The 65,076-nt window shown below is 44.8% G+C and overlaps 1 protein-coding gene across 1 annotated transcript; it reads left to right on the top strand.

Moving 5' to 3' along the window:
• The first annotated feature begins 8,896 nt into the window (after window positions 1-8,896).
• METRN (meteorin, glial cell differentiation regulator) lies at window positions 8,897-37,378 on the top strand. Its single transcript, XM_029577558.1, has 4 exons — window positions 8,897-9,155; window positions 17,274-17,704; window positions 26,929-26,988; window positions 37,043-37,378. The coding sequence occupies exons 1-4, from the start codon at window positions 9,061-9,063 to the stop codon at window positions 37,357-37,359; spliced, it is 903 nt and encodes a 300-aa protein (XP_029433418.1). The 5' UTR covers window positions 8,897-9,060; the 3' UTR covers window positions 37,360-37,378.
• The last annotated feature ends 27,698 nt before the right edge of the window (window positions 37,379-65,076 follow it).

Below are 65,076 nucleotides of genomic sequence, written 5' to 3' on the forward strand. Positions count from 1 at the left end.
AAAAGAAGAGAGGTGCCTGGGTTCTTATGCACAACTCATGAACACAACTCATTCTATAAGCATCTTTTGTGTGCATAGCTCGTGTTATGCTAAGCGCACATTTAGTTGGGCTCACATTCTTGAGTTTATATGCTTTTTTAATACTCCCAGTGCATTTGCATACCATTAGCATACTGCATCAGGAGTTAAATCATTTTTCAGCGCATGAGTAAAGAAAGTGTGAACTAAAATGTGGTTCACCTTTTTCTACTCACTTTTTATTACATCGCCCCTAGAAAGTTAGAAATTCTGGAGCTGCTACCATGGATGTCTTTTTCTTCTTTAGCATCTTTGAGTTCCAATTTGGACTTGCAGAAGAGCCAGGCATTTATTTGCTTCCTGAAGTGGGAATTTGTTTCCTCTGCATGCACAAGCGAGTGTTTGCACGTAAAACAGACCCTTGGAGCTAAGGGTTCTGGATCGGGCTGGACTCCCGGGAGTTTTGCCTGCCAGCCTCCGTAATGCCCAGCAGGTTGCTATTTTAAGCCGGGGATTTTTGTGTGTCTGTTATTTCTTTGTAAAGAAGCTGGCACATAAGGGAGTGAGTGTGACAGGAAATAAACCTTCCCTCTGTTTCTCTCTGTCCACACTCCCCGAAGGGCACCGCTGGGTCAGCGCACGGCTGCGGGGTCAGAGATGCCATAAAATGTCCCCATAGTTACCAGGCTGCAAAGACACAATGGGCGCATCGGTAACCATGCTAGGGGGGGGGAGAGACCGCGCTAGGAAGCAGGCCTGATCTCAGATTTTGGCGCCCTAGGCAGGGCTGCAGAGTGGGAGGGAGGAGGGAGACTGGAGGAGGGGGGGGAGGGTTCCCTAGGCACCAGCACACAGCCACATTTTATTTTTTTTGGGGGGGGGGGCGGCAGTGGGATGACCGGGCTGGCATTGATTGGGGCTCAAACCTTGCCATAATGGAAGGAGCTTGCTAATGTGCTCCCTGCTGCTTCCTTGATCTGGCACCCTCATTATGAAATTCCCTCCAAATCGATTTGAGGCATGAAAGCAATTACCCAAACTCTAAGAAGGGCATTAGTTTTGCTTTATAGTCAAGTTTTTGGGAAATAGAACATTTTGCTGCTTTCTAAGCTTCCTCTCTTCTTTGGCACCTCTGCTTTAAATGTTAATCATTAAACTGATATTTAAAACTGACAGTTCATTTACACTATTGCCTTTCCTGTAGCCTTATTATTTAATTTGTTTTGTAATAGTATTTTATGTTGTTTTACTTATTGCATTTTAATATATAATTATGGATTTTCTTTGATGGGTTAAGGGGGTAGGTGGGCTGTCATATCAATAAACTAAACTGAACTCTATCTCTCTCGCTCTGCTGACTCTCTCCTGTGGCGGCGACTCTCAGTGCTGCTGCGATCTGGCTTCACAGATGGGGTTTACGGCAGCGCTGAAGCTGTTGGCCATGCTCCCAGGATTTCGTCTGTGGCAGCAGCAGCCCACCCTGGATCCTGGGACGGGGTTGGGAGAAAAGAAGAATGCTCTTGGGGTCTGGGGAGGACATGGCTGATGTTTCACTTAGGGTGTCTAGCACCGTCCTTAGGAAGGAGGGTCAGTAACCATGAACGGATGGGAGAAGGAGCATCTGGAACCATGTATAGGGTGGAGGAAGGAGCCACTCATTTCTGGTTCTTCTTTTTCAATCTCAAGAACTCCATTAAGCAACCACCAGCTATCGTCACTGTGCAATGAATGGGATGATATCCCTTTCTCCCCTCCCGGGATGCTGTGAATGCTACCTCTGTAAGATCCAAGGAGCAGAAGTCAGGCTCGGAAACCAAACCCAGATCTTCAATGGGCAGCACTGCCACCTGTCCTTTCCTCCTCTGTCCTATACTTTTAGAAGTGAATAAATGAGGATCTTACCTTCTTTTTAACGAAATGCTATGATTTGTAGTTTAGGGGTCAGAGATTCCTAAAGACTCTGGCTTGTCTCTGATCCACTCTCACTGGGTGACCTTGAGTGACTCACTTAAGCTCCCTGTGTGTGAGGCAGGTGCACAGGTGGAGCACCTGTCTTGGTGCTGTGTACACTATGGCCTTGGACAGATGTTATTGACAGGGCTGCTGACATTAAATCATCGTCATGTTTATCTCAGTCTCAATATTCAGCAATCTATTCTACAATTTTAGGCGTTAGTGTATTTGTTTAAAACATTTCTTACATGCCCTTTTCCAAACAGTATTCAGTTCAAGGAACAACAGAAATCATTCACTCGAAAGATGTGGACAAATATACAAATATCTTAGGACTAACTTAAATAGGTCCACAAAGACCAACTAAGCTCTACTGACAACACAGCAGAAATCTAGTGACTGAGTCATAAAATAAATAGCATTGTAGCAAAACTGTAGCAGTATTTGAGATGATGAAGATGCCAAACATTCCTGTAGTTAGCATCTTTAAGTTTAGCATCTTTAAGTTCCTGGTCGGGTATTAAAAGTTTATCAGAAGTGTGAGTAGTCATGTATTTGTCAATGCTCTTTTGGCAGGGAGGAAGGATCTGTTGGCAGTGTTTGTCTGTTCTTTTGACGACGGACTTCAGATTGAGGATCTGAGTGAGAATCTTAGTGATCTGGAAGGCACGCATAAGGATAGCCTTTTGCTCAAGTAGATAAGCCCATCTTCTCTTAGAGCCTTTAACATCAGTGTTTAAAGTTTTGAATATTGTTCGAATCGGTATTGGTAACCAATGTTGTTTCTTTAGGACATAAAAACACATACAAACATAGAAACGTGATGGCAGAAAAGACTATAAGGCCTTTCTAGTCTGCCCATCCACTCAACTAATTCAGCTTTGCAATGCTTACCACTCCCTCAGCGATCCTCTGTGTTTATCCCATGCTTTCTTGAATTCCATGGGGATGCTATTCCATGCACATACTATGCTCTCTGGCCGGATCGCAGAATGTAGTGGTGGATTGGCTGAGTTGAGCGTTCCATCCCCACGATTCCATCCCCCCTGGATCAGACAGTGGCAGATCACATTTTCTGCCTATGGGGGATTCCGGAAGTGGACCTCTTCACCTCCCCTTGCAACAAGGTGAGCACCTTTTGCTCCCTGTACAGGGAGTCTGGAAGGCCAGCTTCAGATGCCTTTGCCTACCATTGGGGCAGGGGCCTTCTGTATGCTTATCCTCTGCTGCCGCTGGCGTGGAAGATTCTCCTGAAGCTCCGCCAGGATGGGGGGGCCGAGACAGGTTTGGTTCCCGATCCTTCAGGATCTCTCGGGCAGGGAACTGATCGGTCTTGCACTCAAGGACACATTCTCCAGTTCTATACTCACGTTACTGTGCAGTGCTGAACTGGAGATCACATGCCGACCCATGGGACCACTTACGAAAGGAGAGCTGCAGGCTTGAATCAGATAGAGAGGTTTCCCTTTCCTTTTTCTCCCCATTCTCAACCAGAATCAGTTCTTGGAAAATTCAGCATAAGGGGCATGCCGGCGGCGACTTGCCACAGGGCGCCTCCTTTAGTAGGTCTCCAACTCTGTGATGACATTGGCGTTGGGCGGCCCCAATGGTTCCTGCTCTCTTTCCTGGTCCTTCTCCTCCTCACTGGGTCTGGGCGGCAGGTCAGGGAGCTCCAGGGCCCATTTTTCAGGTCAGGCTGTCACTCTCTGTTTTTCACAGCACCGCAATTGTACCCGTTGGCACCAGGTTCAATATCTGTGAATTTACTAGAGTTTGGGAACAGCCTGTAGCTTGGTATTCACCCATTCACCATCCTGCTTGTCCTAGGAGAAAACAGAGTTGCTTACCTATAACAGGTGTTCTCCTAGGACAGCAGGAGGTTAGTCCTTCGTGTGTTCTTTTATTTTTTTGTAATGCTATGTTATGAGACTGAAGGGGGACCCCGCGTGCACGCATGGATAGTGGCATGCTGGGCATGCTCCGTGTGCCAATCAAAGTTCTAGAAACTTTGACAAACGTTTTCCATGCCAGGCTCCATCTGATGATGTCACCCATGTGTGAGGACTAACATCCTGCTGTCCTAGGAGAGGACCTGTTACAGATAAGCAACCCCTCATTCGAGAGCTTCCTTTCCATTGAAAGTGGCTCGCCTCCTACGCATGGAAACCTTTGAGATATTTAAATGTTTCTATAATATTTCCTCTATCTCGCCTTTCCTCTAGGTGGTACATGTAGATCTTTGTCTATCCCCATATGCTTTTTAGAATGAAGACCACTGACCATTTTAGTAGCCAACCTCTGAACCGACTCCATTGCTTTATTCACCTGTTTGGCCTCCTTAGGATCATCAGACACGATGACTCCCAGATCCAACTTCATTCATGCTTAGAAGAATTTCAGCCCCATACTGTTCCTCTCCCTTGGGTTTTTGCCACCTAAATACATAACTGCATTTTTTTAGCTTTACATCTTAGCTGGATGTGATGTGGCCATGGAGTTTGCATTCTAAACCTACATACCTAGAGGCCGATGCAATAAGGTGCGTTTGGCAGACTGCACAGTTTAACTCTCTGGTGTGCACACATTTTTCTGCGCCAACTTTGTCGATGCAGCAAGGAGTTTTGTACACAAAAAATGTGTGCACAACATTGCGCATTTAAGTTAGCACCCATGCATGGAAATTCCTTGCTAATGATGACATTGGCTATTACCTTCACGGTACTATAAAATCAAAGGTATCAAATACTGGCATCAATAAAGTTAACAAAACTCACACAAAAAGATGCCAGAAACATATACATGTAAATATAAAAACATACATTTTTATTGTTTCAACAAATTTTTTTTTTTAAAGACATGATAGAAGTCTACAAAATCATGAAAGGACTTGAACAAGTTAATGTAAATTGGTTATTTACTCTTTAAGATAATAAAAGGACCAGGAGGCGCTCCATGAAGTTAGCAAGTAGCTCATTTAAAACAAATCCAAGAACATTCTTTTTCACTCAGTGCATAGTTAAGCTCTGGAAATCATTGACAGAGGATGTGGTTACAGCAGTGAGTGTAACTGGGTTTAAAAAAGATTCTGATAAGTTCCTAGAGTATAAATCCATAAACTGCTATGAAGGTAATTAATAAGCAATAGCAGCTTTTGATCTATTTAATGTTTGGGTACTTGCCAGGTACTTGTGAGTTGGATTGGCCACTGTTGGAAACAGGATGCTGGGCTTGATGGACCCTTGGTCTGACCCAGTATGGCATTGTCTTACGTTCTTATAGTCTCGAATACAATACATAGTCAAAAGCAAACAATCAATTCTAAAAACAAACAACCCCAAAATTTACCCAATTCCAATTAGGAATCTAGTTTCAATGGCTATATGCCTTAATATCCTTTATCTGACAAAAACTAACTTGTAATAGATGGGCAACTAAAACCCATTACATATTCATAACCAAATGTTCCTTAATTGCCAATTTTATATATTTAAATCCGAATATTTCTTAGTTGCCAATTTTTTTGCATACATATGCTCATTATGCCAACCTTAACGTGTTTACTAATATTGCATATTAACTGATATTCTTCACAGCCACCCCTGTCACTTTTTCCAAAACTCTACTATACAGAAACACACAACTATACAGTGTGTCTTACAAAATCCTAGGAACCATTTCTCCTAGGATTCTGAACATAAGTATTCACTCATTAGGTTTAATACTTTGCAATAAGGGCAAAAGCTTTTATTCCATTTTGACTTGCCTGAAAAATGTAAATATTTGGCTTCCCGGTGTTCGGCGTGCCTTCAATCAGCAAATTGATGTTTTTATATTTACATGTATATGTTTTGGCATCTTTTTGTGTGAGTTTTATTGGCTATTACCTTCCAGTGCAGAGAAGTGCTCTAGCTTACCTTGTGTTTCCTTTGTGCTGAAAACTTAACACATGGTCCAAAGTGGAGTGAAGTTTCCAGGGCTAGAGTTAGTCTATGGATGGAAGCTGGAGTTCTAGTGCCAGGACCTGTCCTCATTATGTGCAGAAAACATGCTTTGGGCACAGAAAGCATGTTTTCCATGCATAAAATACAATTTATGCACACGAGACATGCTTTCTGAGATGAAAACATTTTTGTACGCATAAATCATACTTTATATTTGGAAAACATGATTTGTGCCCATAAACCTTGTTTTCTCTGCATAAAATATGGGAAAGCACATAAATCATGTTTAGCTGTGTTCATATTTTCTGGTTTGTGGGCATTTTTTAAACTCTTGAGGTATTGGCATGCTATTAGCTTACTACATTGGAAGTTTAAAAAAAAATGATCTTGTGTGTTAAGAAGCTATGCTCTGGATTTCAGTGCACAGTTGTAATGCTCAGCTTTTTACGTTGGCCCCTTAGTCTGGTCGTTGCAGTGATGGTCCTGGGCCCTGAATCCAGCCACAAGGTTTAAGGATCACTGGCCCTCACCCATGGGCTGTGAATGCTGCTCCATAATATTCCTGGTCAACCCAAGGAGTAAAAGACCACCCCTGGATTAAACCAGGGGAGGGTGGAATCGGACATTCACCCGTCTACATTGCGAAAACAGGGCTTAGCTTTGCACCCCCCACCCAAATATTAGATAAGGTACAAGAAAGGACCACTAGGATACTAAAGGGGATACATGGGTTTGCAGATTCTGAAAGACTGCCCATCTGGGGCTAGAAAAATTACAGAGGGAGAGATGTAATATCCTACCTTTCTGTTTCATCTTGAGGTGAATGTAAAATCATCACACACAAATGTAAAACAGTGCAATAAAAAACCATATAATTAACAAGAAAATAAATCCTGATCTGTGCAGCATTATATGACATCATTTACAAGGACACATGATTGAGGCCCCCAAACAGCGCTTAATGTAAATGTAAGTGCATAATAAAGACAATCAAGGTGTAGAGGAAGGAGAACTGGATCTCTAGGTTTATTGTTTGCTGTGAGTTAAACTTGAATATGTAATTTGTAAAGAGAATGTAATGTCCTAATTTCTTGTTTATGTTTTTTTAATATATTTTGTTTTTACTATGCTTGTAATCTGCTTAGCATATGTCATTATAGGTGAACTTAAAATAATGAATAATAATAAATAAATGCAGTTTTCTGCTCTCTCCACCAAACACACTGCCGAGGCTTGGCGAGACGGAAACTATCTGCATTTGTTTCTCACACACCCCCCCACCCCCCCACCCCCAAATCCCGTTTTAAGGAACAAACCACTCGAGCTTGCTGTACTTAAATTTAAAATGTAAGCCGTTCTAGGAATAAGCAACATTATAACCTGGTGAATTATCTTGCAGAACTGTATACAGTAAAGATGTTAAATAAATGATGCCTGTTATCCTAGTATTAGCTTCTGCAGGTCCAATTCCAGCTTAAACTGCAACCGGTTGCCGGATAAGCGTTTGTGTAGTGTGTGTGTGTGTGTGTAGTGTGTATGTGTGTGTGTGTGTGTGTGGGGGGGGGGGGGGGGTATCTCACTCGGTGCCATTGCAGGGCAGTCAGGCCTTTCCGATGGATGCCGAGAGACTGACTTACAAGTGTCACGTCCAGGCCTGGTGGTGGGGGGAGGGGTTCGAACCCAGACAGTGATCTCCCTCCCCCTCTCCTTACAATCCCTCATTTCCATTCTGCTCCTCCTCCCTCTGGCACCCATCGCCATGCAATTGTTCCCCCAGCCTTATTTCAAATATTTTGGCGGGCTGTCACGACAACAGAAGCTTAATTAATGGGAGAGCTTTCGCCGTGCATGCACAATGGCATCTGAAAAAAAAAAAAAGAAAAAGAAATAAGCAGGAACTGCTGCTTTTACAGGGGGGGGGGGGGGGGGGGGGGAAGCCTCTTCGACGTGATTTGCTGAATAGGCCGAGTAGAATAAGCGCACTCCAGGGGCCTGTGCACATTCCCCTCCAGCTGCTGCAGCCTTTGCCCCCGCTCACACGTTTCAAACCTGGGCTCGTTCAACCTCCTTTTTTGGATTAAATAGTTGTAAAGCGATAAACGGATAAGGGGGCGATTTGCACGGCTACCTCTCACGCCTTAAGAGGGTTTTGGGTTTTTTTTTAATTAAAAAGCGCGGTGCATCTAAATTTGAGGCACAGCTTTATAATTCACACTTCCAGATTTCTCCGCTGGATTTTAGGGTTTGCACGGTGAACCCAAGCCAGACCTAGCGGCTCCAAACTGATTTTCCACAGCCAGGCTGCGGAGTGGCCAGCGTTCGTGACTTCACCTTTCACAAGGCTTTTATATCAGCGGCGGCTCTTGCTTTGTCTTCCTTTAGAAAATGGGCTCTTTTTTTGTTTGTTTTTCTCTCGGGGATAAACGATTCGTTTCCTACAAAACTATGCAAAACTCCTGGGACTAAAACTTGCGATCATTTGCTCATATTTCTGTCCGAGTCCATATGTTAACGCATTAAAGCTAACTATATATGCGCCAAACGATGTCACCAAAAACCAAAGGCGGCACATACAATACAAGCAACAACAGCAGGTTCTAAAATGTTTGTTGTAATCCTTAGAAATCCCCTCAGAGTTCAATTATTTTCAACCAGAAGGGTTTACAGAGGGAAAAAAAAAATGAGAAATGCCAACAATACAAAACGTGCACAGGCTATTCAGTGCCTCTCGGGTCTGTGGCAGCTGCGCGTCCAACATCTGGCCAAGGATCGCATCGCATCAGCTTTTTAATTTTGTTTTTTTTTTTTTGCTCTTTAATTATATTCTTTTTGGAAGGGTGGCGGCCCTTCTTCGCCTCATTGGCTAGAAGTTTGCATGCTCTGCTCTGATAGGACACGGACGTATTTCCCCTCCCCCTCCCCCCCATCTCTCTTTGAAACTGACCAGCGGCAGGCAGAGGCCACTAGCCAGTTCCGCCGTGAGAGGGGGGCCAGGGCAGTACCCTGCGCTGTTTCGGCTTCTGCCATCCACAGTGGGGGCACCCCAGAAGGAATGAGGGACGAGGACGTATCGGCTCGGGCCGCACCATGCCGGGAGTTACTGCGCCTCTGATCCTTAGCGTCGGGCTGCGGGCAGAAGCGCGTTAAGATGCTGGCGGCCTGGCTGCGATGGGCCGCCTGCTTCGGGATCGTGAGCGCGGTGATCTGTAGTTACTCTGAAGACCAGTGCAGCTGGAGAGGCAGGTAGGGGGGGGATCAACCCACTAAAGTCAAAACAATGAGTTGTTCCGTTATCTGCCTTGTCTCCAAGGGGCCCTTTTTTTTATATGTAGATGCGTGTTTCTGGGGACCTGCAGTTTTCTTGCGCGCGATGTATTATTTTGTGTTCTTCTGCGCTGTTGGTGCTGCTGCATTGAATGGGTGACCTGCTAAGGTTTGTAAATGTGGCGCAGTGTTGTGCTGGTTACTGGGAGTAGTGGCTTTCGGTTTGAGCCAGTGTCCCTGGCGTTTTGTTATCTTCCAGAGAACGGCAGGCTCTAACCATATTCATGGCACTATAACTCGATCCCAAAGGGAAGGCTTCGGCGTCAAAGGAGCCGAAATCAATCCTGCAATTCGTAAGGTTCTAGCCAAAGAAGAAAAAAGTAAACAAACGACTTTTTAAGATATTTTAGGCTATTTTGATTTTTTTTTATTGAAAAACAAACCTGGTAATCCCAGGCTTAGCTTTTTCCAAACAGAAACAAGCGTTGGTCCTTTTTATCTTCTTTGTTTTGCGGCAGGAGGATCTTGGTCAGATTTAAAATCTGCTGCTTGGATTTTTTGTGTTGCCTGGCCCTCGTTTCTGTCTAAAGTCCTTGATCAAGAACCATCTGTCACCAGAGCGGCTTCTCTTCTCTGGCCCCAGCATCGTCGGGGGCCCGGGCTCCGCTTTCCCGTTTTTTTTTTTTGTTGAGGAGGAAAGGAGAAATAATTACTTTATAAGGACACTTTTAAAAAATATTTTTTTTTTAGTTGAGATATTTTGCATTCTGACACAATTCTCCTTTCCGGATGTTTAACCTTCTTCCCTCCCCCCTATCTCCCCAACTTTAAGGCAAAATCCTGTTTTTTATAACATTTATCAGCCTAGGCTGACATAGATACTTTCATTTAAAACTGCCTGAAAGCTTGCAGATTTCTCCTTAAGTTTGGCATTCATTGCTTCTTAAGATGCTGTAAGAGAAAATCAAACCTATCCATTCCTTAAATCATTATGGATATAATTTTGCATGACTCTTATGGACAAACACACAATTCTGCGCCGTTAATAGTGTCCAGATGGAGGAAATGTTCCTGTAGCATCATCAGCCAATAAAACCCAGCAAGGCTCTCTAGGATACTGAGACTTCCCTTTTAACGTGAATCCTGTATTGGGAGCTGGATTTGATACACGAAACGCGGGGACTCGCCACAATAGAAATTTTGTCCTGGCTGGCTTCCCATACTGCTGAGCTTCCTGCAGGTCCCCTTCTGTAAGGTGACCACAAGCCGGCCACGGTCCAGAGTGGCCGAAGCTAGTCGTGAAGTGTCAGGGAAAGCGTGCGTTCCCCGCAGATCCACTTCCGGGGCTGGTGCAAGGGCATTAGGTGCTCAGGGTGAACCTTCAGTCTTGTGCCCTCCCCCTTACCTGGCTGCCTATCAGTGGCAGTTCTGCCTCTCCCTCACCCCCTCTGCCAAGTCCAGCATCCGTTCTCTCCTCCTTTCCCATTCACTCCTTGCTCAGCTCACCAGCGTCCCCTCTCTGCATCCCAATCTCCCTTGCCAAGCGCTCTCTCTCTCTCTCTCACCTACCCAGCTTCCTCTGTCTCCACTCCCCATATCCAGCCAGCATCCTCTTGTGGTGCTGTTCCTTAAAAGGTGTCTTGGGGGGGGGGGGGGTTTCCCTCTCTTCCAATTTGGTGCCTTAGTTCACCTAATGGAAGAACCAGCTCTGTCTCCTTCAGGAGTGGAAAGGCTTGGACCCCACTGCCACACAGTCCACAGCCTCTCCTTATCCTGTGGGACACGAAGAAAGCAAACGAGTATCCGTTATTTCTGGGTCAGAGCGGAAGCACCAGAGGAAACACTGGATGGGAAAATTAGAAGTTTGAAGGAGATTTGAGTCTGGTGAAACAGACTAAATAAAAGCAAGTTGTCAAGGAGGAACATCTGGGGAGAAAGCCTAGGCGTAATGCCGTGGAAAGTTGTTTTTTTTTTTTTCTTTTCTCTATGCCACGTGGGCTACAGATCAGAACCAATGTAATATTCCCATAAACACAACAATAATCTAGGAGAATTCATGCAGTTTGGGTGAAGATGTGCAAGCAAGAGGATGGAGAGAACTATGAAAGGGAACCTTTTACTGCCAGTAGAGTAGTTTGAGAGCTCTAAAAGGCAGCGCAGTTTGTGTGACATGAAGATAAAGCGAGAGAGAGAGAGAAAGAGGCAGTACCAAAATATCCTGAGCTGCTAAAGAAAATGAAAGGAGGACACAAACTAAGTTTTCAGTGTCAATGAGAGGAGCTTTGTCTGGAAGCCAGTGCCCAACAGAACCTTCTATTGCTGAGGAAGAAAAGTCCTGTGCCAAACACTGCTTGATGCTTCTGGGAAGCAATGCCTCGGGCAGTTTGAAATTGAAGCCCCTGCTGGTGCACCATTCTGAATATCCAAGGACCATGAAGGACGAGCAAAGCCAAACTTTACCAGCGATTTTTGGAGACTGAACCGGAAGACTGGGGTGACGCCAAGCATTTTTCAGGAGTGATTCATTTCTTTTTTTTTTCCGTCCTGGTGTTGAGTGCTACTGTTCCAATAAAGCATTGCTCCTTATGGATAATGCCCCATGCCATCCGGGTCAGTCTTGGGGACCTGTCTGACAATGTGAAGGTCAAGTCCCTACCCAAAACACATAATTGATCTATCCCATGGATCAAGGTGAGAGGTTCCATACAGGTAATAAGCCTTTAATGTGACTTTCAACAACTGATAAAAGAAGCCGATGGGGTGTAGAAGCCACCATCCAGGGTGTCCTGGCACAAGTACAACCTCATGAATGCGAGTGACATCACTGAGTCCTGGGAGGAAAGCAAAGCATGGAGTCTGGTGTGTGGAAGGAGATATATGGCCAACATGTGTTCACACTGTCCAGAGTCTATTGGAAATAGAAACCATTCCGCTGATCCAACTGATCGTAGTGATCCTTGCAAATGATGATGGATTTGAAGATGTCCTTAGAATCAATGTGCTCAGCTTGCTACAGTCCCATGCAGAAGCCCTGCCCAAGGAGCGTCTGATGCAGCTGGAAGATGTAGACGTGCCACCCAGTATCAGCTGAATGCAAAGCAACTCTGCACAGCTTGTGCACACTTGTTGTTCATCAGAATCTAGAAAGCAGAGCCCCAATAGCAAACACAGCCTTGCTACAGAAAAGATGCTCAGCTGTTGCAGGGAGCTGTACAGAGAGTAGTGCTCAAAGCAATTGTGAAGGTGTTTCATAAAAGAGGCGGGAGCAAGCAGCAAGGCAGCCCAACGCTGGCTACTGCTCTTCAGTCTGAAGCAAAGGATGAGCCTCTGAGGGAGAAGATGGCAGGAGATCCCAGAGGATGAGGAGATGGTTCAAGTGATCCTTCATTTCTAAAAGTTACTTCTTATGCTTCCCCCCCCCCCCCCAATAGAAACACTTCAGGTTCTTAATGGGAAAAGAAGTTTGGATAAATGGAATTTCAATAATCAGAAAAACTTGCAGAAACTTCTCTTCCTTCTACAAGAATTCCTTGATTTCTTTCTATAGCATCTTCTTCCCAGGAGTCAGAAGAGAAGGTTTGCAGTTGTTAGTGGAAGATGTTTTGATACAAACTGCAAACAGAGAACTGGCGGTTCAGTTTTCCTAGGCAGAGATGTGCATTTTAATTCATTTGGATTGGGATTTTCATTTTTTTTTTGTGTGTGCTTTTTTTTTTTTGTCTTCAGAATTTCTACATGCATTTCATAGATGTGTGCACAAAAAAAGCACTTTTATGCACGCAACGACATCCGATGCGTCCACCCAGCTGTGAGCCCAATGTGCATTAATTTCAGAAAACACATGCAAACATTTTTGTTTGTTCCATTTGGAACAAATCAAAAAATACCTTTTTTTTTTTCCCCCAAAAAGTGCATTTATTTGAAATGAATGCATATCCCTACTACAAAAGTACTTTAATCTTTTTGTTATTTCATGGTACACTTTCCAGTTAGTTCAGTCCTTGCAGCGCACACCTCTCTCTCTTTATCAATCCACTTTCTCGCCCTGCTTTCTCTGTCCTCTTCTGTGCAACCTTCTCTCCCTCTGCTCTGCATCATCTTCTACCACCACCCCTCCAACATACACCCACTTATGTGTTCCTTTCTCTTACACCCTTCACCCACATGTGGGACCCTCCAGCTGGTGGGAGAAGAGTGATGCCTTTTGCCTGCGTCTGCCTCCTCCACCGCTGACTTTACTCGTCTTAACATGTAATGCCAGCCGGTACAGCAAGACTACAGGGCTCTGCACAGTCAAACACCAGCTTGAAACCGGCTGAGGAATAAGCAGATGCAGCATGAAGCATTGCTTTCCTCCTGCCAGCTGGAGGAAGGGGGAGCGGATTACATGGAGGCTGCACTGCCGTGGCACACAAAACTGGGAACGTTCCCGGAGAGGTTTGGGATGGCCAAGGCTTTTTCAGGAGATAAGACTTCTGCTCTTTTTAGGTCTCTTGTTTAAAACATGCAAAAAAAAAAAAAAAAAGAAAAGCAAGTTTTCCTCACATCTCCTTCCTAGATTGCACTACCCCACTCAAATATAGTGGGCACTGTTATATTTCCAGATTTTTAGCAACTGGATAAAGCAATAAAAAGCTGGATGCAGCTGCAGCAGCATCTGTTTGTCAGTGAGGTCCTTTTTCTTCAAGCCAAACTTTATGGCCAGGCTGAGTAAGGAGCCGGAAGAGGTCAAGTGGCTTGTCCAGAGGTCGCTGATCTTTCTGTTGGGATTAGAATCTCCTCGTCTGGCCAGTAAGAGGTCTTCCCAGCCCCCCTCCCTCAGACCTTGGTGACGTGAGCCACCCTTTCAACAGGAATGCAACTTCAGGTAAAGCGGATTGTCCCCCCAAAATCCTACTCGGCATTGCAGCCCTTCCTTGGTTTCCTTGCTGTGGGCTACAGTACCCCAGCACAGATTAAATAAAAAAAAAGATTTTGTGGCTCTTTGTTTAAGTCTCTTCAGCTTGGCAGTTGTCAACGCACCCCTTCAGTGGGCAGTAAAGTTCAGGGGGGAATGCTTTTTATACAGTTCAGCGTTTTCATCCGGATCACATCCCCAGGGAGTATGCCACCACCTCTGGTGCGGAAGGCCCACTGGCACTTTGGTATTTAATGTTCAGGGAGAACCAGTAGGATAAAGGGAGTGGGAAGGAAGGTTGGATTATTACATTTTCCTTTTCCATTCTGTTGCTATATCTTTCTTCAGAAGATGCTGATGTTTACACTTATTTTATTTCTTTTTTTTGAAGGTTCCTCCTACTTAGCCTTTCCCATCCTTGGGACTTTAAATGGGACGTTGTGCTGATCCTTACAGTAACCCCCATCCTGGCCTCTTCCTAATACATACGTACAGTACATGGCTACAGCTGATCAGTGGCAACAGAAGACCTTTTTTTTTTTTTAATGGGTATACTGACAGTGTATATGCACCTTTTTTTATTTCAAAAAATGTAAAACAGTTACAAGAATCAAAACCAAAGGAGACACAAGATGAAAACAAAACAGCTAAGTTTCTAGTTTGAAGACTCCAGCAGGTCCTACTGCTGTATCTTGGTGCAGAGTGACCGATTTTTTTTGTACTTGCTTGCTGATCTTCCTCCTAGGGAGGCACTGAACTGAGCGCATACCACTGGCACCAAGCAGGCATTCCTTTTTTAGCATTTCAGCACCAGCCACGATGCACCGCCTGGGGTGCGCTGGCCCAGCAGTGCTCCCTCTAGCACCGCATTCAGTGGCTCCAAGAGCACCCAAAGAATGGCACAGCCTGTTTAGAGGAAAGATGCAGCTAAAGCCAGTCTGTCTATTCCAATGCCAGAATGCTGACTTGTTTTCCCTTTTATTGATTCCCAAGCCAAGCTTTCATTCCCGGGGGCTGGCTGAGGCTGTGTGGATGCTGTGGAGGGGAGTCCTAGCCATTACTCAATGGTGACACCTACTGGCTGATTATAGAATGCATTCATACCTAGTTCCATCTTTTTTTTTTTTTTTTTTGTTCCAGCTTTCTTCCCCCTTCAACTTCTTCCTTTCTTTCCTCAAGAGGGCTCCTCTCAAATATGGTAGAAGCTGTTTATGCAGTTTCCAAATTTTAGGCTTTTTCTAGACCTGATAAGGGGTATCTATCTGATTGTGGTGGTGATGTATAAGATGGGGTGTATATAAGATTTATATATTCTTCCTTTCCGCACTTCAAGGCGGATTATGTTCCAGGTACTTCCCTAACTCCAGAGGGCTTGCTGTCGAAGGACCTCATTTGCTAAGCATTTTTCTCAGACATGGAATGGGAGAAAAGTCCTTAGCAAATCAGGCCCTAAGTTTGTACCTGCAGCATTGGCGGGTGAAGTGATTTGTCCAAGGTCACAAGGAGCGACGGTGGGATCTGAGTCCTGGCTTCCCAGCCCACTGTGCTGACCGTTAGATGACCACTCCATGTGCATATACTGACATAACCTCGTCCTCGGGACACAGCCAGCCAGTCAGGTTTCCAGGGTCTCCGCAGTGAAATATGCATGAGGGGAGATTCCCATGCCCCTCCTTCACTCTCTCTACAAATCTCTCTCGTGCATATTCATGGCGGAGATCCTGGAAACCTGACTGGCTAGGTATGTCTCGAGGATCGGGGTGAGAAGCACTGTGGCTGGGGGGGGGGGGTGGGGGTGATAAAAAAAAACCTGGCCACCAGAGACCTAGGTGCCCTATACCTTTAGGGTCTGATCCCAGATTTAGGTAGAGGAGCCTCAGCAGGAGCTGGGCCTGGGTCACCGGAGGGGCGACTGCTTGACTGGGAAAGGGAAGAATATAATGACAAACACAAATGAATTAAAAAAAAAAGTTCTTCCCCTCCCTGGTGCCTATGCTTTTGGTTCAGAACTTTCCCCCCCACCCATATATATATATATATATAATAGCAGGGCTATATATGAAAGGCAGGTTCATCGCTGAGTGTAAACGTGGCGGGGGCTCTCTGATGCAGTTGCACAGGACATAAGTCTGCTGCTGATCTGAAGCTGGCAGCGCTACGGCACTCCAAGCAGGCTCCCATATTGCCTGCCGTTTCTGATGACAGGCTGGGGGGGGGGCATGCAGTAATTATAGGACATAGTTCATATTCTGGTTGCTCGTAAAATGGATGATAAGCTGCACATACAAAATGTGGCTTGCTTTTTTTTTTTTTTTTCTTTTTCTCCTTTGGAAGCCTTAGAAGACTGTGCAGCCAGAAGCAAGGGCAGCTGCCCCTCAAGTTCTTTTGTCTGGTGTGATATGCCGTGCTCACACAGGTCATCTGTAATGTCCAAGCTGCCTTACTTTTGGCATTTTTGTATTGTGTTACAACGTGTTCTTCCCTCCAGGGAACAGCATGAGCTAGGGGTACACTTGAAGTGTGTGCGTGTTCTTTCTAATGACACACAGACACTGTGGCTTCGCCTTATTTCCATAATAAAGCATGATCTGCCCATTTTGTAACTTATAATTTGAAGACCATCTGCATTGAATTCAAACTGTTGAAAGGTGCATATGCAGTTATTTGAGTCTTAGAACACTGAACACACGTCGACCGTACTCTGTGTACACATGGACTGTACCTTAGCACGTTTATATACGCATGAACTACACGCTGTGCACGGTGTACACAGGCTACTGGTGGCCAGCCAGAAGCTCCATTTTTAGTCCTGCTCGATTTTCAAGATCCCAGGCAGAAACTTATGGTCCTGTTTTCTATACTGGAAGCAAAATTTAAAGCTCATGGTTATTTGAACTTGGTAAACTGGCAGAGGCTTTGGTTCTTGCGGCTGTGGACACGATGGTGAGAACCTAGTGTTCAGATGCTGTGTGACTGACGCTGTTGTCTCACTCTTATAAAAAAAATAATTATTGAAAAAGTTACTACAGTAGCTACAAATGTAAACCTTCCTATAAGTGGACTGTAAGTTGTACAGCAGCTCAATGTGTGGACTGACTAAAGCACTCACTCCCTTTTCATTCTCAGCTCTGTATGATAAGAATAGCTGTTGTCTCGCAGTGACTGTTCCCATGCTAAAGCCTCGCTATTTTCCCTTACAGTGGGCTGTCTCAGGAACCGAGCAGCGTGGAGCAGATCTCCCTGCGGTGTGCCGAGGGCTCGCTGGAGTGGCTGTACCCATCGGGGGCCCTGCGCCTCAGCCTCTCCCCTCGCCTCCCTTCGGGTAGCGCGGTCGCGGGGAAGGGGCCAGGGCGCGTCACCGCCTGCGTCAAACCGGCCGCCTCTTTCCAGGGGGCCCAGATCTACCTGGAGAGAGACGGCCTGCTGGAGCTGCTGCTGTCGGAGGCCGACTCCGCCTCCCTGCGCGCCCGGGTGCGCTGCTTCAGCTGGCAGCCGCAGGAGAAGACGGCCCTCTTCCTGCAGTCCACCCTGCACCAGGACATCAGCCGGCGCATCGCCTCTTTCCGCTACGAGCTGCGAGGGGACTGGAACTCCCGGCTGTTGCTGCCCTTGAACAAGCTCAGCGTGGAAGGTAGGGAACGCCTTTAAAGCCAGCGACTTAAGCTAGGGGTCACGAGGTCATGTCTAAGGTAGTGGTACCATACAGGGGAGGCAGATGCCTTCTGTGAGGTTGGTTGACCATTTCGTTGCTATTTTCCACTGCATCTGAAGGAGGAATGTTGCTTCAAAGCTGCCATTCTGTTACATTTGATTGACCGGAGATAAACATAATGCAACCTATAGAGAGCTCCGCTCTATCCAGGACCAGTTATGCTTGCTAGACTCCACTGTGCTGTCTGCGCTATGACTGGACTTTCCTCAGCACTAGCCTGAGCTTCCACTTCTCTCTCTCTCGCGCTCCTCCATAGAAGGAAGTGTCTGGTCCAGATGGGCCAGTGCTAAGCCCCTCCTGGGGATCTCCTGAGGGGCAGGCATTATCAGGTCGCAATTACAGATCACACTAACCAGATTCCTCTGACTTCCAGGGAGCCAGCCCAGGCACTCGGCCTGCTGGAGAATGTCCAGACTGGAGGTGGGGCTTAGTATCGCATTCCTAAATTGTGATTTCTGGCCTCTGATGTGGAGACGGGCGTTCAGCACCCTTGGGGGGATTTATTACCCTCTGGCATGGCCTGTAGAGAGATGTCTCTCCCTCTGTCAGGAGGCGGCTTAGCACAGCAGAACTGGAAGTTTTCTGATTATCTAGGCTACACAGAGTGTAAGAGGCCAGTCTCCACCTAAAAAAAAAATAAAGGGTGATAGGACTCCCCCAAACTATGCCTCCTCCTGCAAACTGGGCCAATATCTGGTGTTTTATTAAGCATTAAAAAACCTGAGGGGCATGGGCAGGATGCCAGGACAAGAAGTCTGCTTTCTGCCTGAGAAGCAGAAAATGCCCATTCCTGCAACTTTACCAGTCAAAAAAGAAAACAAAAAAACCCCAAGGCTATAACTCTCTCTCAGGTTTAGTTTTGCAGTAATTAGAGATTTTAACAAGCAAGAATTGGTATTTCCTGTTTACCCATTGCTGTGGCCTCTCAGCACATCATTCCTCCAGTAGGCCGTTGTCATACAGGGGAATGCTGGCCATTATTAATTTAAAAAGTAGTGATTTTATTCTCTTTGTATTCTGAAGTTCGGTTTGGTAACTCTCCATGGAAATAGATTTGTGGAAGGAAGGAAGAAAAACGTGAAGAAAAGAGAGGGGCGTCTCTTGTTTTTTTTTTTTTGGTTTGTTTGTTTTTCTCCAGCAATATCATTGGGTGCATTTTATGGTTTCTTACAGAGTGAAAAGTCGATAGCGTCTGATCAAATCCAGTTTAAAATTCCCCAGGCTGTCCAGAGGAACACAATTATACAGTTATATTGGGGGGGGGGCCCAGGACCCAGGGCCCAGTCCACCACTGCCAATCTCCTCCCCAAAGAATAAGCTGGAGGACAAGATTGAAAGGGTTTTGTCCACATTAAAACTGCCCTTTCTCGACGTGGGGGCGGAGTTGCCATTTTCAAATCTCCATGCGTCCTTTCCTAGCAGAATTCCACCCTCCCACACACACAGCAGGTGCTTCGTACGCGCGGTGCACTCTCTCACCTCCAGAACTGCCGCAAAGGGGGTTAAAGTCCCAGCTTGAGAACTGCCCCACCACTACCCTCCCCATGGAGCAGCTTGGAGCCGCTGGGCTAAGAGATCCCTATTGAAAGGGCTCGTCCCGCTAACCCTTCGGAGTTAGCCAGCTAAATCCCCTGACAGCTGACTTACTGCTTCCTGGCAGCCCATCGCATGCACAACATTTTTAGCTGGGGGGGGGGGGGGGCATATCTGGGCCGCGGTTTCACTCTTTTTTTTTTTTTGTCTGGGAATTGCTGATATTCAGTGCTGCCCTAACAAAGTTTTAGGCGGGTTGCTCTGTTCAGACACATTCCTGTATGAAAGTTACCCGAATAACCTTATCCCAGGAAGTCCCACTGAATATCGGGGTAACTCTCTCTTTCTTTCTGCTCCCCAGCTTACTCCGTACGGATCTCACTCCTACTTTCCCTGCTCCTTCCTTTCCCCTCCCCTTCTATCCCTCTCCTCATAGGAAAGCAAACAAAACGTCCAGTGTGCTGCTCTGGCCCTGGGACACTGCCTGCCAGGTCTCATTCGGTCTCATGCAAGCTAAGGCCTTCTCCTTGTTGCCAGGGAGACGGAGGCTGCTGGCGACCTAGCGGCTTTGCTGGCTTCTCTGGGAACCCCTGTGGCTGCTGGATAAGCTCAACTGTTTTTGGTTTTATTTTTTTCCCCCCAGAGCGTTCTCTGGAAGGGAGCGTAGCACGGGTGAGCTTGGGGGGTCCCTTTGCTGAAAGGGAGCGTAGCGCGGGTGAGCTGGGGGGGGTCCCTTTGCTGGAAGGGAGCGTAGCGCGGGTGAGCTGGGGGTGGGGGTGGGGTTCCCTTCGCTGGAAGGTAGTGCGGGTGAGCAGGGGGGGGGGGGTTCCCTCTGGTGGAAGGGAGCGTAGCGCGGGTGAGCAGGGGGGGGGGGGGGGTTCCCTCTGGTGGAAGGGGGCGTAGCGCAGGTGAACAGGGGGAGGGCATCCTCTCACTGGAAGGGAGCGCAGCATAGATTGGCTTCTCTTCCAGTACTCGTGGAAATGCCAGGGGATATGCTCCTATTTCTTTTCTGCCAAGAAAAATAACATTAAAGGGGAGGCCATTGTTCCAAAGGAGGAGATATTTGCTCCCCCCCTTTATCCCCTTCGTTATTGAGCCTTGAAATCCAACATCCCAATGTATTTTAATGAGTGTCGTCTCCGGGAAACATTTCTCTTAAATTTATTCTTTATATAGCTTGATTGTAAAAAAAAATCCTTGATTGTAGCAAGCATAATCGATTGTAAAAAAAAAAATCCTCCAATTAAAGGACAACAAGGAACAACTTACTTTCTGTCTCACTGGAACCTACAACCCTCTAAATGGTTGAAACCTTATTCCATACCATCCACAGACACTATAAGGGCAATATTCAGTGTCACTTAACATCTCGCTAAGTGGCGGCAACTGAATATCCGGCCCCATTGAACGGCTGGCTAAGGTGAGGGCATTCTGGGGAGGATCCAACTTAGCCAGATAAATTTAACTCAGCTATTCAGAGTTAGCCAGATAACGTAGCCTGGTCGGGCCATAGGAATGTCGTAAAATTAGCCGGCTATACTTATCTGGCTAACTTTTTAAGAGAGCTGGGAATATTCAGCGGCACACTCGCACCACTGAATATACAATGCAAGTTGGCCAGATAAACCTATCCAGCCAACTAACTGAACCGCAGTGTGATTGAATTTTTCCATCGCTGTAGCAGACCCACATCTGTGGGCTACATTGCTTGCCACGCACAACATTTTACTCCACTGCTTTAATTCCTGAAAGTTGTTTTTTTTTTAATAGTGTAGAAAAGTTGCTTGAGAGGCTAAATAGATATTCATTACAGTTGCAGCTAAATTTTTTTATCTTAAGCCCTGCCTCTGAGGCTATGGATGCCCAGCCTCAGACTGCTTTGTTTTAATAGGTGAGGGCAGTGGACAACTTGGTTGAAATAAAGCTTAAGGGGTAATCAGAGGAATGGAGCTGACCTCTTTGTTTCCTCTGTCTTTTCCTGTTTTAGAAATACTCAGCGTGGAGTAGCAGGGGATTCTCCCCTCCTTTTATCCAGGTCTGGTCCCGAGACCCTAGAACGCCCCATGAAGTATTCCAAAGCATAGTCCGCTGCTCAGCCAGAGAGCTGGGGTTCATGGATTGATATATGCTGGGGTCAATCTCCTGAGCAGTGGGGGAGGGGGGTTCCCTCCTTGTTGCATAGTCACATGGTAAAACAGTAAACTGAAGACAAAAAAAAGACCAATTGGCCCATTCAGTTTTTCTGGTTTACACAGCTAAAGGGGTATCCCAGCATCGATTTAGCTGGTTTCTGGGGAGTCCTGGCCTATAGTTTCCAGACCTGCCTCTCTATGGCCTGTGGCATTTGCCGTGCTTCCCTCGTCTTCTCCTTATCTTGCCGCATGGGACCTGGTCGCCGGTAGTGTCCCAGCATCATTCCCACTCGTGTAGGCAGAGTTAACGACTACGGGTAGCGCAGGCTGCCCCATTGTATCCAAAGACCTCGCATCTCCCCCGCCCCCCCCCCCCCCCCCTTCAAGGACAGCCATTGCCTCCGGTCCAAGATTAGAATTACACAAGACACGGGATTAAAAAATCTGAATGCCCGTTATTTCTCCTTGACAGACCCAGGGTCCCCCTATAAGGCCTCCAGGTTCTGTCTGTCTGGTCTCAGCATTTGTGCTGAGGGAGCCTGAATGGAAGCCTGTTTGTTTTTTTGTTAACCTTTTGCCTCCCAGGAGAACTGATACTGGATGAGGACCTCCTTAAACAGGTAATGCTTCACAGGTTCATGTGTCTCGGAAGAACAGAGGCCCCATGCTCCTGTCACTTGAACATACAATGTACAAGCCTCCCAGACGTGTGCTATCTGATCCCCTTTCTCTTGGGAGAAGGATTGGTGAACTATCAAAGACGAGCTTGTTTTTCATGTTCGGCCATGCGGCTTCACCTTTCCCCCTCCCCCCCCAACACACTGCTAGCTGAAACATTTGTAGGGCATCAGTCATTGGTGCAGGGACAAACTTTCTCTTTTTTGAATGGACTTGGCTAAGGGTAGCCCACACTTTCCTCCCCCAATAGCTAACGATAACTCGAGAGGGGCCCCTTCTAGTTACTTGCTTGCTGGGTTAGGGAGCACCATGGCTTGTAAAGTCCCTGCAACTTCCTGACAACTTCCCAGGACATCTCTTCTGAGCCTTTGCAGCAGTGTTAGAGATCCAGGTTCTGGTACCATGAAAGGGAGGGGAGAGTATGGGCCTGAGGCTCAACGCAGCTTATTACATATCATGGTTTCTTACTTTGGTTCTAGCACGGGCATTTCAGCACTAATGTTGCTTTACATAACGTGGTAACATAGTAATCATAGCAGAAAAGGACCAGATGGCCCATCCAGTCTGCCTAGCAAGCTTCTTATGATAGTATCCGCTGCTCCGTGTGGGATACCCCAACATTTCTCTTAAGGATAATAATTGCCACTCTGTGCAGTATGTAAAAAGGGCTTTAGCACCAAAAAACCTTCATAGGCTCAGCATATCTGATCCAAATTGCAGGTTAGCTAGGAAGTGCGCTGGTGGGGAAGCTACCTAGCAGGCATCCTACTTCAGGAAACTTAATGCTTGATCATAAGAACATAAGAAATTGCCATGCTGGGTCAGACCAAGGGTCCATCAAGCCCAGCATCCTGTTTCCAACAGTGGCCAATCCAGGCCATAAGAACCTGGCAATTACCCAAACACTAAGAAGATCCCATGCCACTGATGCAATTAATAGCAGTGGCTATTCCCTAAGTAAATTTGATTAATAGCCGTTAATGGACTTCTCCTCCAAGAACTTATCCAAACCTTTTTTGAACCCAGCTACACTAACTGCACTAACCACATCCTCTGGCAAATTCCAGAGCTTTATTGTGCGTTGAGTGAAAAAGAATTCACTCAACGCAGGCATTAAACGTCCCATGGACTGGCTAGCAAGTCTTCTCTTCCCTAGCATGCTGAACCCCTCTCTGAGGACTGGCCCAGTGACTGAAGTTCTTATCTTACCTTTTTTAAAACACTCAAGTTGGCTGGCAAGTCTGGGGTCGGTCCTCCTCCCGGCCCCTCCCCAGAGAACCTCCTCTGGCAGGGCTGTTCCCGATTGGTCCCTCCCCTTTTCACATGTCAGTGAAAGGACCAATCCCCTTTCAGGATAGTCTTCTGAAAAGGGATTGGTCCTTTCAATGACACATGATAGTGGAGGGACCAATCGGCAGACAGTAAAGGAGTCAGTGAGGGGCTCTGGCATGCTGGGGAGGGAAATAGGACTTTTTTTAAAATTGCTGGTCTATTTGAATGTCATTAGTTTACTGCTCCCCATGGGGACTACGGCTCTTAATGCCCATGTTAAATAAAATCTGTGCTAAAATCTAACTCTTATTTCAGCATGGGTTGTATTCCATTTGCCCTTAGTCTTGAATAATTGTCTTTCTGTGTAATGATTAGCAAAGGCTTAGGGTTCCCACTGTTGTCTATGTTATGTTATCTTCGAGTCTCAATATCCACTGGCCAGAGCCTCCCAAACCTGTACTGGTGACCCCACACCAGGTTGGATTTTCAGGATATCCACCATAATTATATATGAAGTCAATCTGCATACATTTGAACCATAATATATGCCAATTTTATCTCATGCACGTACCCTGTTGCTCTCATGAACACCCCGTTTGGCAAGCTCTGCACTGGGCACTCGGATTTAAGCCTTGACTCCCACCACCTCTGACTGAGAATAATTTTACTAAACTAGTGCTTCTCGACCAATATGCTGGACAGAGCTGGATCTAGGGCAAATGGCACTCTGTGCGAAAATCATCGATGGTGCCACCCTCCAACTGATCCCTACTCCTTGGGGGCAGAGAGTATGGGAGGAGGAGGGAAAAGGGGTAAATGCCCACTCCCCTTTTAAATTGACATGGATTAGTGTCAGTGGGCACACTTCCTTTCCTGCTGACCTCTGCATGCTCTTCATTCCACCCCCCACCACCATAGTGCTGGCCTTAAAAATATAGAAATACACATCCTCTACATACAGAAATGCATCTGCAGAATAACACTTTTTTTTCTCATTTTTTCTCAATCACATATCCCTGGATCACACATCACTAGCAGAACTGAGCCAAAGAACCTCCAACACAAACTTTGTCTACGCATATCTTGCCTATATGACATTACAAGACAAACTCCTCCTAAGGGCCCTACAGGCAATAAAGAGAGCCCCGGCCAGTTCTAGCCATCCAGCAAAACTATTTTTTAAATAATTTGACAGCATTGCATCAACAGTTTTTTAGAAAATGGATACAAGATCTTGTTCAGATATATTTAATACAAAATATACCCATAGGTATCAAGTTAACTGTTTGAGACAAATACAGACTAAAGAGGTCATACTCCATACATAGAAATATGCAGTGAAAAACTGAACTGGAAATCTCAACAAGCCACATTGTATGTAGTTCAACACTGACATTCCTCATAAAATATCAAAACAATCAATATAAATCATGAAACATAATAGTACAACCATACTAATAAAAAATATTTTCAAAACATCTGATAAATAAAAAATCAGAGACTGATATTCCATGCCACGTAGCCAGATACTTAAGTCAAATAAGTCCTTACTTGTCAGTGACTAAATATCTGGCCGCATTTAGCGACCAGATAAGTACTCATTTTGGCTAAATGGTTGGTGGGAAATTGGGTGATTTTGGGAGGAACTACTTATTCAGCTAATGTAGGCCTGATTTACTAAGACTTTTTTCCCCATTCTGTATCTATGGAGGAAAACAGCTTCGTCAACAGGCCCTTAGCCAAATAACTAGATACATTTAAATATCACCACTTAAGTTAACTGGATAAGTTAGACTTGCTCAATAGCAGGTCTAAATTATCCAGCTATCTAGCAACTTATTCTGGGATATTTAGCAGCATAGCCGTGCTGCTGAATATCCCTTGTAAGATGGCCAGATATAAGAACATGACATGCCATACTGGGTCAGACCAAGGGTCCATCAAGCCCAGCATCCTGCATCCAAAACAGCAGAAACATCAAATAACATCCAATAACTAAAACTAAGGATTTAAAAATCTCCTGCTATCCATACATAGGATCTTTTGATTTCCATTCCCCCTGAGATTGTTGTGGATTGAGGGAGGTAAGGCTGCACAAACTTTCTTCATTCTCTCTCCCTCAAACACACGTGCAGGCACACAGGCTCTCACTCTCCATCACATTCACACACTGTCAGGGCTTTCCTCTCTCTCTCTGGGCCATGGTAGGATGGGGTCCACCATGGCCTCACCGGGTCTCTCCTCTGTTGCCATGGGATGGGTGATGCCCCTTGGCTCATGGTGCCTGGTTGACTACCCAGCCCACCCTACCAAGAGGTCAGCTCTGTCCTTATACCTCTCCCCGTGCAACTGCACTGTATGCACCCCACTAGCACCGGTCCTGCAGCAAAGGCCTTGATGTGCCAGGGTAGCAACAGTCCCAGTGTGATTCTTTTCCCCTCTGGCTGGCAGAAGGAAAGCTATTCTTCGTGCTGCATTTGCCTATTCCTCCACCAACTTTAATCTTGTGTGGAGCCTTGTGGTCTTGCTGTATTCACTGGTACTGCATGTTTGAACAGAGTGAAGGGTAGAAAAAGTAAGAGGCACCTCCTGCCGGCAACAGAGAGGAGAGGATCATGCATGGGGTGGAGGGTGTGAGAAGATCACACAGAGGGTGGGAGAGGAGAGACTGCTGTGCAAAATTTGATTTGGTACATTAAGAATCAAGAGAACTCGTGTGCTATGAAATTAAAAAAAAAATAATTTTTTTTTGTACTAGAATGTGGTCTGTTGGTTTTGTTCAATGCTCGAATACATTCTGTTTTCAAAACTATCCATACTTCAAAAATGTATGTGGCAAATTTCAAAGATTTGAAAAAGTTTTGTTGAGGGGCTTTGCTATATTTACATAACATGAAGAAATCCGGGGGTGGCAAGATCAGTGTTGTGGGGGCAAACTGTGTGCTTGCTCAGCAGGTCACTAATCCAAGTAGTTTAGTGGCACAAAAATAGTCTCTTTGCTCAGACACTTTAATGGCAAGAAAATTCATGTGATATACCAAGATGTAACTGTTGCCTCCCAAGTAGCAAAACCCACTGAAGTTCATGGGTGCCCCTTCCCCATGAACCTCTGTAGCACCTACCCTCTCCCATCACTCCCATGTGGACACAGTCTGGTTCTAGGAGCACAGTTCTATAGTCCTAGCGGGTCCTGAATGGGTCATCTCCTGGACTGGATCATGATTATTTTGCTGTGGACTTCGCAACTCTGTTTCTGGGTAGACAGGGAGCTGGTGGGATGCAGAGTACAAATTAAGAACTAGAATAGTCTGGAAGGAGAAGCATTTTTTCTTCGTTTCTCCCCCCCCCCCCCCCCAGGCAGTGAAATAAGGCTGGCTTGGTGGACATTTGAGCTTGCTATGTGGCACCCTATTGGTCCGATGCAATAATGCTCTGTTCTGCAAACACATGCGGCTGCCCTTGGATGGCACGAGACTATCTGATTTTCCAGGCACTTCACTACATTTTGTCTTGTTTGTGCTGTAGGGGCGTGTCGGCCATGCAACGATACAGAGATCCTGATGGCTGTCTGCATGAGCGACTTTGGTGAGTAAAGCACATTTGAGAGGGTGCTTAATGCCTGTATTGGCCTTCTGGGAGAGGTGGTAGTAACCCAAACTATATCGGAAGTTGTACATGTTTGGGAAAGGCACAGAGGGTAGTGGGAAGGAGATGACCATTGACCAAGTGAATCTACAACTAGCATAGGCAACTCTGGTCTTTGAGCACTGCAGGCTGGTTGAGTTCTCAGGATATCCACAATGAATATACACCAGAGACAATGAAGGCAGCACATGCAAATTCAACCCATAAATATTCAGTGCAGAGGTCTTAAACTTGATGGACTTGCAGAACTCGAGGACCAGAATTGCCTACTCCTGGTCTACAATGATATGGTAGATGGAGATGACTGGGTAGACTGGGTAAAGGGTCATAAGGACATGAGCAGAGACCAATAGGAAATCAAGTCCAGGAACCTGTCTCTGATGATGACCAATCAGGATCACTTGGAAGTATCCAGCAGATCCTGATAGGGCATTCTCTGTAGCTCTCTCACTTAATTAAGAGGTGGTGATACTATGTCTACCTGGTCCTTTCCAGCTGATAGTTATGTTATTAGGTTGTGCCTGGTGTTGATCTTACATCCTCTGGTGAGGGTCTCTATTACAGCTTCTTGGCTTCAAATCCAAGGAGGTTTGACCTGGAGGTAAAATCACCCACTGACTTAGGTTATCCAGGACAACAAAAGGCAGCCTTGATTGATAATCTATTCTGCACTGTGTTGGGAGACATGTACTCCTGTTATTGCAGTGCTAACTGGTGGCCTGATACAGATGATAAATGCTGGATCAAAATAACAAACCAACCCCAACTCTTGTCAATTTTGAATCCCTGCATGGCTGAGAGGGCAACATTCAAAGCCTATATCCAGGTAAAAGGGCATTTTACCCACACAAGTGGGGACTCTGAATATTGCCCAGCCCATCTGCGGATATAAGCATGCCTGTGGTTTAGCAATGCACAGGCTGCTGCTACCCATGGATTCTGGAGGTGTTCCCTGGGGGCAGAGGGAGGAGCTACACATGTAGGTTTGATTATTGAATTAAACCTACCTGTGTCGTTTCCTCTGGGGAAAAACTACATGCAGAGAGAGTGGATACAGTCTCAGGGGCAATGATCCCAGCAAGAGGCAGTATATAGACCTTTGCCGTGTGCAAACCTCGTGGGTATAAGTACTTGCAGTGTCTGCACCCATGCAGGCTAGGGTTGCGAATTGGCTCCAGCCTTTCAGGACGGGTTGATCGAGCACTGGTTTTACCTATTACAGGCCAGGGACTTGTAGTTCTACGTTTTTTCTTTTGCATGTCCTAAGAAAAGGAAGACTACCCGTCCATGCTTCCAGTGCACTAAAATCAGAACTGGAACAGCCTGCCTGAAAATCCTGGAGGCAGTGGGGAACTCTAGCGCAGGCAATTTTGATTGTTACCCCTTCCGGTATGGAAATGGCAGCCCTACACAGCCCAGGATGATTAGTGAGGGGAATTAAGGATATCTGTTCCCAGATAACTTTTTTTTTTTTTTTAACCTTAACTCACTAATTCAAAGAATACACGGGCCGATACAGTACAGTGCGCTCCGACAGAGCGCACTGTTAACCCGCCATTGGATGCGCGTTTTCCCTTACCCCTTATTCAGTAAGGGGCCAAAAACTCGCATCCAACTCACTGAACCTAATAGCGCCCTCAACATGCAAATGCATGTTGACGGCCCTATTAGGTATTCCCATGCGATTCAGAAAACAAAATGTGCAGCCAAGCTGCACATTTTGCTTTCAGAAATTAGCGCCTACCTTTGGGTAGGCGCTAATTTCTTCGGGCACCGGGAAAGTGCACAGAAAAGCAGTAAAAACTGCTTTCTGTGCACCCTCCGACTTAATATCATGGCGAAATTAAGTCGGAGGTCCCGAAGGGTTAAAAAAATAAAAAATAAAAAAAAAAATTTGAAGTTGGCCCGCAGCTGTCGGGTCGAAAACCGGACGCTCAATTTTGCCGGTGTCCGGTTTCCGAGCCTGTGGCTGTCAGCAGGCTTGAGAACCGATGCCGGCAAAATTGAGTGTCGGCTGTCAAACCCGCTGACAGCCGCCGCTCCAGGCCAAAAGGAGGCGCTAGGGACGCGCTAGTGTCCCTAGCGCCTTCTTTTGCCTGTTTCTATCGCCGGGCCTCATTTAAATACAGAATCGTGCGCACAGGCGAGTGGTCTGTGTGCGTGCCGGGAGAGCGGGTGTTCACCCGCTCTTCTGCGGACTTTACTGAATCAGCCTGATAGTGAGTTAACTTTTTTTTGTTTTTAACCTTATCTGGGAACAGATATCCTTAATTCCCCTCACTAATCATCCTGGGCTGTGTAGGGCTGCTATTTCCATACCGGAAGGGGTAACAATCAAAACTGCCTGCGCTAGAGTTCCCCACTGCCTCCAAGATTTACTTAACTGGTAACTTTGAATATGCCAAGCCGCACATTTTACTTTCAGAAATTAGCGCCTACCCAAAGGTAGGCGCTAATTTCTGCCGGCACCGGGAAAGTGTACAGAAAAGCAGTAAAAACTGCTTTTCTGTACACCCTACGACTTAAAATCATGGCGATATTAAGTCAGAGGTCCCAAAGTAAAAAAGAATTAAAAAATAAAAAAAATTTTAAATCGGCTCACGGGTTGAAAACCGGATGCTCAATTTTGCCGGCGTTCGGTTTCCAAACCCGTGGCTGTCAGCGGGTTTGAGAACAGACGCCGGCAAAATTGAGCGTCGGCTGTCAAACTCGCTGACAGCCGCCGCTTCTGTAAAAAAAGAGGCGCTAGGGACGCGCTAGTGTCCCTAGCGCCTCTTTTTTTTTACCGCAGGCCCTCATTTAAATACTGAATTTCGGGCACAGGAGAGTTTTTTACTGAATCGGCCTGTAAGTGAGCTGCTGCGTCTGCAGTGCTAATACGTTTCATACTGTGGTGCAGGGGTGGGCACAGAAGATGCTTTACCAAAATGTTACTCTGATATCTCCACCACCATGAAGTGAGGGTGGGAGAGCTTAATAAGGGGGGAGGGTGGCTCTTTAGCTCTTGCTTGAATTATTTAAGTTCTGTCAACTCCATGCTCGTAACATAATAAAGAAACACTGCACAATTTTTTTTCTACCCTCGTACAACACGAACAGCAAGATTATCATAACAATCTATTCCTTTCAGTTGCACATGAATATGGAGCAGTGTTTAACCCCCCTCCTCCATCTTCTTATAAATAAAATCTAATAAAGGCAATTCACCACCGGTGTCTGATGTGGGTGAGAGATTATAGTAAGAATCGAGGTTCACGCATGGGTGGAAAGACTTTGCAGGTACCCCTCCCAAGCTGCCAAGAAGGACCTCTTTTGTAGGAAATTAGAGTAAATGCTCCCTCTGCCCATGTTATGGAGCAAATTCCGTTAAGTGTATACCCAGATTCCGCTAAGGTGAATGACATCATCGTAGGTCTCAGTGCATTTGCTGTTGCTATTGTATCTACCTTATTTGTAATCATTGCTCTTATTCCTAGGCATATTTTTTTTTTCTATTTTTCTTTGCAATTAAAATAGAAATGAACTTATGTTTGCCAAGGCTCTGTCATACCCAGGTCTTTTACATATTCTGTATATTCCAAAAATATCTCTTGTACCAAAAGGCCTTCCTTTCCAACAGCCTCTTTTTTTTTGGTTCTTTCAAATGTGAAGCTCACTACAGGGACTGTATGTCAAACTCTGCTGGTCTGCCTCAGGGGCTGAATATTTCCAAATCTCCTGTGAATAGTCCAAACCCATCTTACTACAGTCTGTGGGATTGTCACTTTACTGACCTCTGCAAGGGAGCCACAATTCATGCTGCTTCCTCCTGCTTATCTAAGAGATCTAGACATCATAGTGGATAACACATTGAAATCGTCGGTGCAGTGTGCTGCAGCAGTCAAAAAAGCAAACAGAATGTTGGGAATTATTAGGCAGGGAATGGTGAATAAAACAGAAAATGTGATAATGCCTCTGTATTGCTCCATGGTGAGACCACACCTTGAATACTGTGTACAATTCTGGTCGCCGCATCTCAAAAAAGATATAATTGCGATGGAGAAGGTACAGAGAAGGGCGACCAAAATAAGGGGCATGGAAAGGCTAAGGAAGTTAGGGCTGTTCAATTTGGAGAAGAGATGATAGAGGTCTTGAACAGGTTCATGTAAATCCAGTTATTTACTCTGTCAGATAACAGGACTAGGGGGCACTCCATGAAGTTAGCAAGTAGCTCATTTTAAAATAAATCGAAGCTAACCAGATCAAAGAGAATTCTTTTTCACTCAGCGCATAGTTAAGCTCTGGAATTCATTACCAGAGGATGTGGTTACAGCAGTTAGTGTAATTGGGTTTAAAAAAGGTTTGGATAAGATCCTAGAGGAAAAATCCATAAACTGCTCTTAACTAATAAGCAACAGTAGCTTGAGATTTATTTAATGTTTGGGTACTTGTGACTTGGATTGGCCATTGTTGGACACAGGATACTAGGCTTGATGGACCCTTGGTCTGCCTCACTATGGCAATTCTTATGTTATTATAAATAAGGCAGATGGAGTACGCTAGCAACAGCAAATCCACTGATGCCTAGTATGAGGTCATCAGTGTATATAGAGGAGTTAGGGATACACTTAACATAATGATCTATCCCCAACTATTCAATACAGTCTGGTATCATGAGTGTTTTTCGTATACCAATGGAGCAAATTACGCCAGCGCTAAAACAGTGGATTTTCTTCACTCCAAGGCAACAGCACTGATTTATTTATGGCCAAAAACGTCTGCTCTAGCGAAAAACTTCCCTTCCTTTGCTGTAAGACGAACCTCTGCTGAACAAGGAACACAGGGACCCAGAATGCCACCCACCTGACACTTTTTTTTATTTTCTGCCGAAAGCTCCAGACCTTGGTGCAAGATCAAAAGCCATGTATTAAGGAGCCAGGGCTCCCTTGACACTTTGTGCATGTATCATGGACAATTTATCTCAATAGGCCCATGTTTGCAAGAGATGGGCTCCTCGAGGAAACATATTCTAGCACTCCTAAGCCCATGTTCCCTGTTTACTCTATTAATGCCTTAAAACACCCTGACACCAAGTCAAGCTTTAAAGGGGGCTCTGCTTCTCTGCTGCCTAGCTAACAGCTCATCATAGGAACCCTCTGTGCGTGAGTTTTTGCAAAACCGTATGAAGTCTAAAGAGTGAGATCTATTCAATTTAGTTGAATTTGATAAATTCTTCCAGCAGATTTGATGAGAAACCTGCCCTGCTAAGAGAATTGATTTAGTGCCTTTTATTATGGGTAAAAATGCGTTCCCCCTAGTCAAAATGTTTCTTTTAATTGTGAAAGCAATAGCATTTCATCTCCCCCCCCCCCCCCCCCCCCCCACTCACGTGTTGGTGCTGGGTATTCTCCTTCCTAGCCCATCGCCTAAAGGTTTTGACATGGGTGCCAGGCGGGAGATCATAAGTTCTTTGAAGAGGCAGCAGTGGGGAATCTTGCCAGTTGTATGATTTTTACCAATTGTTGCCAGATCCGTATAATCGGAGTGACTTGGATATTGTTCCAAATTTTGGAAAGGCAACTTTGTGGCATGTGGTATTTTATTTCAACACGAATGGAGCTGCTAGAGCCTTCTCTCTCGATTGACGTTAGTGTAAAAGACTGGATATATGACATCTCAAAATCCACAATAAACTAGCTTTATTATACAGTTCTGAGAGACCTCGTTACCCCCTTTCTCTGGCATCCAGGCCCTTTTTAGCTGGCTCGGAAGAATCTTTGATTTATTGCCTTTCCACAAAAAATGCAATAATTTTATCCAGTTCTCTTTCTTTAGAAGCTTGATAGCTAGATTTTGGATAACCCACAGCCATTTGGGGAACACAACTATTTTGTACAAACTGACTCACACAGTCAGAGAGTGGCAGAGATTTCCATTAAAAGAAACTTAACTTTGATAGTCTCCAAGAGATGACAGACGTTTAATTTATATAATGACTCCAAACCTCCAGAAATATCCAAAACCACTTCTCTTTACTGCCAACAGATATCGCAGACTAGGAAACTGTGCATAGGACCAACAATAATTATCTGGCTCTACTTGTCATAAAGAACTGATCCCCGCCTGATGTAGAAACCATGGGTGCAAACCAGTCATTCCAAGAAACATCTGATTTATGTGCACAATGTCCTCGCGGCTCACATAAGCAATAGGAAGTGGTGGCAGCTCAAGTAGAAAGAGCTGTGTTCTTTCAAATTACTGCATATTTTCAGACTCAAAAGTCCTAGTTCTTCATGCCACAAATGGGTGAAGTCAATCATCATTATCCTCTGTAATCGGACTCTAAAATATCACACAACAGAACCATTGAGGAGATGAAACAGTGCGAGGCTGCATCCAAGTATAGCGGCCCTCCAGGTCAACAGCCTCCCGGGCTGGAGTTGAGCAGTCATCGTCCCCCCCCCCCCTCATTCTTTTGTCAGCCTGGCTATAAAAGTTTGGGGCTCCAGTGTTGACTGGAACATTTTACCCTACTGTAACGCATCACCTGAAGTTTTGCTGACTAGAACAGATAAAAATGAACCCCCAATGCTTATAACTGAGCACAGCGGGCCATGGTTTTGGTGCTGAGCTGAAAGTTTCACGGAATAATCCTGAAAAAAAACAAGGCCAGGCTTATTGTTGGATCATAGCTGCTTGCCTCTTCGAAGGGCTATAAGTATGTGCAATTTGCCAGTAGAGTCTCGACGTGGTCCCAAGCTGGTGGCTTGCACAGCTGAGACCCAATTCCTGGGGTAGCAAGGTCTTTAAGAAGTGAGAGAGTTCATTGTCTGTCAGTGTTTTCAGATAAACCTATAAATCTCTGGTTATTCTGCAGAGATCTGTCCTCTAAATCTTCCATCTTATCTTCATATCCTTGCATGATTGATTTGAAAGATGTCGGCTCGGCTGTAGCTCTTGCAGGCCAGACACCCTCTGCTTCACCTCCGTAAACCTCCTCTTGGTTGCGGTGATGGTGGAGGAAACCTTTTCCAGTTTAGAATCCAAAGCCGGGACCGCTGCTGTTGTCAATCCCACCATCATCACAGCAGTTAGGAGACCCTGGTACTGCTCTATCATTTTCAGCTGCCAGCTTAGGTTCCATGGGTTTTGCTCTTTTGTCTTCCATCTTTTATTTTTATCGCCACTTAAGATATTTCTAGGGAGTAGAAATATCTTAAGGGTCCTATGCATAGTTTCCTAGTCTGCGATATCTGTTGGCAGTAAAGAGAAGTGGTTTTGGATATTGCTGGAGGTTTGGAGTCATTATATAAATTAAACGTCTGTCATCTCTTGGAGACTATCAAAGTTAAGTTTCTTTTAATGGCAATCTCTGCCACTCTCTGTGTGAGTCAGTTTGTACAAAATAGTTGTGTTCCCCAAATGGCTGTGGGTTATCCAAAATCTAGCTATCAAGCTTCTAAAGGAAGAGAACTGGATAAGATTATCGCATTTTTTTGTGGAAATTGCAGCACCTAAGTCTCTGAAGATTGCAAATGGTTGTAGCCTTTAACATTATAGATAGGGGTGGATTGGACAGGGAGATGTCCCAAGCAGAGCAGGTCACATCCTGTCCTGCTCACAGCACCACGTGATCTCTTTTGCTTGAATTACTGAAAAGAAAACCTTTTGCTGGTTCTGATGCTTTTAAGTAAGTAAATGAGGCAGATTTGTGCAGGGGCCATCTGGGCTTTCTATAGCAAGGCCCTTGGATGAGAGAGCTTTATCAAACTGCAGATTTTACCAATGAAGATAACTCTGTATTTTCAGTTAGGAAAACACTGGGACAAAACTGGAGCAATTGTTTGCAGACGAGAGATACTTTGATAGCTCTCTCCTCCTATAAGAGAGATCATCAGGGCCAGTGCAAGCATATTTGGCACCATAGGTAAAATGGCAGTCATTCATTATCTCCCCCCCCCCCCCCCCCCGCCCTCCTCCCAGCTCTAGCTCTCCCCCTCCTACCTGGGGCAGTAGATGCAGAACAGTGCTCCCTTCTCTGGTACAGCATCCCTCTGGATCTCATGCTGGCAGGATTTTTGTGTCCTGCTCCCCCCCCCCCCCCCCCCAAAAAAAAAAAAATTCCCAAATCTTGGCGCTCTAGGCAATCATCTAGTTTGCCAAATGGAAGCACTAGCTCTGGAGACTATAATATTAATCCTGGCTCCAGCTGACTTTCCTGTTCCCCCAACTTATCACAAGAAAGAGAAGCTTGTGGTAAGGCTCAGAACAGAAGATGGACCATGGGGGAGAGGACCTGGAGCTGCACCTGGAATGGGAGGTAGGGAAGGAACTTCTAGCTCTTGGAACACAAGAATGCAGCGTCCAGGGAAGAAACGCGCCAGACCACTGCCTGGAAGCTTAGGACAGCTGATGGATATGGCTGGAGGATAGGGTTACCAAATGATTCCATGTCTGCAGGGGCAGTGCAAGCCAGTCCTGCTTTGCCCCCAGCACCTCTCTGGCTCCCGTTTCCTGCTTTTCTGGGAGAAAATGGAACTACACATCCCACAGATGCAATGGGGGAAACTAGCAGGAGTGGTTTAGCCCATTTCCGATGACTGAAATCATGTGGTCACCTTACTAGGGAGAGGGTGGACAGGCTGCTTGCCTGCAGCTCCAGGCCAGGAGGTGAAGATGTCTGCAAGTTGGCTTCCTGCTCAGTAAGAGTATTCTTTCCAGTCTGAAATATTGAAAAATCTTGATCATGCTTTCATGAGGAGACTAAAACACCTGTAGCAGTTACAAGGCCTGAAATGGCACAAAAGAACAAGTTGCTGTTTCTTTGTTGAGGCCTTGAGAATTTGCTATCAGCTGCAGCTGGATGCTCAGCATCACGGTCTATCAACTGGTACATGTGGTGGGTAATGGCAGATCTATACCTTTTTGGCTGTCCTTCGGCATGGACAGTCAGCAGCTGGCTCCTCCTGAAGTTGGAGCAGCTGCTGGAACGTCCTGTCCTGCCACACAAAGCTGCAGGTGTGGATTTGCACAGGCAGCGCAGCCTCCTTCAGGGGGTGGCCGCCCAGAGGCAGTTGCCTGCTAAGCCCACCCGTATGCGTGGTTCATTGCCACAGTCTCCCTGTTGGTTCATGTGATGTGCGTTTGGTGGCCCTGGTGTCTGTGTAGAGGGGAATCCTCTGATAGTGAACATCCCTGGTTTTTTTTTTTTTTAAGCAAAAAAAAATAAGGTACATTATCAGAAGTTTAGGAGAGAAGAACTTCCTTGCAAAGCTATGTTCGAATCTTGAGAAATATCCTAGATGAGCACTGCATGGAATAAAGATCGTATGCAAACATCCGTACCATTTCTGTCTTATTCTAAGTGAATTTACTTATGAAGCAAATTCCTGTTACATTCGCTTAGCATATACAAGGCAAATATACTTAAAGTGAGCTCGCCAAGTACCAAATCCTTTATTCACTGTAGCAGCTGTTTCTGTCACTGTGGCAGTTTTTTGCTCCATTGAAATATGTGAGAAGGAAATACAATTTCTTTAACAGGTCACTAGGTCAGAAAATTCATTATAGCAGGGCTCCACTGTGTTTTAACGTAAACATTATCCAGTGCTGCCTGATTAACTCTGTGGCATTCTAGTCCTGGTTTTTTATGTCTCCCTCCCTGTGTAACCTGGTCCTTCCCATGTTCAGCCAGAGCAGCACAATAGGACAGTCTCACATAAATAAGTATCCAGGGAATAATTCCCAGTGCATTGTCCTTGAAAGTAGGGGGAGGAGGTTAAGACCACGGGAATATATTCATTGCCACCTTCATGTAAATGCTGATGATCAAGAACATTTTAGCCTAAGTCCCTCAAATATTTGCAATCAAGGAAACACGATAAAAAAAAAAAATGCCTATCTGTGCTCTTCTGGTGAATATTCCTTTAACTTTTATTTACATACAAATGTGTTGGGTTTTTTTAAACCATGTTAATGCTTCTCTTGTCTTGTATTTTTTTGGTTTTTTTCCTAGTTGTACGTGGCAACATTCAGACGGTATCTAATGATGTCGAGATGCAGGAATCCATCATTGGCGTCAGCGCTACCAAGATCCACCGGCAGAAGTTCACCTTGTTCCAGCCCGTGGACCGGTCTGACGAGTTGAGGGGCAGCATCCGCACCATGCTCCGCTGTGGCGTCAAGCCAGGCCCGGGCAGCTTTCTCTTCATGGGCTGGGTGCACTTTGGCGAGGCGTGGCTTGGTTGTGCTCCTCGCTACAGAGACTTCCGGCGCATCTACGAGGTAGCGCAACAGGCTCACGAGAATCCATGTGAGGTTGCGTTGGACTGAAGAGAACACAGGATGTGTGGGGTGGTTTTTTTTTTCTCATGATCCTTTCAAGGGGAATTGCTGCCTGTGGTATCAATAGCATAGCTTATTGTCCAACATGGGGAGACTGTGGATGCAAATCTTTCAAGTTACCCTTGTGAGTGGGCAATGTTTTCTGCCACAGGCAGATTGGCTTCCTGGTCTTCCTGCTCTAGCTTGAATGCTCACTGCTGGAGTATGATATGCCACCTCTTTTACTGCACCAGGAGTATGGACCACATGCTGGCGTCAGTGGACCTACTGTGTAGAAAGCTGGGTATAGATTTAGTAAACTGATAAGAATTTCTCCAGAATCCTTCTGGTACAGGACAATGATGCATGCTTACTTAGAAGAGAGTCTAGAGGCTTGGACCAGTCAATATATACAGAACCATGGCCAATTGGTTGCCAAATGATGATCCACAGAGCTGAATGTCTAGGGTTTCTTGCCAAGGGCCTTCAGAATTCCTGCTTGAAGTATCAGCTGTGGGGGCTTGGATTTTACCAGAGCTGGACAGACGTTAGACACATGCACTAAGAAACAAGAGGAAAGGGAACTGGATTGAATAGACAAGATCAGCAACCGGCTTCATCAGTTTTGCACCAAAACAACTTTCCACTGGAAAGACCTGGCCAACCAGATTCAGGTCAGCGAAGGTGACATTGAAACACAGTTCTGGCCTCCTCCCTGGTGGAACTGCATTCATTATACTTGTATGCGCCTGAGGAATATTTTGTTTCTAAACTGAGCCAGCATTTCCCCTTCCTTTACCTCCACTCCAGGAACTTCTGTTGTCCTCGAGGAGAAAGAGGGTTGGTAGCAGGGTCTCTGTGGGAGTGGGCATGAGCAGAAACTGACAAGAAGAGCTCCTGTGCACTGAGCCCCTTATCAGTTTCTTCCATTAATCTTCAGGAAATAGCGAGGGATTGAGAGAGTTTTTAGGTTAACAGTAGAACAAAATGAACTGAGTTTAAATTGTAATAATTTAGTCCTTATATGGGCTTTGAAGGAGGTGGGGCTTATTGAATATTAATATTCAGTGGGCGTGTACACCCATGACATCTCGCCTACAAACATTAGTCCGATATATTTTTTTTTTTCCAAGGGACTTCTCATTTCCCACAGGGAATCCACGTTAATGTGGGACCTTTGGTATTCTGTGTTTACTTTTTTGTTTTATTTCTGCATATGTTTTGAGTAGCTCAGAGGGATCTAGGCATACAGTTGGCAGCAGCTCTTGAATGACATTGGTGTATTCCTCTAAGACTGTACCGGAGATGCCAAACAGGAGTCCCTGGGCTTCTCAGTTGTTTTGAGGCTGACTCTGGCCCGAGCTTCATTCACCATCGCATTGCATGAAATTCTCACGGTGCTAGAGGAAGTGAAGTAGTAGCAGCAGGCAGTTGTGTCGGTCTGCCCTGCTGGCATTTGGGGAGGGTCTGCTGGCTATCAGTGGGGCAGTCTGCCCTGCTGGTGCTTAACATTAGAATATGAGGCCAGCCTACCCAAACTACTTTCTGGGGCCTGCTGTGGACCCTAGTTGATCTCTGACTTTCCTTGACTTTTTTGTAGCTAATTAACAGGCCGAAACAGTACAGTGCACTCTGGTGGAGTGCACTGTTAACTGGCATTTGGACGTGCGTTTTCAACACACTAGCTTTACCCCTTATTCAGTAAGGGGTAATAGCGCGTCGAAAACGCGCGTCCAACCCCCCGAGACTATTAGCGCCCGCAACATGCAAATGCATGTTGATGGCCCTATTAGTCATTCCCGCGCGATACAGTAAGTAAAATGTGCAGCCAAGCCGCACATTTTACGTTCAGAAGTTAGCATCTACCCAAAGGTAGGCATTAATTTCTGCCGGCTCTGGGAAAGTGCTTTTCTGTGCACCCTCCGACTTAATATCATGGCGATATTAAGTCGGAGGTCCCAAAAGTTAAAAATCAGCCCACGGCTCGCGGGTTGAAAATCGGACGCCCAATTTTGCTGGCGTCCGGTTTCCGAACCCCTGGCTGTCAGCAGGCTTGAGAACCGACGCAGGCAAAATTGAGCGTCGGCTGTCAAACCCACTGACAGCTGCCGCTCCTGTCCAAAAAAGAGGAGCTAAGGACGCACTAGTGTCCTAGCGCCTCTTTTTTTTTTTTACTGCGGGCCCTAATTTAAATATTTTGTTTTACTGAATCGCGCGCACAGGAGAGCGGGCGCTCTCCCGTGAACTTTACTGTATCGGCCTGTTAATGCTGGCAACTGTGGCAAATCTACCCTACTGGCGTTTGGTGGGAGCAGGTCAACTGTGGCAGTCTGAACTGTTGTAGGCTTGGCAAGGGGTGAGCCTAATGTGGCTGTCGGCTCTGTCGCTGCTTGATGGGGGCTGAGTCAGTTCTGCCTTCTGGGGCTTAGCAGGTTAACTGTAGCAGTCTGCTTTTTTTTTTTTTTTTTTTCTTTTCTGGCAGGAACCAGCTGTGGCTACAATGCTCTTTTCCTTTTTTATTTAAAACTATTCTTACTCAGAATTTTTTGGTCAAATTTTTGTTAAGTAAATATTTAACTTGTCGTTTTTTTTTGTTTTTTTTCCTGTCAGCTAAGTTGCTGCCACTTTTTTTTTAGTCTCTTAAGTGGCTGTTCTGAAGAAAAGCTGCACCCCTTTTTTGGAGGGGGAGGGGGGGTAAGAGTAATGCATTTTTATTCCAACTGCTTCTGTGCAATTCTGTACTTTTATTTGTTTCCTCCTGCTGCTGGTGCTCAGGATCTCGCTGAGTTACTTCCTCCTGTCTTGTGATTGCAAAATCAGTAGTAGCGTTTCATCAAGTCCATGCAAAGGCCCAAGATGGACTAGAGGTTTTTATGTAGTGATTTCCACACTAACAATATCCCAAACTCCTTTGGAAGGTATTGGACACCTAATAACTGTTGCAAAGATTAAATAAATAAAACTGAAACCCAAGGGAGACTGGAAGAAAGAGGTTAGGGATAATGTTAAATGAAGGAAGCAATTGAGTGATTTTTCTCATGGTCAGACCATGAGTCTGGGGAGATTTGGCCCGCAGCGGTGAAGTCGAACACTGCTGGGGCTGTTTTGCTGGACCTCCAGCTGTGCTCTGCAGGTATTCACTGCTGTACAGGAGGTTGGGCCTTCCTCTGAGTTTCACAGAATGGAGGCCTAAGCTGCTAGGGTTTGGTTTTACCTTGGTTTATCATCTGTGACAGTACCTCTCCATACCGAAGTGATGTTAATAACAGGTCAAGCCCAAATATGGAGACACTGCGTCTCCCACTATTTTCCATATGTTGCCATTGACACTGAAAAGCAAATTACTTCTCCCCTTCCCGTAGGTATAAATAGCCTGCAGTGGTCATAAATTTCACCTCATACTAAATTTAAAGTGGGGAAATGTAATATAAGGGTTAGAACTTGGGGCTGTAAACTCAGGGACCCCCCCCCCCCCCCCACCCTGTTCTTATATCGGTCATTGACTATGTGACCTTCATCTCTTGACTTCCAAGCACTCAAATCTCCAACCACAAACGTTTTGGGACGGGGGAAGTTGTAAACATCCAAATTGTAATGTGCAGTAGATCTGGATCTTGTTACCCTAACAAAGGGAGTGATACATTGCTGCTAATCAAATAGGCTCATTAGTGAAATATTTAACCCCATGTCGGCTTGCTTGAAGGTCGTGCAGACTTTAACAAAGAGATGTCTCTGAGGTGGATTAGTACAAGCTGGGCTTTGTGGTAGTATGGAAGATAGATCATCTCTGAACTCGCATCATGCTAGGAATGCTCATAGTTACCATTGGCCTCTGGGGAGTTTGGATTTATTTTTTTTTGGCAGGACAAGCTGATCCACTTGTGGTTTTGCCCATCCCACCCCCATGCATGGATTTGTAGTTCTGTTTTTCTCTTAGGTAGGGCTTCCCAAATCTGTCTTGGCAACCCCACAGCCAGCTATCTACAGTGAATATGCATGAAAGAAATAGAGAAATTTGCATATATGGTCAAGTACATGCAAATTTTTCATGCATGTTCATTATAGATAACTTGGTTGGCTGTAGGGTCCTCGGGCCAAGTTTGGGAAGCCTCGACCACAGTATTTTTTTTTCCCTCTATGAACAAAAATAAAGCTTGTATGTGCACTATGATATGATACCAAATTAACTTTTTTTTTTTTTGTTTGTTTTTTTGTTTTATTAGCCAAGCATTTGTTATAGTGTGTGTTTTTGTTTTCTTGTTCATGAATCTCCACAGCTGGAACACTGCCAGACCTCCACATTTCCCATGGGAGAGTGGACATTTTAGTGTTTGTTTTTTTTTAAATTGTGTGTCGCTGTGTATATATGTGTTGTGTTTTTTATTTTTTTTTTTGTATAGATCTATGTTTACAATGTAAGGAAGAAAAATATTCTAAATGTGCATAGTAAGTGTAGGAAATCATTTTGTGACCAAATGCATTGTCTTTTGCATTGTGAAATGGTTTTATATAAAAACATATTTCTAATCCTCAGTGGCTGTAGTTCTTATCTACAATAGGCAGACTTACCAGTGTTGCTAGAAATTGGGAAGCCTATAGGGAAAATTAAGAACATGAAGGGATGCCTATAGCAGGGGCTCTCAACCCAGTCCTTAGGACACACCTAGCCAGTCAGGTTTTCAGGCTGTCCACAATGACTATGCATGAGAGAGATTTGCATACAATAAAGACAGTGCTTGCAAATTACCTCATTGTGGATATCCTGAAAACCTGACTGGCTAGGTGAGTCCAGAGGACTGGGTTGTGAGCCACTGGTCTAGATGGTTGCCACCTTACCCAGCTTCATCAGAAGAGGCTGATCCAGTCCTGGATTTTTCCTCTTTGCATGCATGGAATTGATGATGATGTTCCGATTTCCTTTAAACTAGGGCTGCATCTGAGTACATGCAATGAGGTAAGACCAGGATGGGATCAGCCTCTTCAGGTTGACCTAGGTGAATGGCAGCTCTATGCCTGGATGGCTGAGTCTGTGAGGGCTTAAAGAGAAGTGGGGTTTTTGGTTTTTTTTTTCCCTGAGACAGCCTCTCAACAGCTGGGGCAGGGGAATGCCATTTTGGCTGGAAGGGGGTGGCAATTCAACCAAGCTCTGCCCCGCCTCTCGCCCACATGCCCACTCTTTCTTTCCTGTTTCCTCTAACCTAGGCTCAGAGTCGGACAGTCAGCAGTTACATAGCCCCCATCTCCTTCTACTGATCCCATGCTGATCAGTGGCAGGATGAGGAGAGCACTGATCAGCGCAGGAGAAAGTTAAAACGCACTGCAGGCCAGCGATTCTGTAAGACGGGCCACATTTTGCTATGCTGGGTGCTGCCCTGCCAATGTTGGTCAGGCCATGGCCTGGGTGGCCCAGCCGATTCCAATGCCTAGGCTCATCGCTACTGGTTGGTGGGCCATCGCTCCTCCTTCCCTCCTCCCCAAGAGCAAGCATGTTGCCTCTGTGCTATACTTGAGCCTGAGCTGAGGTAGGTGAAGGTGGTCATCTGAACCCTCATGATAATCACATGGGATCATTTAATAGAAGATCTAAAGTGGAGTGGAGCAGTGCAGATGTCAGTCCTGGACTTCAGGAGCAGCATCTTTTGTTAACATAAGGGAGGATCTTATGGAGATGCTGGGAAGTTCTTTGAAGTAGAACAGTGGCCTAAAATAAAGAGTTAGAATAAAGGCAGGAAAATCAATGCAACTGAGAGGCAAAAAGAGACCGATTTTCCAAAGAGGTGCTGAAAAGGTAAGGGCCAAACGATTAGCGTCGAAAACCCCAGGGGATGGGGGAAAGAAAGAGGAGCAAAGGGAATAATAAGGTAAAACTGAAAGAAACAGGTAATCGGAAGAGCTGCAAAGTCGACAGGGGAAGAAAAGGTAGTGAAAGGTGGAAAGGGAGGTGGCCTCTTTACTTCAGTGGAAGGAGGGTGTACAAGGGTGGGATAATAGGCGTGAGTGAGAGGAGAAAGGACTGTGGAAATGCTAAACAAATATTTGTGTTCACCAAGGAAGGGATTGGAAGACTGCCAGTTGTTGGGCACATACGGCCATGAATGGCAACTCTGCTCCTGAATGGCTAGGGGGACCCTTGCTGGCAGGATATTCATATATTAATGAATCGCCTGTAATGACAATCTCCGAAAACAGCAGATAGCACGGGAGGGATACTGCTCATATATTTAAGCCACCAAATTTTTAGTAAAAGTGATTAGCCATTGTCATCCTTGCCCCCCCTCCCATCTATGCATCTAAGTGGTTTTTTAAAATGTTTTTCCAAGTCATTGTGTCGAAGTGTCCAAAAGTAACTTATCCGTGTTAACACCCGACATGGGCCACGTTTTGAAAATGTTTTCTTCGTCAGGGAAATCCTTAATTTTGTGTGTGCAAGTCACTGCCAAATTCTACTTTTTATCTGTGAAAATAAAACCCCGGCTACAACTAATACTGTTCCCCATTGTTCTTGGTATTCAAAATAGAGCATTTTAAAGTGCCTAGAACAATTTTGGTTGTAACTGTTTTTTCATAGATTAAAAAAAAAAAAGTTGAATTTGGCAGTGATTTCCACACACAAAATAAAGGATTCCCCCTGATGAAGAAAACATTTTAGAAACACAGCCTGTGCCAGGTTTCTCTAAGAGGCCAGGCTCACACCGCAGTGTTAACACAGATAAGTTACTTTTGGATGCTTTGACACACTTAATCAGAAAAACTTACTTAAACACATTTTTAGATGGAAGTGGGGGCAATGATGACCGAATGGCTAACCACCTTTAGTAAAGTATAGGAGCAATATCCCTCCCTCCCTATTTGGAGATTATTAATGCAGATGATTCATTAATATAGTGTTATGATTTTCACCTGCTACTGGATTGTTTTGAAAGGCAGGATCCACATGGCATTGACATAGATGCTTTGCTATTAATGGGCAATGGGGTTGGTGTGGAACTAGAACTGAGTAGACAAAGCAGAGGGCACCATGAGGCACAGGTCCAAGGGGCTGTGGCCTGAATCTTTATAGCAGAGAACAGCTGTTTTTTTGTTTCCTGCTCCAGCCCCTCCCCTCCTGCCCAGTGGTTGCCCTGGAGGCCAAGAAAGGGGAGAGGGCAAGGCTGGACACAGCAGAGCAGAGAAAAGTCACTCCACTCCCTGATACAGCCCTCCCCTCTCCTTTCCACACACCCCACCTCTTGTCTGGAGTAGAGGAGCTCTCTGCTGTGCTTTCTGCTCTAGCCTTGTCCTCTCCAGAGCGGCTGAAACAGATGTTGACCGTCGCCTCGGGGCTCTGTGCTTCTGGAATTGGGACTCGGCAGACTGACGTCTATGGTCTGGGAATACTGATACGCAGACATGAGGGAAAAAGCTCAGGCCTGCTGCTATGGCCAAGACCTAAAGGAAAGGAAGAAAGCGTGCATGAGGGTAACTTCCTGGTGAGGCAGTTAGTACCTTTAGCAGAAGGCACGGAGATTACTTCCCTTAACCAATAAGGGAGGAGGGAGTTGCCATAAGCTCCAGTTAGGGAAGAATTATTTTTTTAGGGAGGGAAAGGGGATGAAAGCTGAAAAGGGGGTGAATGTTAGGAAAGGTGAGGAGGTGTACAAATGCTTGAAAGAATGGGGGTGTGGAGGGAGGGGTTGAAATCTTCATAATTGCCATACTGGGTCAACCCAAGGCTCCATCGAACCCGGTATCCTGTTTCCAACAGTGAACAATTCATGTTACAAGTACCTGGCAGGATTTCAGGGGGCAGTGGCATAAAAGGGGCTGAATTAGGAGGGGGGGGGGGGATGAGGAGGGCTTGAATGCTGAGGTGTAGCACACGAAACTATGGAGGGGTGAATGCTGTCATCCATCCCTTCTCCCTGAAGTCAGCAATGTAAATTGGGCTGGCCAGCACCTTTTTCCCTCCCCAGGCTCGATGCTGCCCCAGGGTTCCACCACATGAGGGGAATAGAGGGTTTGAGAGCCAGGATAGCAGGATGAATAAGAGCCATGTAGAAGGGAGAGCTGTGTGTGAGAGGAAGTGGAGGAGGTGCGAGATAAGCAGGGGGGTGACAGTAAAGAGGGTTCTAAGAGAGCTGGGAGAAAGGTGGAGGAGGAAAGTGTGAGACAGAACGCCAAAGGTAATGAGGGAGGGAAGGCTGTAAGAAAGCTGGAAATGGGATAGTGTATGTACGAGAGGTCCAGAGATGGCGAAGGGGGAGAAAAGATGACAGAGAAGGGGGAAGGTTGGAGAATGAGAAATGATATAGGACTAGAGGTGGAGGAGTAAGAGAGTCACACACCACAGAGAAGTGATAAGGGGCAGGGGTTGGGATAGAAGGACTGATGGAGGCTGTATAAGAGCGTACCAGAGAAGGGACTGGGAAGAAGGGGGCAGCATGTAAAGGGGTGACTGGGGGTGAGAGCAGATAATGGAGATAGCATGACAGGAGATGATTGGGGGTTAACAGAGGTGATGGGAAGTCAACAGGAGAAGAGATAAGTGGGGTGAGGGAATCATCCTAAAGGGGATGGGAGAGGAGGTGATGGTTGAGGCAGACAGTGTGTGGATCAAGGGAAATGATGAGAAAACCAGAGAGGGGATGGCTGAGGAGAAGGTAGCAGGTGCTGTGGGGAGAAACCAAATGAAGGGGAGAAGGAGAGATGGAGGGCTGAGAGGGGCCAATGGAGGGGGAGTTGGGCATATGAAGTCTTGAAAGAGGGAGAGCTGGGGGATGAAGGAGAAGGAAAGAAGGTGAGCTCCAGGTGAGATGATAGATGTGAAGAGATGGATAGAGTGAATAGTGGTGATGAAATGGAGAGATTTAGAGAGAGAAAAAGAAACAGAGCAAAATAAAATAAACAGGAAAGATTGATGTCAGAGAAAAAGGTGGTAGAGGAAGTGATAAAGACACGAGAAAAGAAAAATAAAATGGAAAGGAGACACTGGAAAAGTAGTTAGGAGAAGACAGACAGCATGAAAGCAGAAAAAAGGAGTGGAACCAATGCATTTTACTTTCAGTTTATTGACTGGAACATGTAACGCAGTGAATCTAGTACTGCATGACTGCTGGAATAAATTGGATCAATGTAAGCATTACCCAAAAATGTTGTACATGAGATATTGGAACCACATACAATGAGCTCTGTCTTCAGATGTGAATAATGTCTCCAATGTGACATCTGAAGAAGGAAGCTATTTGTGCTTTCAAAAGCACATGCACAATATTTTTAGGTAATTCTTATACTACTAAAATAAAAGCTTTCAAAATCTGCCAAAATACAAAATGGAATGTAGTTTCTAGTATTAAGTTATTGTATTGTATGTTCTGTGTACAATTTATTTTTTGTTCTATGGAGATAGTGAAGGATTAAATAACTTTTTTTGAAAAGGAAGAATGATTCGCCAAGTGGAACAGAGCTGATGAGAGCCCCTTGCTAAGACATGGACAGTACATCACTGATTGTATGAGAATCAACCAGTATGTTGTATCCTTTTGGCTCTTACAGTGTGCTTGCCTGTGCTATTGATGTACATTAAGCTCAGCAAGATCTCAGTTACACTCGTGTCCTGTGTTTTTCAGGATTGTTCTTGATTGGGGGGAGGGGGTGATCATGCTTGTTGCATTCAATTATCAAAATATCAGGGGATGGGGGTCCTATGGACCCAAGCTCTGAATCTTTGGAGAGGTCAATATTCAAAAGGGTTTGTCTGGGTAACTTATCAAGTTCTCCAGGTATATTCTACAATTTGAACATTTCCATTTGCTCCCTGACTGCGTTTTGTGTGGATAATCCATTATTCCCAAAAAATTGTATCTGGATGAAAAGCAGAGGTGATGGAGGCATTCTACGGGTGTGGCTACATTTTAGCTAGTGTGTGCTGCTATTCAGTAATATCCAGCTAAAGTTAGAAGGATGAGTCTGGTCATAAAATGAACTGGCCTTAACATACCCAGGTCTGCCCTGCGTATTCAAGGGAACATACCCAGATCATGCTAACAATCCTGCTGAAATGACCTCTCAACATCTAACAATGCCTCTAGACAAAGCTATGGGGCCATACAGCATATATACTGGGGTATTAACCTCAAGGTGGATCTGGTGGGTCTGCTGAAGGATCTGTTTAACAGAACTTTGGAGACTGCTGTGGTCCCATGGATTGGAGAAGGGCAGATGGGGTCCCTCTTCATAAAAATGGTAATAGAGGAGGATGGGTGATTTACCTCAGTGGTGGAAATAATTCATGGGACCTTGTACTGGAGACAAGGATAGTAACGTTTCGAGACTCCAGTGGGCTACAGGCTCTGAGGTACCAGAGTTTTACCAGATGGACAGAGTATCAAACATGTCTGCTCAGTTTCTTTGAATGATTAGCAAATTCAATCACCAGCATTTGTTGGATATGGTTTACTTGGATTTGACCAAAGGCTTTGATACTGTCTAGTTTAGGAGATTCATAACTAAACCGAGCAGCTTGGGGGAGGGCCTCAAGGTAAGGTAGTAGGCTGAATTTAGAAACTGATTGCCTCATAGGCAGCAAAGGATAGTGGTAAATGGAATTCAGTCTAAGGAGAGAAAAGTGATTAATGGAGTCCCTTAAGCATCTGCCCTGAGGCTGCAAAGATTTTAGTCCAAGAGTAAGATGGTCTATTAACCTGGCACCAGTGATGGATACCTTGTGCAGAGGCCCTAAAGGTATTAGCAGGAAGCCCAATGTAGATAGAATTGGAGTAGTCCAGCCCACTTACCACCAGGAATTGCAAAACAGCATGAAAATCTGAACTACTCAAGAATGGCTTCAGCATTCACAGGAGACAACTTAAAACCAAAACGGTGTATTTGACCACAGCCTTATGGGTGCTGCACGATAGCTCAATTCCAAATATAATCCCCAGGTTTCTAATTTGAGATGATATGGGGATTACACAATCCCCATTAAGCAGAGAGGGAAGAATTTCCTTAGAAGGGAATTTGCTTAGCACAATTGCCTCTTTATTTTCTTGGTATTAATAGTCAGCCTGTTTGTGAACCTCCAGTGCTCTATTTCAGACAAGCATCTTGAAGGCAGGGCCGAAGCATGCAGTAACTGAAATAACGAACTGGAGGTCGCTGACGTACACCTGATCTCCTGCTCCTGCACTTGGCCCAACTTTCACAAACGGAGAACATTGAAAAGCGTCAGCGAGTGGGCGGAGCCTGGAGGGTTGCCTGTCTCAATGCGGTGCCATGGGGTAGGCTGAGTAGTGGTACATTGGAGTAGCCCTGAACCTTACTTGTTCTAGCTGCTAGGTAAGACCTAAACCAATTTAGCACTAGTCCCGCCATTCTTATATCAGCCAAGCATGACGACAGAATGTGGTGATTCAGGTTGTCAAAAGCTGCTGAAATGTCAAGGAGCAGCAGAGAAACAGTATTTATTTAACGCCATTGTCAAAGCCTCTCCTGAAAACGTCCAGGCTTCATAAACGCAGACTTTCAGTACTGCGTGCTCTGTGAAAGCCAGATTGCTCATTAGCAACCAATGCAAAGACGTCAGTGCAAATACTTGATAAGTTGTTTTAATATTACCCCTTCAACAAATCTTTGAAGGGCAAGATGGAATGGGTTGGTAATTTGATGCATCATAAAAAACTTGAGAGAATTTCTTCAGTACTGACCTGACAGAGGCCCATTTCAATTATTCCAAAAATTCTACAAATGGAAACGCTGAGCCAACTAGATATTCAAAGAATGACCATCTTATAAACAGCAAACAATGACTGCCGAGGGACGTTGTTGAGATAAGTGACCCTAAAACAAATTTTATGTGCAAGCTTAAAAAAAAAAAACCAAAAACTTAAAACATTAGACTGTGCATTGACCAATGCTTGTAGCCTGGATTGGCCACTGTTGGAAACAGGATGCTGGGCTTCATGGACCCTTGGTCTGACCCAGTATGGCAATTTCTTATGCTCTTATAATTGCTCATGCCACATGAATTACAACAGTCATTGTTTGCTGTGCTTGGCTTTTATACGATGGTCACTCTTTGAATATGTAGTTGGTTCAGCAGTTCCATTTCTGGAATTTTTGATATAATTGATATAAGGTTTTACACATTGGAGAGTTTTTTTTTGCCTAATGGAGGCACATTTCAGCCAAGAGCTTGAACAACCAGCAGACAATGAGGCCTTGGTGATTCCAGTAATAGACTCGCTAATATCTTCTCTTAAGACTTTCAAAACTGAAGTGGTACATGGATTGAGCGGGCAAGTGGAAGAGTTTAAGGCTATAATATCTCTCTTTGTTTCAACCACTGCCACTATGAAAAGCTGTTCCCATTTTGGTCCTACCTCACCCCATAAAAGACTCAGGAAGAGTAACCACCACAGGAACAGATCTCCATGGTTTTATCGTGGGGGAAAAAAAAAAAATCAGTAAACCCGCTACGTGAGATAGTACCAGAGGCAGCAACTGTTACTCCAGGCCTGTTATCATTGAGTGGTGTAAAACTTTGCACAGTGGCAAACAACTCTCAAGCCTTGCTCACAGCTAACCGAATCCTAGTAGTATCGGAGGTCTTCGCTATCATCTATTGATTTCTATATTTCTCTAATCTCAGAAGTTCAATATCCACAAACAGCTTTCCAGTTTACGCAAATCTTTTATCTAATTTTAATTCTCCAGAGAACCATAGTAAATATGCAAGTGTATATTTACTATGCCTCCTGTATCTGCGGATGCTGTAGCAGGATGGTTTTCAGCATATCTGTAGTGCCATGGGAGACTGAAAACTGCTAAGCTGTGCACAGCAGCTGCCTAAAACTAAATGAGAGAGGCCTCAGCGTATCAAATTTTCTGCAGTGCTGCATGCCATCCAGGCACTTTTTGCACTAGTGTTAAAGATCATCTCCTTCCCATCACGTTCTGAAAGAGCGCGGACGCAAGCACGCAGCACCGAGGCACCTGCGAGGCAGTACATGGGGCAATGCCACTGCGGTCCAAAAGGAATCAGGACTGGATGCTGCCGCCCATGCCAGAAGGAGTTAAATGTGAATGGAGGGGAGAACCCCCAGGGTCTTTGAATAATCACAAGCCACTGCATGAGATTGTGGCTCTCCCTACATTAAAAGAACTTGTTCTATGGACTTCCATTTTTTTTTTTTAAACATACACGTATTTCCTGGAAAATGTGGTTGGTAATGAGGATCACCGGTTTCTCAGTTCCTATTTATGTAGATTGCTATTGTAACCCTGATGATACATGCTAGCTACACTGTATTGTTTACAAATGAATACCTTAATTGCATGCCAAAAAAATAGCCAGGATGCCCAGAAGCCCATACTCTGTTCTCATGGCTGGAAGCAAATTAAAAAAAAAGTCTACAAGGTAGGTCAAGCATATGAAACTTGATGTGTTTAATATTTTCCATTGTTAATGAACCATTGATCTATGGCAAAAACAAACTCCTGGGTTTAGATAAAAGATAACACAAATAAGAATGTTATATACAGCTCTGCTAAATGGATTTTGGTCCTAAAGCAAACTGGATTCTTTGAAGGTTGTGACTCTTTTCACTGGACTAACCTAAGAATTATCCCTAGCTGATGTGGTACGTGAGGTTCTGAGACCGGCCCGTGAGCAGAGGCAGAAGATATGAGACGCACATGGCTGCTTGCACAGACACAAGCGAGCCAGAGCAGCAGGGAGCTACTGCTGCAGCAAACACAGAGGCAGAGCCAAGGCGTGCCTTGTGCTCTCAGCTGCCACCTCGTACCTGGAGCTAACTTTTACTTAAATCTCAATATGTAACAACCTTCAAAAGCTCAGGTGCTACACGGTCTTGGGGTTCTTTATATGTTGGTTCAAGAAGAGATATGACAACCTACACAAAATAAGAATGTCATAAAAAAAAAATCTCTCTTCCATTTCTTGCTATTTAATTACCTCCTCCTATCTCCCATCAGGTTACCTGACCTGAGCGTCAGCGGTACAGCCATGGAGTGGGAGGTGAAGCTCAATCATATTGGTTGGCAGGAGCTGGCGCAGTGTGATTTTTTTTTTTAATAAGATCAAATGTAAGATCTGCGCTATAAGGCTAGAGGATGGTTCCTCCTTGGCCTTCTGGCTGAGATGGTACAGTATGGAGGGGGAAGGGCCCACTTGGTGCACAGTAATGTCCAAAGCAGACTTAAACTTCCTGTGTAAAAAAAAAAAAGAGAGTTGCAAGACAAGCCCTCTGCTCCTCATATCCTTGCTTTGCTGGCTCCAGCCTTTGGATACATAGTTTGCATAACATCATTGAAGGATAAGGGTTAGGCAGGTGGGAAGGATTCCTATCCAAGGGGTCAGACTGAAAGCCTGCAGTGTAGCACAAACCGCAGCACTGCATGCTTCTGCTCACTTCTGACAATCCGCAGCGTGGCTTTTAATTCAAGAAACCCATGATCTCCTGGGATGCAGTAAAGCCAACGCCATTCAAATTGAACACGAGGGGAAAAGGTGCTAAAAATGGGGGGTTAGTCTGGAAATCTGCAGTACGGCAGAAGAGTGCGTGTGTTGGAAGGAGTGGGACCAAAATGGCCTTGCATGCAAGCCTGGCGCTCTGCATCCCCACTTGGGCACAGTCTTTCATGTAAGGGCAGGTACGGCGGGTCCCTAAAGATGAACGGTATGCACTTTGGTGCTGTGCTTCCCAACTTGGCCAGAAAAGCGTGTGAACTGTTCAGCTGTGAGCTTACCCTTTGATACAAAATTAGAGTCAGCTTTAGGCAACCAGCTATTATGTAAGCTGCCTTGAAGTAGAGGACCAGCCAGGAAAGGCAGAAAAAAACCACTAAATTAAACTATAAGTATTTCACTTGGCACACATGATATATATATATATATTATATATCTATATAATGCAGATCCAATAACTTGTTCCCTATGAGCTACATCATTTACAGCCATAATTATAAAAATGAATGCATGCATAACACATAACATAAAAATATCATCGTAACATATTAATAATCTGGAAAATAAAAGAAAACCAGGGTCCAGACTGGGATGAGAGATCGTGCCAAAGTCAGACATAGTGACAATCTCGCATACAAGGCCCTTGTGCCAGAGTCCCAAGTGCACTGTATAGCTATAGGTGCCTGCCCCCAGAAACCTTTCACTTCAGTTTTCCTGGCCAGGCCTTGCCACAATGTGCGCAAAGTCAGGATGCAGAGCACTAATCTTGCATGCAAGGCTATTGTGGCAAGGCATGGCCAGTAAAATCAAAGCATACACACTTTGGGGCAAACACCTATAGCTGAACAGTATGGTCATTTTGACAAGGGGAGGGGAGAGGAAAGAAGGAAGTGGGTGAGTGAGACTGGAGGGGAAGAGGTATGAGGGTCTGGCTGTACAGGGTTGGGGGCTCTCTCTCTCACTTTCCTCACCCCTGTGTGTGCATATGGGGGGAGCGGTGGTGGTGTAGGTGGGTTGATTTGTGAGTATTTGGGATATTTTGGGGGGTAGGTGGTGGTGTGGTAGGGTTTGATATGGGGTGTGGGGGGGATATGGGTTTCTAGGTGCACTTCTTCACCTTCAACCTCCCCTTCTAGAGCTAGTTCTTCCATTAGGTGAGCTGGGCAGCCACCTAGTTCACTAGAAGTTTGGGGTGCACTGTAGGGATGAACAGGGCCATAAAAGAGGCCTTATGTCAGCAGGAGGAGCCAGCTGACCATAGGCCTGTGGGGCCGAAGGGAAAAAGAAGGATTATGGCATCTGATCTGACTGCTGATTCCCATGCTCCCTCTCGGTTATAGGAAATAAAGAAGACCAGTCCTATGGCTCCCATGTTCCCAAACCCTCAGCACCGCTCCCCCTGCCCCCATACCTTGTGGGGGGGGGGGCTGAGGAAAAGAATTCCTGCTGACCCGGCCACCACTGCCCGCCCGGGGCCAAAGACAGGAATATCCAGGTACTGCCATTACTACTTCCCACGCCGTCCTCAGCTACTGTGACCTAAGAAGTGCATGGAGTCAGGCACCCTCCTCCCCCAACGGGCAGCAGGAAAACAGGTTTAGTACTTCTAACCTGCTTCAGACGCATCTGAAGGGAGAAGCAGCAGGGTTAGAAACAACACCACTGCCTACCCTGTTCTTCTGTTGGGCTGAGGAGGAGGGAGGGAAATGAGGAACAGAGAGGTTCCAGAGGCAGTCTACGGAGGAAGGGCAACTTGAAAGCTAGGTGGGGAAAGCAGAGGCTTAGGGCTTGGGGATTACGAGGAAAGTGGACCCAGGGACGGATATTGGGACAAGTAGGAGGAAGAGGAGACTCAGCGATTGGGTGGGGTGGAATGTAAGGCCTCAGGGGGTTGGGGGATTGAGTGGGAACTTGGGTTGAGAGAGGAGCAGAGATTCCGAGATGAGAGGCCAGTACTGGGGATTCAGAAAGGCAGCGACTCATATTGGGTTAGGAGTATATTAACATAGTAATGATAGCATAAAAAGACTGAAAGGTCCGTACAGTCTGACCCGAAAGTAGATTTATAGGAATGGGGACTCAGGAGAGAAGAGGTAGAACTGAGGACTCAGGGGAGTGAGGGGGGGGATAGTGGAGACTTGGGGAGTGGGTGTGGAGATGGTGCAGGGACTGTGAAGATTGAACTGGGCCTTGGGAAAGCAATGACTAAAATTAGTGGGAGAGGAGCAGAAAGGACTCAGGGAATGAGTTGGGAGTATAAACAGGGACTTGGAAAAACAAAGGTGTGGGAAGGGGGAGAGAATGGAATCTCAAGGACTGGATGGAGGGAGATCAGTACTGGGGCACTGAAGGCAGTCTAAGGAGATGGGGCAGAGAGGACTTGGGAATTGGGTCCAGGGTATGAGCAAATACTGGAAGACTGAGTGAGGACTCAGGGATGGTGGACAGTAGGGACTTTGGAGAGCAGGGATTGGGGGGAAGAGAATAGTAGAGACTTAGCAATTAGGTGGTGGTGATGGGGAGGGAGGGGGAGGGGGAGTATGACCAAGGCATGTGAGATGAGGGTCAGAGATGGACAGTGGGAAGGGGCTGGTGAAGAAGTGAGACAGAAAGGGTAAGACGAGAGATTGAGGACTGGGAAGGACATTGGGGGTAAGAGGCAGGTGGGATGGAGAGGGCGGAGGAGAAAGACCATTGCTGGGGAGGTGCAAGACAATAAAAGATCTGGAAAGGAGATATGGAGGGAGAAATAAAGAGATTGTGATGGGAGATCATGAGAGGGGGCGACTGGAAATGATGGGAGAGCTTGGAAGAGAGTGAGAGGGAATGTTGGGAAAAATGAAGGGGGTGATTGAGAGAGTGGAAATGATTTAGTGGCAGTCTGTGTTCTATGTGTGACCAGAATGAGGGATTCTGCTACGTAGCATGTAGTTTCTGTGTAGGGACCTGTTTCTGTTTTAGTCCAATTGGTTCTGTTTTCACAATAGGTGGTATATTTTATATGATTTTATTGTTTAAATTTAATATTATCATTATTATTGTACTTTTATTTGTTTTACAGACGATTATTTTATTTTATTATGCTTGTGAACTGTTGTGACGGCTCATTCCAAACAACGGTATTAAAAAGTTTATAAATAAATAAATATTGGTGTTTTAGGACCTGGTGTAATAATTGCAGTGCTGCCATTTCGTAGGTAGGGTTGTTGCTGTTTAGGTTATGGAAATTTTTGCTGTTTTGGTATGGCAAGTTTGCAACAAAGGATATGAGTGTGCTTTTTTTTTTGCAGGGTTTTCAGCTGTTTAGGTTGGCAACACAGTATGTAAATATAATATATCTGTCACAATAAGTGATCGTTTTTTACCTCAGAAAACTTATTTTTTAATGTCTTTTTGTGTTCTGCTTTTAATATTCAGTTATTATATTCTCCTTTTCGTGTAAAATAAATTTGTTAGCATAAATACAGAATCGTTACTCAAACTAATGCACAATATTACATTTTGAAAGTCAATTATATGTACGCGTGTGTGTTGGTAAGTGGAGGGCGGGTCAGCAAGGTTGAAGGTTTGTGAACTCTTAGGAATCAGCACTTTCTCAGTCCCCGGGTCACAGAGCATGGTCAGAGACAGAAAAACACTTAGAAAGCTTGGGTGATAGCTACATTTTGTAGGAGGCAGGGCAAACCTTCATTTTTGTATGTAACTTTCTTTTGCTCTTTTTTAATGTTATTTATATTTTTGCTCATTTTTAATTTTGTCTTTTTTATGATTTTTTTGGCACTTTTTAATTTTTCTTGGTTTGTCTATTGGTTTGTTTTATTTTTTCTTTCCCCTCTAGTCTCTTTTCTCCTTCTCTCCCTCCAATCTTTCTTCTGGGCTGATAGGGAGCAGGCCACGCCGCGGTTCTTGGGCCAGTGGCAAGAACCATGCACCAACTCTCTCTGCTTTGCCCCTTTACATCCTTTATATATTCATGTTCATGCTTTACCTTTTTCCATTCCTTCTCTGTTCTCAATCCTTCAGTCTCTACTCACTATTTTTTTTTTCATTCCATGCTTCTGGTTTTGGTCTCTCTCAGACTCCCTCCCCCTTCTGTGATATCCCCTCACTATCTCTTCTCTTGTGTTTGTATTTCTTTCCATCCCTTCCTACTGCATTTTTCTCATTTTTTTACTTCCTCCTTGCATGAAAGTTGTTTTGTAGTCCCAGGCTCTCACACAGACAACTCACTTCCTGACACATCTATTTTTTTTTTTGATTTGTGTTAAAACAAACTCTCTTCTCACAAACATTGGGGGCCTTTAATCTCCTGCTGTTCCCAGCAGAAGGAATAAACAGCCATGAACTCAATGAGAAGGCAAAGCATCTCCCAGGCTTGTTCTGGGAGTCACATACAGGGCTTGCTCCCTAGTATGGTGCAATCTCTTAGGATAAGCTTCATTAACATCCTCTGACCAAGGAACTAACTACAGCATTTCAGTAGTAATATTTATCTTAGAAACACAGAGACATGATGGCAGAAAAAGACCACATGGCCCATCCAGTCTGACTATCTGTCCAATTCATTTAGTTTTATAATTCTCATCACTTCCTTAGAGATTCCCCTGTATTTATCCCGTGCTTTCTTGAATTCAGATGCTGTTTTTGTCTCCATCGCCTCCACTGGGAGGCTGTTCCCAAAACTAATCATTTTAGTCCTATTCTTTGTTTTCTATCCTTTAAGCAGTTACCAGTCCAAAATAAGACATTGCCTCCTATCCCTTGACTTGTTTAATTTTCTGAGGAATCTTATCAATTCAATTTAAAACTCTTGACACTGATTTTCAAGGAGCTAAGAGATGGACATAGGTAGGATAGTAGAATTATTCAAACCACATATTTTAGGTGTAGGACACTGCGAGGTGCATATTGAAATGGTTTGTTTGGCTAAGATTGAGACTTAGCTGGACAAACCACAGATTTTGAATTTCCCACTAGTCTGAATACCCCCAAGTTATCTGGTTAAGTGTTTAGATGAATAAAATTAATTCAGATAACTTGGGGGTGTTTTGAGGGCATTCTGGCATGGGCCAAATGTATCCAGCTTTGTTGGCTGGATAATACTAATATTCAGTGTTATCCAGCTACTTTATCTGGATAAATTGGTCAAGCTGCAAGGCAGTCCTAAAGTTAGTCAGGTAACCCTTATCCAGCTAACTTAAAAAAGCTGGGTATATTCAGTGGTGTGCCCGTGTCACTGAATAACTGGTATAACTTTGTTGGATTTCCCATGACTGATTATTGGGCTCAGAGAATTTCTGGGGTTCGAAACATCCAGAAATAATGGTTAACAAAAAAAATTATTGGTGATACCTCTTTTTTAGATCAACCATATATTTCTGACTAGCTTTGGAGAGTTCTTATTGTTTTGATGATGTTTTTAGGTTTTTGTTTATTTAATTGTATTGGTTTTTATGTTATTAATTATGTACTTTGTGTATTTGATTTTTTTGGTTTATTCTTATGTACATTGCTTTGATTATTTTTGGAACAGTGGTATATTAAATACAAACTTACATTAATAAGGTCATGGGTTTCCTCATCCTGCTATCTCTTTATAGTTTTCTCACCTCACTGCTGACATGTCACCTTCTCTTCTACCCTTAGTGCCTTTAAATTTACATCATTATTGTAATGCAGCCTATGATTTACATGTATATTCAGGCAACATTATCCTGCTTAGTTTGCTTTGACTTGACAAAGGGAGCATATAATACAAACTTAAAAACAGAAATACATTATAGGTCATTAAAAACAGTAATCATCTAATTTCTTAATTCAGATTAAAAGCTGTTAAGTCCTTTTGTGTAACCCTCTTTCAAGGTACATAAAATGAGCAATGTGTTTTATGCCTGTTATAAGTTAAGCTCCAGTCTCTCATGAGTTCACAACAAATAAAAATGGTCACCCAGATGGTGTAATGGACCTGGCACAGAGACGTGGGCTGTATTTTTCAAGCTGGTGAGGGAAAAGTCCATAAAACTCTTCTTTTCCCTCTGTGACCCCTGTCTGAACCTCATTAAATCCCAAATCTTCAGCCCTACTCGTCTGTCACCAAAAGATGCCTCTCACAAACCTACACTGAGAGATTAAGAAGAGTCTTTTACAAAACATATCATCAAACAACAAAACCTTTATTTACAAAATTTCAGAGATCCATATTCAAAAGCATTGAGCCAGATAACTCTCCAGCTAAATGAAGATTTGAGCACTTATCTGGCTGAATTCTAACCGGCTAATAAGTTAAACTGGCTAGAATTTAGCCAACCAAGGATCTGATTCATTAAGGCTTGTCTGATTCATTAAGGGATCAGGTCTTAAGTTAGAGGTGTTCCGGGAGCATAACTGGGAGGAACTGAGTTAGTCGGCTAAGTTAACGGGTAACTGATATTTATAGTTAGCAGACTAACTTAGGCCTAGAGTTATCAAAATGCGGTACTTACCGCATGCGATAGCAAAAGGGGCGTGGTTTATGCTAATATAGTATTTATCACATTTTGCGATAATTACCTGTGCGAAGAGCTAAGTTAGTGCACATTGCGATACCATTTCATATTCTGCGATAAGTGCCAAACCTGATGTATTTCCTGCATTCAGAGAGAGAGAGAGAGAGAGAGAGAGAGAGAGAGAGAGAGAGAGAGAGAGAGAGAGAGAGAGAGAGAGAGAGAGAGAGAGAGAGAGAGAGACTGGCCATAATAGCATGTCCCATAGATAGGTATTTGTATCCCTAGGATAGGCCCACCTAGTAACTCGAGGTGGGGATTAGGTAAGAGTGTAGGGGGTTAGGGGCCGCTTTCACATTCTACATGAGACGTACGAACAGAACAGTTCGGAGTGAGGAAACTCACCCAAAGATGAGATTTGGGCAAGGGTCTCTCAACCTAGCTTGATGGACTCTCTACCTGGGTAACATCAAGCTAGGATGAGAGACCCTTGCCCAAATCTCATCTTTGAGTGAGTTTCCTCACTCCGAAGGCCAGCAAATCTTCATAAGAGACCACTGTTCTGTTCGTAGATGTCACGTAGCATGTCAAAGTGGCCCCTAACCCCCTACACTCTTACCTAATCCCCACCTCGAGTTACTAGGTGGGCCTATCCTAGGGATACAAATACCTGTCTACGGGACATGCTATTATGGCCAGTCTCAGTCTCTCTCTCTCTCTCTCCCCTTCCAACTGTCTGACATATGCCTTACGGGACACATTGCAAATGGCAATGAAACGTCAGAGCAGCTATCACACAATCTAAAGAGGTGTTGTTACAATCGGCATTATGGCTGTGCGTTGGCACTTTGCAGGCTAGCCCACACTCCACCTATTTTTGGAATTTGCATCGCACCATACGATATGGTGCGATCGCATGTGGTAAACACATTTTTCCATGCGTTAAGGGCTTATCGCATGCATGAAAGGCCTATCGCATGCGAAACCGGGGCTTTTCGCATGCGATAAGCCCTTAACGCATGCGAAAACGCCTTACCGCATTTTGATAAATGACCCCCTAAGTCTGGTCAGGCCAGAGAGTTGGCCTAAATTTAGCCAGATAAACAGGGTCAATCTTCTTTCTGCGCTGTGCCGATATTGCGGTGGTATTATTCTAACTGGGGGACGGGGAGGAGTGTGGGCAGAGTTATCTCCCAGCAGCGCTGCGGGTGATATTGTTTTTCACATTATCGCCGGAAGCACCGCGGGAAATAACTACACCTTTTCCCGTGGCACTATGGGGGCGATAGTGTGCGACCAGCTGCCCACTATTGCCCCGCCCCCTTTTTTTCACGCCTCATCACTCTGCTATAAATAAATATAGCAGAATGAAGAATCTAGGTGAAAGTTAGCTAACTTTGTTATACAGAGTGACTGCCTATGGACCTCTTGGGGTTCCCAGTAGTTGGATGTATTAAACATTTCTCCTAAATGGCCCTTTTATCCTCTCCTATTCTGGCTTCCACCAGATTAACCTGCACTAGACTTTATCCTAACAGACTTCCCTCTCTCACCTTCAGGAAAAGAGCCAAGGCCTGTCTAGCCAGAACCTTCCCTTGAATTCCATCTTATACTGTAATAAAACTCTGACAAGGTCAGTAAAGAAAAATTCCCTTACCTCTTTCCAGAACTTAATCATGAGACCATCTCATCATCCACTGCAAGACTTTCTTATCTAGTGATACTCTTTTCCATTGAACTATATTCCTGCCCTCCCAACACTATTGCACTATTGTATCTTTCATTTACCCTGACTCCCTAATCCATCTAATGGGCTCGAACTTCTACCATTCCTTAGAGTACCCTAAATGACCAATATTTTAAAAACTTCTTTATTATTGTGCAATAAAATATAACAATGTTCAAGTCACATAAATTACTGTAAACATGAATTATCAGGACCACAAAGTAGGCGCCAACTCTATATAGTGAATTAAACACATCCAGTGATACAAAACCACCCAAATAAGCACATCCCCAACCCTACCCCAATCCCACTTCCTCATATTGAGAGCAAACTTAATAACATACACATCAGGAACAGCTTCCTACCCATTAACTTCACTCTTTCAGCTTTAAGAAACTTTTTTATAGGGTCTCACTTGTTTAACACTTTCCCTGGTTTCCCCTGAGCCTTAGCTGTTTACACCTCCATTCCATCATCCAATCCATCGCCTTCACACACTCCTGAATTGTTAAGGGATCCTAGGATTTGCACTTCCCCCAAGACTGCCCTCCTACCTACCAACATCAATTTCTTAATGAGAGCTCCACTAGGAAAAAGCGTAAGCATTGTCAAGTTAAGTGTAAAACACTGATAAGGCAGGTTAAGAGAGAATTTGAAATGAAGTTGGCTGCAGAGGCAAAACCTCATAATAAAAACTTTTCTAAATATACTCGAAGCAAGAAACCTGTGAGGGAGGTCAATTGGACCGTTAGATGACCGAGGAGTTAAAGGGGCTCTTAGGGAAGATAAGGCCATTGCAGAAAGACTAAATGAATGCTTTGCTTTTGTGTTTACTAATGAAGATGCTGGGGAGATACTAGTTCCGGAGATGGTTTTCAAGGGTGATGAGTCTGATGAACTGAATCAAATCACTGTGAACTTGGAAGATGCAGTAGGCCAGACTGACAAACTAAAGAGTAGCAAATTACCTGGATCGGATGGTATGCATCCCAGGGTACTGAAGGAACGCAACATGAAATTTCAGTTCTATTAGTTAACATTTGTAACCTATCATTAAAATCATCCATTGTACCTGAAGACTGGAGGGTGGCCAATGTAACCCCAATATTTAAAAAAGGCTCCAGGGGCGATCCGGGTAACTATAGACCAGTAAGCCTGACTCCAGTGCCAGGAAAATTAGTGGAAACTAATCTCAAGATCAAAATCGTAAAGCATATAGAAAGACATGGTTTAATGGAACACAGCATGGATTTACCCAAGGAAAGTCTTGCCTCACAAACCTGCTTCATTTTTTTGAAGGGGTTAATAATCATGTGGATAAAAGTGAACCGGTAGATGTAGTGTATTTGAATTTTCAGAAGGCATTTGACTTTGTCCCTCATGAGAGGCTTCTAAGAAATCTAAAAAGTCATGGGATAGGAGGAGATGTTCTTTCGTGGATTACAAATTGGTTAAAGACAGAAAACAGAGAGAAGGATTAAATGGTCAATTTTCTCAGTGAAAAAGGGTAAACAGTGGAGTGCCTCAGGGATCTGTACAGACCGGTGCTTTTCACTATATATATATAAATGATCTGGAAAGGAATACGATGAGTGAGGTTATCACATTTGCAGATGATAAAAAATTATTCAAGCAGTTAAATCACAAGCGGATTGTGATAAATTGCAGGAGAACCTTGCAAGACTGGAAGATTGGGCATCCAAATGGCAGATGAAATTTAATGTGGACAAGTGCAAGGTGTTGCACATAGGGAAAAATAACCCAAGCTGTAGTTACACAATGTTAGGTTCCATATTAGGAGTTACCATCCAGGAACAAGATCTAGGCACCACTGTGGATAATACATTGAAATCGTTGACTCAGTGTGCTACAGCAGTCCAAAAAGCAAACAGGAATGATTAGGAAGGGAATGGTGAATAAAATGGAAAATGTGATAATGCCTCTGTATCACTCCATGGTGAGACCACACCTTGAGTACTGTGTACTATTCTGGTCACCGCATCTCAAATATATAGTTGCATCGAAGAAGGTACAGAGAAGGGTGACCAAAATGATAAAAGAGATGAAACAGCTCCCCTATGAGGAAAGGCTAAAGAGGTTAGGGCTGTTCAGCTTGGAGAAGAGACAGCTGAAGGGGGATATGATAGAGGTCTTTAAAATCATGAGAGGTCTAGAATGGGTAGTTGTGACTTGGTTATTTACTCTTTCAGATAATAGAAGGTCTAGGGGGCACTCCATGAAGTCAGCAATAGCACATTTAAAATGAATCATGGAAAATTCTTTTTCACTCAATGCACAATTAAACTCTGGAATTTGTTGCCAGAGGATGTGGTTAATGCAGTTAGTGTAGCTAGGTTTAAAAAAGGTTTGGACAGGTTCTTGGAGGTGAAGTTCAATAACTGCTAATAATCAAGTTGACTTAGGGGTAGATTTTCAAAGGGTTACAAGAGTAACCCCGAAAACCTGCCCCTGTGCCCCGAGCCTATTTTGCATAGGCTTGGTGGTGCGCGCAAGCCCCGGGATGCGCATATGTCTCGGGGCTTTGAAAAAGGGGCAGGAAGGGGGCGGGGGCGTGGGCGTGGCACTGATCCGTGGGCGGGACCGAGGCCTCCGGCACAGCAGCTGTGCCGGAGGTTGGCGCACCGGCAACCACCGGCATGCGCAAGATACACCTGTAAGAGGCAGGCGTAAAAAATAAAATAAGGTGGAGGGGATTTAGGTAGGGCTGGGGGGTGGCTTAGATAGGGGAAGGGAGGGGAAGGTGGGGGGGAGCGAGGGAACGGGGAAAGCCATCAGGGCTCCCTTAGGGCTCGCGCGTGTAAAGTGCACAAGTGTGCACCCCCTTGCACGCACGGACCCCGGATTTTATAACATGCACGCTGCAGCGCATGTTGCATCTCTGCAAGGACCACCATTTTTTAGCTCCCCACCTGGACCATATGGCAAATTTCTATCATCCAAATTCCAACGGTACCAAGGCCCATTGAAGCTCTATTCCATACAATCAAAGTCTATCCAATATTGAGTAAGGATCTGTAACACAGAGCTAACAAATTAAACAAAGATCCCAATAATACAGTCTAACATCTGTTAGGCTTGCATCACCTTCCCATCTAGGCTTTTGCAGGATTTACAAACTAATTCCAGCCTTCTTATGCTTCCAAATAAAATTAACCATCACTTGATTCAAAATAGTAAAAAAAAGAAGCCAGGAGAGCTATCGGAAGAATCATAAAAATGTACAGAACTTGGGGAAGTCAGTTCATAAGGATTGCATTAATTCGGCCCAACCAATTGATATATAGATTAAACCAACTAATATATAGATTAAAGGAAGACCATTCAGTCAGAGGAGGTGGAATAAATCTGGAGACAACCTAATGCCTAAATATTTAAGAGTCCATTGCCCACCCTTTCCTGCAGCTGTTTCTTATTCTCCACATTCAATATTATAAACTCAGACTTACTCTCGTTCACTTTATAGCCAAAGAATCTACAAGAATCTTTAAGAAGCAAAAGAACCCCGGGTACTAAAAACTCCAACCAAGACAGATAAAATAAAGTTTCATCTTCATACGGCACAATCTGCTGTTCTACCCCTCCTACCTTGATACCCCTAATCCGATCATCCCCCCCAATGTAAGCAGCTAAAGGCTCAACCACAGCAAACAATAAAGGCGAAGGAGGAAGCCCTGTTGAGTACCCCTTTCTAACACAAAAGGCTCAGAGAAAATATAATTTACACATTCAACTGCCCTAGGCTTTTTATAAATAGCTTGAATCCCGTGCCCAAAATTTAATCCAAAACCTATCTCAACGCCTCCATAAAACACTGCTCCACTCTATTGAAGGCCTTTTCAGCATCAAGAATAGCTAACACAAGATCCTCCATCCCAGCCCAAGCCTCATAAATGATATCTAGAGTTCACATAAGATTATCACTAGAATGTCTCCCCGACACAAAACCGACCTGATCTCGGCGAATCAATTTATGCATCACTTTATCCAACTGATCGGCTAACACCTTAGCCAAACTTTTAAGATCATTCGTCAATAATGATATGGGACGGTAGGAAGCACATTCATCCTGAGCTTTCTCTGGTTTCAGTATCACACTAATACAAGCTTCATACATAAATTATGGTAATTCATCAGTCTCCAACTCATCCTGAAATAGCTTAACCAAAAGGGAATCCACAAGCCCACCAAACCTCTTGTAAAAGAAGTTTGCCAAACCCATCGAACCCATTAGCCATCCCTGCTTTCAAGTCTGTAATGGACCCCAATACTTTTAATATAATAATGGGAGCATCTAATCTCTAACTTTCTACACCCTCTAATCTCAATAAATTAGCAGCCTCCAAGTATTGCCTTAAAGAATGAAAATCAGGGGTGCCCTGCGTGTGATAAGAGTTCCTCATAAAAACTCCTAAATTAAGCATGCTGTCATAAGAACATAAGAAATTGCCATGCTGGGTCAGACCAAGGGTCCATCAAGCCCAGCATCCTGTTTCCAACAGAGGCCAAAACCAGGCCACAAGAACCTGGCAATTACCCAAACACTAAGAAGAACCCATGCTACTGATGAAATTAATAGCAGTGGCTACTCCCTAAGTAAAATTGATTAATAGCCATTAATGGACTTCTCCTCCAAGAACTTATCCAAACCTTTTTTGAACCCAGCTACACTAACTGCACTAACCACATCCTCTGGCAACAAATTCCAGAGCTTTATTGTGCGTTGAGTGAAAAAGAATTTTCTCCGATTAGTCTTAAATGTGTTACTTGCTAATTTCATGGAACGCCCCCTAGTCCTTCTATTATTCGAAAGTGTAAATAACCGAGTCACATCTACTCGTTCAAGACCTCTCATGATCTTAAAGACCTCTATCATATCCCCCCTCAGCCGTCTCTTCTCCAAGCTGAACAGCCCTAACCTCTTCAGCCTTTCCTCATAGGGGAGCTGTTCCATTCCCTTTACCATTTTGGTTGCCCTTCTCTGTACCTTCTCCATCGCAACTATATTTTTTTGAGATGCGGCGACCATAATTGTA

The sequence above is a fragment of the Rhinatrema bivittatum genome, chromosome 14 (genome assembly GCF_901001135.1).
Source record: "Rhinatrema bivittatum chromosome 14, aRhiBiv1.1, whole genome shotgun sequence".
Lineage (NCBI taxonomy): Eukaryota > Metazoa > Chordata > Amphibia > Gymnophiona > Rhinatrematidae > Rhinatrema > Rhinatrema bivittatum.

Bases quoted from the DNA above. Each gene is read 5' to 3' on its own strand.
- METRN (XM_029577558.1), top strand. From the start codon at position 9,061: ATGCTGGCGGCCTGGCTGCGATGGGCCGCCTGCTTCGGGATCGTGAGC. The intron at 9,156-17,273 runs GTAGGGGGGGGA...TTTCCCTTACAG, and splicing joins CAGTGCAGCTGGAGAGGCAG to TGGGCTGTCTCAGGAACCGA. The intron at 17,705-26,928 runs GTAGGGAACGCC...TTTGTGCTGTAG, and splicing joins GAACAAGCTCAGCGTGGAAG to GGGCGTGTCGGCCATGCAAC.